Raw genomic sequence first — 72,089 nt, forward strand, 5'->3', positions numbered from 1 at the left:
TCCCTCTGGCAGATTCCTATTCCAGGTAATCTCACCCTTGCTATGACTTTTCAATTAAAGACCCAAGACGGTGTGCAGTTCTCCATCCTGGCAGGTTCTAGGTCTTGAAGATCAATAAGAGGACTTGTATTTAAAGCAGAAATAAAAGAGCAAGAAGTTGAAAGATGCAGGAGCAAACTTACTGCAATACACAAATGTTGCTGTTATAATCTTGATTGCCCTCTAGGAGAAGGGTTACATTAAGGACAGGACTCTTGCTGCTTCTGTGGGTCTTGAGGGAGTGGGTACTAAAGCTTGGTGCAGGAACAAGGCAAACCTCCAATAACTGAATAGAGAGGAAAAAATTAAGAATTCCAAGACAGCAATTCATATAGAGAAAAAGAGATGAAGGGAGTTAGCAGGTGGTGGAAGATTATGTTTCCTGTTATGTGAAAAAATTTCTTATGGAAATTTATGGATGATCTACATTTCTTACCCCAGGTTGAAAATGAAAGAATTAGAGATAACATGGACAGATACCAAAACCAAAGACAGAGAAGCCAAGGGCCTGAAGAAACCTTGCCTCAAAGTCCATAGCCTTGAACCTCAGCTATATAAAAACCCTTTCTTAATCTGAAAAAATATGATGGACTTCATAAATCATTGCTAGTGGTTTTGAAGCTTAGAACAGTACAGTAACTTATGTACCTTACAACAAAGGAAAAGAAGAAAAACACAAGATATTCCATGAGTTTATTTTAAAAAATCTTTTCCTTTGTCCTGGAGTATTATTTGTGTTGATTATTTTGTAATATTTCTGTTAAAAAATATGAAGTCAACATTTCAGAGACACAGATAGCAAGGAAAGATTATAATTGGATGTCACTCCTGTTAATCATCTTGACTCTTAAAAAATGGAGTCTGCTCACCTTGGAAGCAGACCATTTTGTCTAAAGCTTTGATTGTATACTGCACTGTCGGCTTTGACGTCGACTAACTCCTTTTTGTCTGTATTGCTGGCCAGTGATTGCAATTTGCTGTATTTTCTCTTACTCTACCTCAATGGCCTCTTCTTCATGCTCCTATTAATACTGCACCCTCCTGATACAGGAGAGATAAGCCTCCACTGTTTGAATTTCTGAAGCAAAGACAGAAGCCTCCCTAGCAGAGGCTTGACAAATCAGGATAGGAAATATCTTATTACTTGATATTCTCTTGAGTGAAAAATAAGAGAAACACTGTTGGAAAAACTCCTTTGATCGAGTCTGTACGTTAGAGATCTGAAACATTTGCTCACACCTTTAAGAGCCAACTAATTATTTTATGGCCTGGCAAGAAGAGATGATTATTTTATTTTATTATTATTATTATTATATTATTTTTACCATGAATGCTCTTCAGTGGGGGCACTTGCCCTCAGGACTCACTAGACACCCATGGGAGGACTTTGGATTCTGTTACATAATGGGATGGAATCAAGGAGGTCTAGAAATCTAGGGGGAAAGGGCCCCAGCTGACATGTAAATCTTTTTTACATAAAAAAAGATTAACGGGCATGAAGAAGACGCCATTGAGGCAGACTAAGAGAAAAGAGGGCAAATTGCAATCATCGGCCAGCAATACAATTTAATGTAATACTACTATGTGATAGATAAAAAGGAGTTTCAGAAATAGAAGATAATAAAATTTGGGAAGGGATTTGAAGGTCAGAAGATTTTGACATGGATCCCTCGTTTCTCCAGACCTCTCTGGCCTTTGGGACATTTGAGTAATTGTGTGCCAAACCCCTTCCCAATTTGATTGCAAAGTCGGGCTCCCTCTCTTTGTTCGTGTGAGCCTTAGATACTGACACCTCCTGGGCAGTTTTATTCAACCTTCCTCCAAAGTGAAAGGAACACTTCCTGGCTCTTCTGATCAAACTTGCCTAGGAAGGGCTTTGCAGCAACTGTAACTTGTTAGGCCTTCATTCTTCCTGGGCAGTAAACACCCTGGGGAGGGATAACTGGAAAATTCCTCAGCATGGCTGTAGAAGAGGTGCTGCTTCTGGCCCACAGTCTGCCCTCTTCCTGGTTCAGCTGTGAGCAGCAGACAGCATTCCCTATCCAGTTGCTGACACAGCTCTGAACAGCTTGACTTTGTCACATTTTTTGTTGTTTGAAGCTGGACTTAAGTCACACATAAGCACACATGCATACACCATGTGACTTGCACAAATGAGAGAGCGTTCTATGCTCCACACAAGGCAATGGCTGTGGGGTCTCCTTGCCTGCATTCTGCATATACTGTTCTGTTCCAATATCTAGCAGTTTCTTTGCCTTCATCTCCTGTTCTAGATACCTTCTTCTTCTACCACTTTCCTCTGCTCTCTTGGACTTAATGACTGCTTTGGCTACTAGGCTATGAGTCCTCAACACTCACAGGACATATTTGACATTTTCCCTCTGGCTCCTTACACTTCTGGCCACCGGACAAATATCCTTTCCAAACCTCAGCATGGACCACCTTGCCAGCACTCCTGCTAGGGCTCAAAGTCAGTTAGGGCCCCGGAGGGTATTAGATAACTGGACAGATGGAAAAACTTTGCACTTGGAAGGGTAGTATTACCACTATAAATAAAAAGGACACTATCTGAAAACATTCATAAAATTGAATCACAACATAGGGGAAGAATTTTAAAAAATAAAAGCTCTACCATATTGTCAACAGATTACACAGACTCTACCATCAGTTTCTTGTGACCAAGCTCAGAAGATGTTTTTGTAATCTTTTTTAAGACAGCACTTGGGGGCTTTTGAATTTCTCTTTTCGCATTTTAAGTATCGCTTCAAAACCACTTCAGGAACCACAAAATAGGTTAGAACTCTACAGAATGCTGAGATCCAGTGACAAAAGCAATCTGAGACAAAGATGCTGTGCGTGACGCTGACAGAGAAGGGAGGCGGACGTGGTCTGGGTAGAACACTGAGGGGATATTGGCAGGATTTCTCGGCCTCAGAAAACCCAGTCATCACAAGAGGCAGTGCTGCGAGCCTGGGGATAGCTTGACTGAGGGTCAGGCCCCCTGTCTAGGGTCCTGACTCTGCCACTGATCAGCTGCTTGACCTGGGGCAGGTGACTCAGCCTCTATCTCAATGTCCTCATCTGCAAACTGGGTATAATAATAAGGGCAGCCTCCCAGGATTAACATAGGAGCAGGTGAGTTAATGTACATAACATGCTTGACACACTTCTTGGCCCACAAAGTAAATGTGAACCGGTAAACACACAAGGGGTGGAAGTTGGAGGCCGAGGCAGAGACACTTCAGTGATGGCTAGATAAAGAGGAAGTGTCCCCAGGCCTCAAGGCTTCAATTTCCTCTTTCTTGCTTCCTAAACCCCTCCTCTCTACTCCTAATTACTACTACCACCCCACTGCCTCCACAGAGAAAGCTAGTTACCGGAGACAGGTTTAACCAGCTGGCAGCTCTCCCTTAGAAACTTAGAAATGTGTCTTATTTCCTCAAACTCCTCTCTGCCATTCTGTCCAGTACAGTGGGGAGCTGCCTCTCCTCACACAGAATTAGACAACGCCTAACCGGTCAGTAACTTCAGGTGACAGAAACCCCCAGCAAACTCCTATTAGGGAACATAGGCCTGCTAGGAAGCCCATTCCAAGTAGGAGCATGAGACAGGACAGCTGAGCAACTGGCCCTGAGTGCTGAGAACTTCAGGGTTCAGAAAGAGGAGGTGCTTATGTAGAACAGCAGAAAGCTTCCAATGAGTGCCTGAGGCTGCCTTGCCATAAGCAGACAGCCAGATGCACACAGGCCACACCGCACAGCAGTAAGATCATAGGTTTCCACGCCAGACAAACCTGCATTGGAATTCATGCTCTGCTTTTTATTTTTGCACTGAGAAAAGTTCCCCTGCATCTCAAAAGCATTAGTTTCCTCATCAAATAGGCATATCTACCACACAGAGCTGACAGAAGGATTAAGTGAGATCACATTAGAGAAAGCCCTAGTTCTGCATCTGGCATTGTTTTATCATTTCCTCATCTTCAAAATTCAGCACAGCCCCCCCTCCACCTCCCTGCCCATCCTAGCCTCCTTCACCACCCATCCTTGCCTTGGCTCCATCTCTTCTGAGTTAGCTTGCAAACTCAACAACTCTTTTCAGACCCTGCATAGGGCACCAGAATAAAGTGGACTTTGGCTTTTGAAAGCCAGTTCCCAGTAAAGTTATCCATCGAGACTTGGTTGAGCTTTGGCTCAATGAAAAGAGACTTTAACTGCCTGCATCTTTCCACAGCCCCAGAGAGTGTTGTAGTAAAAACGTTACGTGAGCCCTCCTGCTGCAGGGTTTGTGGCAGCCATTTGCATAGTGAAGTGAGCCCATTTCTTTTTCCCTGTATTAAATACCCACAGGCAATAATCCTCATTATGGGCCAATGGCTTGGAAAATGTTATTATTAAATCAAAGCCATTTGCAATAAGAGAAAAAATTCATCTGCAACTATAAACTCTGTTGCTTATAGCTGGGCATTAAGGAAACAAATGGTTGCCAAGTCCCTTCAAGCCCAGCACTTCCAGGCTTAATCACAAGGCAGGTCCTTCTGGGCCATGCTTGAAGACAGGGAGAGCTGGCCCGCAAGGAAAATTCCAGGTATGTGGATTTTTTTGTGAGAGATCTGACTTGACTTTGAGTTTCAGAGGCAGTGGCCCTGGCATGCATGCTTGAAGGCCCAGCTGTGACTCAGAAGATCCTATTGGTTACCAGTTTGTTTTCTAAAAACATATTAGGAAGGTTTAGCTTGTATATAGCTCAGTCTTTAATAAAAGACTAAGCACAGCCTTTAGGGTCAGACATACCTGGTTGGTGGTTCCACTTGTATCACTTAGTAGAATAAATTTGAACAAATAAAATGACAAAGCCTCCATTTTCACCCCTCAGGGTTGTGATGAAGTTGTAGAGATTGCTGGATCAGAATATGTTTTAGTGGAGTTGAAGCCACACCTCAGGTTAAGGATCTTGGATCTCAGAGAGTCCGTACCTTTTCTTGGCTGCGCCGAGGTTACTCCGGCGTGTGCTCGCTCATGCGGTCTGAGTGTATGGTGAAGGCTGAGGAGACTCACCTGAGACCCATTGTGCTTCTTCCATTGCCCCGTGGCTCAGACACCGCAGCAGAGACTGAGGTCTGCTAAGTCTTGAGGGTCTTAACCATGGCTCTAATTAGAATCCAGGGAACGAATGGAAACACTATGGCCTTTCCTCAAATCAATTAATTAAAGATCTCTGGAAATGGAGCCCAGCCAGCTGTAAAGTTGTAAAAACTCTCTTACTTACCCTTTGGGGTTTTTCCAGAGGATGTGTAACCTGACCCCCAAGGTCAATGGTCTGACAAAGCCGATACCTTTATCTGTGGAAGGTTAACCAAATGACGGGATGCCCTTCCAGTGTGCAAGTTCCTTAATATACTGGAATAATTTTATTTAACTAAGTTTCCACTAGAAAAATGGGAAAGATGCTGGTCATTTTTCCAGGCAAAGGGAACCGAGGAGCTGGAGTGATACTGGGGGGTCTCGGATTCTGGTGAGCAAGGAAGAAGAGGGGAGTCACAAAGCATGAAGTCTGATGCCTTTCCATATGCCACAAATCATTGCTTTCTCCCTAATATGTGCAAGAGACTGTGCTGGGTGCTAGAAATCCTACGGTAAACAAGACAAGTTTTCCTGCAGTCAAGGAATTTTTAATCTGGTTGGTGGAGAGATGATACATATAAAAATAAACACATCCATTTGATCTGATAGGAGCTGACCCGAGGGATTGTGCCAGTGGGAGCAAGGTGGGCAGTTCAGGTGAGGTGTAACTCGAAGAAGGGGAGCCAGGGGCAGAAACTTGGTTTGGGGCCACTGAGCCAAAGTATTGAGGATGAGAAGGATGGAGGGAATATGCATTCTGCCAGACCCTGTTTTAAAGGCCTGCATCAGGGTGGGACCCATGGAGGTAGAGACCTCTCTCCCGCACAGTGTCACAGGACAGTCAGCATTCCTCACAGTGATCATAGGGCAGTGAAAAGGCAGAGCACCCAGCTGAGCTGGGAGGAATGTGGGCCAGCGCTTCCCCCATGCCTGCTTGTCTGGGTGTTCTGTCTGTTCCCAGCCTCTGGGACATTTTCTTTATATCCTATCCCTCTGGGACTGTCCTAAGGAAACAGAGCCATGCAATGTAGCATCTCCATCCTTGCTCCTTTAAGTGAACCCAGCTGTTAGCAGGCTGCGTGCTGGGAAGGCCTAATGCCTGCTGCAAGCTTCTCCATTGGTACCAACTGTGTTCTCCTGCTCCTTTCTGTACTCTCTCCTAGCCTAGTTCCCATTTCTCTCCCAGTACACTGATCACTGTTTTTCTGCAATGCTCTCACATGCCTTCCATTGATTAATTACTGAATTAGCCCTTTCCTTCCCAAGGAGGTGTTTGGTGTTAGTCCTCTGGCATCTGTTCTCCGAACACCTCCTTGCCTCAGTTCCTACCTTAGCCCCAGGGTCTAACTACCTCTAGGCCTGTTTTTTTTGTTTTTGTTTTTTGTTTTTTGTTTTTGTTTTTGTTTTTTGCCATGGAACCACATAAATGGTAGAAGCCCTGCAGAGAGAAGGTAGAAGCTTCTCGTCAGGAACCAGGAAGAGGCTCCTCCCTGGAATTAATAAAATGACAAATAGTGGGATCATGAGCAATGACCTGTAAAATGTATAATAAATAATATAAAGCTTAGCGCTAACTCCTAGAGTTCATGATCCTCTAATAGTTTTCTCATTCTGTAAAGGCGACCACCGCAGCCAAGAAAAGTTATTTAATCAGGGTTGCACAGTTTGTTAAAAACTGTTCTCCCATACACAGCCCAGTATTCTTTTAGCTAAAATCAAAATCTTTCAGGACCTAAATTATCACTTCCACCTTCCTAAAACAAAAGGATTACAACTGTTGACACCCATTTGTGGTAACTTCACGGGGCACCAGTTGCAAGGTAAGTATTCAAAGTCCCTTTTACACAGAGAATCATGAAATGCTTCTCCCTACCATTGTACAGTAAGAGGTCCTGTTTGAGTGGAAACTAGGCATCAAGATTGGAGGGTCTTCAGGAGCCTTTGCTTTGGTGATACCACCAATTGTCTAGGTAGGGTCTGCCTCTCAGACATCCACTCAGAAAGTGCTTCTTGACTTAAGAAGGCTAACTCACACTAATTCACTTACATAGGGCTGGAATATATAAATCACAGTGCCATTTCCCCCCCATTTGTTATCAGAAGCAGAACTATCAAGCTGTTAAAATTGGCTCCCTGGTTTAGCTAGAGGAATTACAGACAAGGGGAAATATAGGCTACTTTGATTGTGATCTTTTCAGGCCATACTCACTAAAATGAGTATGATATTCTACTCATAAGTCTTTCAAAATAAAACAAATGTCTTACTTTTCCTACAAAGAAGATATTAATACTTTTTTCTGTAAATATCAAATTCTTTTCCAAAATCTTTTTCTTGTTGCTTCTATAATACTGGTGCCAGGACTGATCATTAAGGAATACTACTGGGCAATACTGGGAATGTAGTAGTAAACGCTTCTCATCTCAGTCCTTCTATACTCACATGCAGGAATCAATGGGATTGACCAGTCTTAGCATTAGACTTTTAAAAATGAAACAAACATATGTATTTGGGTCCAATGGACAAAGAGAGAAGAAATAGTACACAGTGCCCCTGTCTCCTCAACCCCCTAACTTTGACAGCAGAAGAGTCTACTGGGCCATTCTGTCTCAGCAGAGGTGGCTGAGGTTGTCATCAGCGTCCTGCTCTAAGCCATTACATTGCATATCAAAGGTGGAGGGGGGCAGCTAAGGGCCAGCTAGGGTCTCAGTATCTCATTCTGTCAAACAGGATACAGACCAGAGCAGTGGCAGGACTTAAACAGGGTTCAGTCTTACTCATGTCATAAGGAGCAAGAAAGACTATTCCTTATTAGGGCAGCCCTCCAATATTATTACGTTACACATTAAGCTTTCTTATTTAGTTACATACAACAAATAGCCAACTTTATTTTCCTGCATTCAAATTAACTGAGAAATAAGGCATACGAAAATGATAAGTGGGCATCAGAATGTCAGTTTTCAGTTTGGATAAGCTGATTGGAGATCACAGCTTTAAATCTGTGACCAAAAGAGCTTCTTACTATTCCTTGCCCAATTCTTTGGCTCCCGGTCAAGTCCTAGGGACAGCTCACCTGTAGGAAAGTTTGATTCCATAAAGCAGATGAAGCCAAGATTACCGTCTCAAACTGGGTTGGGATGTTTAGAATTCTCAGCTTCTCCATAGCACCATTTTTTGGGGGGAATTTTTAAATCTGTTAATAAATTTTGCTTTTCTTTTTCTAATTTTTTGATATAATATTTTCTCTGTGTGCTTATATATATGTGTGTATATATATACACACATACATATTTAGTTTGGAGAGATGTATATACATATGTATTTGTCTTTGAATGAGTTTGCTTTCCCAGACCAGTAATTTGCAGGCGTGTGGAAGCACCACGGCAGCTTTGCAGCTTTCCAGGCTAGCAGGTTTTTCTAACAAAAGGCTCTCACATTCTCAGTTATCAGAGAGATAGTTTGATTCCTTCAAATAGGATTTTTCTGTGACACTTCAGATAGTCCTGCCTCCCCTGCCTCTCTTTAAAAAATGGGCTGAGGTCTGGCCGGGTGCGGTGGCTCACGCCTGTAATCCCAGCACTTTGGGAGGCCGAGGTGGGCAGATCACGAGGTCAGGAGATCAAGAACATCTTGGCTAACACGGTGAAACCCCATCTCTAATAAAAATACAAAAAATTAGCCGGGCGCGGTGGCGGGCGACTGTAGTCCCAGCTACTCGGGAGGCTGAGGCAGGAGAATGGCGTGAACCCGGAAGGCAGAGCTTGCAGTGAGCCGAGATCGCGCCCCTGCACTCGGCCTGGGCAAAAGAGCGAGACTCCGTCTCAAAAAAAAAAAAAAAAAAAAAAAAAAAAAGGGCTGAGGAGGGAGGATCCTGTTCTTATCTTGCTCATCCCAACTTCCAGACCCTCTGGAAATCAAGGAATATAGTTTTGGCCCCTCAGCATGTTCTGCTTACCATCAGGAGATAATATTTTCTGTGGCCAGTTCTTAGGACCTATTTTGGTGGATTTGCTTTCCACTGAAATTTCTCCTCTGCTTGTTTCTACTTATCTTTAGGAGGTTTTAGGGCAAAGTCAGCTACTTTGGCTGCCTTTGAAAATATTTGGGAGTCTGCTGCCTAATTTTACAAAAAATTTCAATATTTTGAAATTTGTTGTTTTCAATATTTCCTGTTCTTTTTGTCATTTTTGGATGATTTCCAGAAGCATGGGGAAAATACTATATCTCTGCAGCCATTCTTTACTGTTAATGTGAACAAATAGCCAAGGATCAGCAGACCTTTGAAGAAAGTGCCTAACACTAAAGAGTTGAAAACCAAGGAGAAAAACATAAGCAGCCTTGAAGAAGCAGAGACAAAGGGTAGAAGAAAGCTGGAAAAAAATTCCTGAGAGATAAGAGAAAATGTTTCATCCATGAAGTAATACCAGGATGCTATATGTAGAAATACCCAGAGAACTATAAAAATATATTGAAAATTAAAAATTAATAAGGGAACATTTAAAATTCAAAAGTAAGAGCGTGTTTACTATACAAATCTTACAACTTTCCTAAAAAATTAAAAATATGGGGAAAATTCAATATAAAAGGTGAAATATAAAGTTGAGAAAATTTCCCAAAAAGAGAACAAAGAAGGAAGAAAGAGACAATGAATTTGAGGAATCAACTCAGGAGAACCAATGGCTGACAAATAAGCATTCTAGAAAGAGAGACAAAACAAAACAAAACAGAAGAGGGGAAACATCATACAAGGGAAATGTTGCAGAATTGGACCTGAATTTCAGATTTTGAGTACCTAGGACCTGGTGATGACGTATTTACATCCAGGCACCCTGTTCCAACATTGCAGAACCAGTGATAAGGAAACCATCTTAAAAGTCTAGTGAAGAAAAAAAAAAAGTCTGCACGGAAAAGATTAAAAATTCAAAATGGCATTTGACTTCTCAAGCGCAACATTAGAAGCTAGAAGATAACAGAGCAATGTCTCCAAAATTCTAAAGAAGAATATTTTTCAATTTAAGATACTTCACCCACAGAAATTAACGCTCAAGTGTGAAGGTAGAATAAAGATGTTTTCAAGCAAAATAGGCAGAATAAAATTGCCACCCATGCACCTTTTCTTAGGAAACTGCTGGAGGAGATGTGTCCCATCAAAGGGAGGGACTAAACTAAGAGAGGAAGATGAGATAAAGAAAGAGGGGATCTGGCACATGAGAGAGGCAAAAGGATTTCTCAAGATGATGATGGAGGAAAGCGGCAAAATGACAATCTGGGCGAGCAGGAGGCAACATGTGGAACTGGTAGGTTTCTTGCTTGCTGGGTCCTTGTGAGAAGTGTTTTATACCCTGGAAGAGACTCTGCTGATGATTTAGTAATAGAAAGAGAGGCAAACCAACGCCCCACCCAACTCTCTTGCCAAGGCAAGGATTAATTCCAAAGAAAACAAAAATTGTACAAGAAATATAGTCATCATGCATATGGCTCAGTGTAAAATAAATCTACAGTCAAAATAATTTAAACATTGAAATTTGATTTAAACAAAAATTATCCTACCGAAACCATCACTTTCTGTCTGCCATTCTGTATCCCCTTACCCTGCCTTTTTCACCCTAGCTGTTATCTGTCTGATAGTATACGTTTGTTTGTTTTTGTCTGTCTCTCTCATTAAAATATAAGCTTCATGAGGATAAGAACTTGGTCTATTATGGCCACCACTGTATTCCCAAATTGCCTATGGTAGTGCTGAGTATATGATACGTCTCAAAAATTTATCTTAATGAATTAATATTTAAACATAGAGGTAGATAAAGCGTGTGCATGTATGTGTGGTGTTGGCAACCTAAATTTTTATTCACAATCTTCTCAATAAATAATGTTCTAAAATAAAATAAATCAAAAATAGAGCAGTAAACCATGCTATGTAGCAATATTACAGTGAGTAGCAGAAAATCTAAAAGAGGTAGAAGTGCTTCCTATGGAGAGCAGAAGTGAAGTTTGGAAGAGGGGAAGCTTTTTTTTTTAAGCATTACTTGACATTAAACTTGGCACATGCATTCCTTTGATAAAAACACAAATTAAACAAACAAACAACAGCTAGGGATGACCTAATGCTTTTCTTTCTTTTTTTTTTTTTTTGGACAGACTCTTGCTGTGTCACCTAGGCTGGAGTGCAGTGGCGCAATCTCAGCTCACTGCAACCTCTGCCTCCCGGGTTGAAGTGATTCTCCTGCCTCAGCCTCCTGACTAGTTGGGACTACAGGCACATGCCACCATGCCCAGCTAAGTTTTGTATTTTTAGTAGAGATGGCGTTTCGCCATATTGGACAGACTCCTGACCTTATGATCTGCCCTCCTCGGCCTCCCAAAGTGCTGGGATTACAGGCGTAAGCCACTGTGCCCGGCCATGCATTCATTTCTTACACATATCATTGTTGTTTTAAAAGTGAAAAGCCTAAGAAGAGATGTTAGGTTTGCTTGTTAGGGTAGGATTAATTTCTAGGTACACCAAGCCAAATTTCCAGTCCTGCTGTTAACACCCAACTTCTTGTGAACCCTTCTTTTCTAAAGAAATAAGAACATCTGTTTACATTAGATATCGTTGAAGTTTTCTTCCATACTTTCGAAAATCAAGTTGAAGAACAATGGAAACACAAGGCTGTGAATCTCTGACTTTACACCTCTAGTTTTCTTAGGTGTGAGCTTTAACAAGCCACTTTAACCTCCCTGAATGCTTTCAATTTCTTTATTTGTGAAATGGAGATGAGAATATGAACCACACTGGATTCCAGCATTTATTAAATTAGATATCTCTGTGTGATCCCAGGATAAGGTAGATATTTGATGTCTGCTAACTTTTATTCCTGCCTTCCTTCTTCCCTAGAACTGATTGGAGTCACAGTTGAATTCGTGAATCAGAAAGGAATTTATTTGCTACACAAGTGACAGGACTTAAGCTTACGCAAGTCTATAGTATTTGAGGGAAATGTACACTTCTTTCCAGATTATTAGATATTTCCATGGGAATGCATGGTCTATATATTTTAGTGTCCGAGAAGGAACAGTTCTTTCACAGTATTGGTATTTATCATGAGGCCTGTCATAGGAGATTGAGGGTACTCCTACCAGCCATTGTTCATCAGTGCATTCCCCAAAGCACCTAATGCTTTACTGAAGTACTCATTCGGTGTCCCTGAATGTGGCTTGTCAGTTGAGACTGGCCAATCCATATTGTATTGTGACCAGTTTGTAGACCCTCTGTTATTCCTGTCCACGTGTCACTTGGGACAGGGGCAGGTTCAATTAAACTACAATTGTGAGAAGATCTATTAACACCTCAAATATTGAATTAAGTCACTTTGTTTGCCTAAGAGATTATATACAGACCCCTTCTCTAGCCAGTCCCTGCATAATGAATTCTCTAATAGACCTGTGAGCTCCTCTACAAAAGTTAATGTCATTCTTCACTACAAAGCATTGTGAATGGTCCCCACGGAAGTCTTTGGTAAAGGAAGAGAAGGTCTTGTTAAGTATTAATGATCACAGTGGCAAGTTCACAATATCACCTCCTCCCTGGGAAGGAAAACATCACTTCATTGATATTTATCAAGGGACTTCCACTGGGGACAAAGAGGACGGCCATCATTACGCTCACTATGGGCACAGTAGAAAAGGGTACTTCTCTCCCACCTGATATTTGCTACAATTTCCTGGCCCAGAAACAAATGAGGCTACAAATATATAATAGGGATGGCAAGAAGAGAGAACCAGGATTTTAATTTAAAGAGGGATTATTCTAATTCTACTCCTATATTTACAATAATATATCTGCTGGTAAAACTGGAGGTGATACTTTTTCTTATTTCCCATATCTTTGCATAGAAAAGCTTTTTTGAAGTCTAGGAGAGTTAAACTGTCAATCCCATGTTAAATTTGTTATTTCCCAGTTAGGGCAAATAGGCAACCACATCCCTTCTACATGGAGCACTGAGTAACAGACATTTTAGAATGTGACAGAATAAACTGAAGATTATCCCTGTCCCTGCTCCTCACCAATCAGAAAAGGAACATGAAATTCTGAAAGAATTTCTAAGAATTTATTTGGTGAGGATCATCTCTAGCAAGGAGTTTTTTCCCTTAAATAGTGTAGGATGGATCTTTTTGACCCCTTAATATATTTTCCTACAGATCCATAAAAAGGAAAGAGGTTATGTTCTCAGCTGGGCTCCAGCCTCTCCACACTCTCCCCATGCCTCCCACCCAGGCTGCCACAGAAGATGCTGGGGGATGGGACTGGCTTTGGGGTGGCTCTCCACCTCCTCTCCCAGATGGTCTGGACAGCAGGACTTCCCACAGTTCTCCTCATGTCATCTCCCAGTTTCTAATCCACTCCCCACTCTGCACACAGGTGTAAAGGCCTCCTGACCACTGTTGTCTAGTGAAACTCTCTGGCTTGTCTAGTGAAACTCTCTGGCTTGTCTAGTGAAGGCCTGACATGGGAGAGTAGCTGAGGGGCTAGAAGGACAAAAGAATCACATTTTCTACATTGGCCTCCATGCTGGGCTGCTTTGTTGGCTACTGTCTACTTGGACTACTTCGTGGCAAATCATAACTTAAGCATCTTTTTTTTTTTGGTAATCTGTGTCATCGAGAAATTAATTGGGCTTGCACATATAAAATGTTCAGCCACGTCTGGCAGAAAGTAAGCACTGAATAAAAAGAAACAGTTATTTCCCTCTTCTATATATGATGTGTTTTAGAATATTTTTCTAAGATATATCTAAGTATGGCTTTCACTCTTACAATAGACAGGCAAATAATATTTACTGGCCCCTTATAAACTGAACATACACTTTTGAGATTTTGGAAAACATCAAAGCATATCAAAGTCTCTCTCTGTGTGTGTGTGTGTGTGTGTGTGTTTGTGTGTGTTTAAGGTATGATATGTTCTATACCACCTGGTTTTATAATTGACATCCAACAATCCATACCTATGTAATTTATTTTCATTGTTTCAAATACCCTCTTTGCCAAAACACATTTTTGAGGTGAGTATTTTAATTGATCCCATGAAGGAAACACTTGCAATGGTGGCATAGTGAGGAGACAGAAAGGTAATTAAAGCTCAAAAGAATTGTGCTTTATAGGCATTTGGATGGTAGCATGGGTGAGCAGTACTTGCATAGGGTGAGCAGTGCTACGGGATCTTTCTTTTACCCAAAACAAGCCCTCTCTTCTGCATTCTATATTTCTGTAATTATTTTAAGCCTGTCACCCTAAGTAAGCAAGCCCATTGAGGATACTGGAGAAATTTCTACTTTTTTTTTTTTTTTTTGAGACGGCGTCTTGCTCTGTTGCCAGACTGGAGTGCAGTGGTACCATCTCAGCTCACTGCAACCTCCGCCTCCTGGGTTCAAGCAATTCTCCTGCCTCAGCCTCCTGAGTAGCTGGGACTACAGGTGTGCATCACCATGCCCAGCTAATTTTTGTATTTTTAGTAGAGACAGGGTTTCACCATGTTGGCCAGGATGGTCTCCGTCTCTTGAACTCCTAATCTGCCCACCTTGGCCTCCCAAAATGCTGGGATTTCAGAGGTGAGCCACCGTGCCTGGCCAATTTCTACTTCTTAATAACCCTAAAATTATTTGTACCCAGTGCTTAGATTGTACTTGGCACACATTAAGTGTGCATGCATTAATACCATCATTCAAGAATTGATTTACTGAGCACTAAACATGATGGGAGAGTGGAGGAAGGTGGAAGAAGAGAAGCTATGCATTGCCATTGGCTAGTGCACTCGCTGGATATCATGTTTTTTCTTCTCCCTTAACTGTTGTAGACAACTGTCTATTTGCATTAAGGATACTCAGCATTCCCCAGAAAACCAGGAACATATATACCCCAGGTATACATAGGCTCTCCTACCTGCACTCAGTTTTTTATACTCCATAGTCTCTGGGACATAGTAGGTGCTCACTTTATTTAGGTTGATATAACACATCCAACCATGTCTTCCATCTTCCGAGCTCTGCTTTTCAACATTATACCCATTCCTAAAACATGGCTCAAATGTCAACTTCTCCATGACCACTTTCTTGAATCCCCTCACCTTGATTTTCATTAAATCCTAAGCTTGAGTCATTACTCTTAGACAGAATTGTTTATTTTTGTATGTTTCCCTCCTTAAATATAATTTAAGGTAATGTGACCGAAGGAAAGTGAGTGTAGGGGAAGAAATGTGAGGAGATGAGGTTTGAGAGGACTGAAAACTACACAGCACCTCGGGCTTACTCTTGAGAGTAAGGACTTTGGTGATTTTTCTAAATGTGATGAGGATTTTGAGTAGTAATAAAATCATTATATTTTCAAAAGATTACTTTCACTGATGCATGGAAAATACACTATAGAGATATAGGAATGGGAGCAGAAAAGCAAGTTAAGAAGCTTCTATACTGATCAGTGTGAAGAGTGATGGTGTTTTAAATTTGGTGGTAGCAGTGGAGTTGACAAGAAAAGGTTGGATTCTGGATATCTGTTGCTGTTAGAGCCAACAGATATTAATGGATTGGATATAGGGTTTGCAAAAACAGGAGTCAGAAATGACTCCAAATTTTTGGCCTCAGCAGTTGGTTACATTTTTTAAGATGTAGAAAGAGGGAGTCTAGAAGGTAAGAACCAAGAGTTCTGTTTTGGTCATGTACATTTGAATACCTATTACACTTCTTTTTTTTTTTTTTTTTTTTTTTTTGAGATGGAGTCTTGCTCCATCACCCAGGCTGGAGTGCAGTGGCATGATCTCGGTGCACTGAAACCTCTGCCTCCCGGGTTCAAGCAATTCTCCTGCCTCAGCCTCCCGAGTAGCTGGGATTACAGGCGCGTGCCACCATGCCCAGCTAATTTTTTGTATTTTTAGTAGAGATGGGTTTCACCATGTTGGCCAAGCTGGTCTTGAACTCCTGACCTCGTGATCCGCCCACCTCAGGTCCCAAAGTGCTGGGATTACAGAGGTGAGCCACCACGCCCGGCTGAATACCTATTATACTTCTAAGAGAGATATCATGGAATCGTATATATAAGCCTAGCATTCAGAGGGGAAAATTCTGGAGCTATAAATTTGGAGTCTTCGGTGTGTACATGGTATTTACATAAATACATCTTACAGACCTGGATGAGAGAATGTGTAGACAGAGAAGAGAGAAAGCCCTATGAACTCTAATGGTTAGACATTAGGGTTTTGAAAAGAAAAGGCAAAGGAAACTGAGAAAAAGTGGCCCATATGATGGAAAACAAAACAAACCAAAATGGAAAAGTATGATGAGATGAAAGCCAAATTAATATGTTATTCAAGGAGGAGGGTGAACGTTTCTGATAGTCCAACTATAATAAAAATTAGGAATTGACCATCAATTGGAGTTAGCTATGGAAAGTCAGTCATGAACTTGACAAGAACAATTTCCACAGAGTAGTGGAGGCCAACGTGCAATAAAAGTGTATTACAGATAGAATGAAAGAAATGAATGGACAACAGCAAATATGGACACTTCTATCTGGGAGTTTGCTGCAAAGAGTAACAGAGTGGGGCAGTAGTGAGAGGGCACTACCTGGAGGGAGAAGTGGTGGAAAGGTGTGAAAGTATTGGACTGTGTGTTTTTAAGATGAGAGAAATAGCAGCATGTCTGTATGCTGTTGAAAATAATGTGGTAAAATGAGTAAGATTTCTGATGTGCTTTTGGAGCAAAGCTTTTAAGAAACCGAGAGAAGCTGGATATCGTAGACAACAAGAAGAATTGGCCTTAGATAAAAGCAAGAAAACTTGTTCCTTGCTTGAATAGATTAACTGGTTGATTTAACTAATTATTTTAACTAAAAGACTGTTTTAAAAGATGATTATATGCACGTCAGATTGCATTTATAATGGTCATTTACTATGTTTTTTTGGAAGTTTTTTTTTTTTTTTTTTTTTTGAGTGTTGCCTCCTTGTAAAAGCCAGACAACTCATTTCCCAGCCTCCTCTCCCAGCTGGGGTGTGGTTAGGTAACTTGGTTCCTCCAATCAGACACACATCCATGAGACTTAAAATTAGAAGTGACGTCTCTACTAAAAATACAAAAATTAGCCGGGTGTGGTGACACACACCTGTAATCCCAGCTACTTGGGAAGCTGAGGCAGGAGAATTGCTTGAGCCCGGGAGGCAGAGATTGCAGTGAGCCGAGACCATGCCACTGCACTCCACCCTGGCCGACAGAGCAAGACTCTGTCTCAAAAAGAAAAGTAAATAAAAAATAAAAATTAGAAGTGACTAGCATATTGGGTAGAACTCATTTCCTGGCAAAGATAGCATCACCTGTGACTTCCTTGCTTATCAAACTGATGCCCTGTATAGAACTTTGGCGTTGGAGTGGCAGACAATGTGGTTGCAATAAAGTTGAGTTCCTGGTGTTCAAGAAGCAGAGACACAAATTGTAGCATCTAGAGCTTGATGGAGGCAGGTTTTTTGTTTTGTTTTGTTTTTATCAGACTGCTTCTGTAGAGTGATTTAGGAGGTTATTCCTGGAAACAGGACTAAGGTAAATTCTCTGGCCCTCCCAATGACTCTGGGGGTTGGGGGGAAGAGCTGTACATATTTTAATATCAGCTTTTTTTCACTTAATCTGCCAGACTTGGTTTCTGTAGCTCTGGAGTTCTTACTTGCAAGCAACAGTAACTGAAACTGAGTCTAGCTCATTAGGAAACTGATAAACTGCTGAACTATTCTCCTTATGTTATTTTGTTTAAACAGATACTATTTAAGAAAAAGGAAATAAACTATGATATTGAGAAAGGAGTTTTCAACATAAGCAAAAATCTGTTAATTCTCAGACCACTTGAGGATAGTGGCCATATGATATCTGTGATATCACATTTGAGAGTTATATGAAATTATAACTGCTGAAGAGAAAATTATGTTAAATAATCTAACAATGATATGAGGATTAATAGAGACATTGGGATAGAATCTTTGAAATGGATACTTTACTAGAATATTTAGGACTTCAATACACAAGCGTATATGTGCATGTATAGGGTCTGAAAACAAAGATAACTTGTAAACAACTACCCCTACCCTAGCTGTAACCATAGCAGCAAAAACTATTCATTTTCTGTCTCACATAATGTGTTCAGGTCTATCTCACTAACAATTCAGAAGGGGACATTGACAAATGATCACTATATTCACCCAGCCATTTTAAATAGGAAGGCATTTGGCTGAATTCTAATTTGACCAATGAATATTTAACTGATAAAGCTGCCAGATAAGATACTGGCCAAAAGAGAAAAAAGAGAAATGAAGCTGGAGTTGCTATCATGCAAAAATCCTTTAATGAAGGACATGAAAGGAACATTGTGAATTCTGGGCTGAAAATCTGTTCTGTATTGGGAGATGGAAGAGCAGCTGGCCCACAATTGAGAAACTTTGAAGATTCTGTGACCTCTAGAATGTCTAAGCCATGCAGGGTATTTTTCTTCCTTTGTTCAATGTTTTGCATTTTCAAAAGAGTAAGGGAAGAAAAATGCCTTAAAATGTTTTAACTTCAAAGCAACAGAAACAAAATGAAGTATTGGAGTCATGGAAAATTCAAAGACTGCCCAAATGCTAAACTTGTCAACATTTTCCTCTTCATTGAGTGTACTGTATGATAACATCCTAGACAAAGTTTTTGCTTTATTCAGATCTGGCCCCAGAAATGTTGCTTAGTATTAAGGCTCAAGGAGATCCAATTTCAGGTTAATTTTTCAAGCTGATTTCATAATAATGATTAATATTTATTAACTATTCATTATTGTCAGGTCCTGGTTTTGGTATATTGGATCCTTTATTTTTCATAAAAATTATCTGAACTAGAGTCTATGTTTAGTTCTATTTTATAAATAATGAAATCAAAGTTCAGTGGTGTTTAATAAGTTGCCCCAGGTTGTACTGTAATTTAATAGAGAAGGATCTGGTAGTGGAACCTTGGAATCTCTCTCTAGAAATCTAATGCTAAGCCATTATACTCCACCATCTCTATTTTTCTCATTCTCTAATCTTTACCTCTGCTCTTTCTTTTTTATTTCCCTTTAGTCAATTGTTTTTATAAAGCACAATGACATATAGAGGGAGATAATAAAGTCGTGCCTGACATAGTTACCATTCAATAAATTTTATAGATAGTAATGCTTATATGCACACACATTTATTATACACAGTACCATATTTAATTGCTCAGCACATTTCATTCGTGTAGGAAAGATTTTGAATGGTCAAGTTACAACCAGGGGGTTGTTTGGAAAACATTAAATAGGAGCAAGATCATTTAGTAGAAAATCATAATGGCTATAGTCATCAACCGAAGAGAAAGGAGGGCACCCATCCAGGGCTATTCTGTCTATTGCATCCAGCAGATAGAATGCCTGGGGCTAGAACCTTCTCAAGGTCTTACTAAGATGATCAAATCCTAAAAAGAAAATGTCTCCAAACACAAAAACAAAATTGCAAAATCAAAATTCTTACATGTACATTTACGTGTTTACAAAATGAAACATTATGACAACCTTACTCATTATTATATTTTGTTATGGTTGGAAATAAATTTCAAGTCCTCCAGAGAATGTAGGATGATTTCTGAGACATTATAATCAATGATAAATTAAATGAGTGACCTGGGGCCACATATTTTTGAAAGCAAAATTATAAACAAATTTCTTTTAAAAAATGTTTACCTTCAGAGTACATATTTAATGAGAATGTGGATATGTTTGAAATGATGAAGGTGTAGGATCTATCAAGTCTAAAAGTGCCCTTGCACTCATCCTCCATATTGGGATATTCCTGCTGCTGAGTGAAAAAGAATTCTGGAATCAGCTGTTTAAGAATTCCTCTTCTTTGGATAGTTAAGGAGACATGCTGACTGTATAATTTTCTTGAAGAGGAGTTTATTTCCTTACAAGATTGGTGGGTAACTCTTGATGCTCAAATGCTGCCATCTCCCTTTCCCCAAAGTCTACCTCCCACACTAGTTATCTTTTCTTAGTCCACTGTGCGCTTAAGGTTGGGTTAGTTGCCAAGTAGATTGATGGCTTTTGCACTCCAGCAAATATTATTAATTGGTTTATAGAATGCAGCTCGCACGCATCTTAGCATTCTATAAAGTCCCCTCAGTAGTAACAGAGGCTACATTAGCATAGCAATAACAGGCTGCATTAAACTGCCCAGGAAAGAAATCGTCAGTTTAGTTTCAGAGGCAGATTTCTCTCTAGAAACTCTCCATAGGCAGACTTACTGAGGGACATTCAGGCAAAACATCGGTCAGTCTGGCTCACTGAAAAGCAATTCATGGGCAACCAAGACGCTGTTATTTCTAAAAGCAGTGCTCAAAATGGGACCTTTGTTGTCTTCGAGTTATTTAGTGCTCTCAACATATGTGGTCTGTTCTTGTGCCCCTAAATCTCCTTAAGAAACAATTCCTTAAAGGTTCTCAGTGCTTGGGATTCAGACCCGCCCACTATTCATCTCCAAGGGATATAGGAATATGGGGATTACAAATTCGCACTTCAGGATAGAAGGGAATTGAACCAGGGTTGTCCTAAGACTGACAAACCCGAACTGAACGAGGCTTCTAAATGAGGAAACTTTACGTTAAAAATCTTAGAAGACAGGCCTAAAAGGAAGGAAAAATAAGCCAGAAGTCCAAGTTAAGAAATGTAAAGGGAATCTGTTTCATTATAACAATAGGGTTCTCACAGTGGAGCTGTAATAGTGGGTAGGTTTGTAAGACTTCTTCGGGCACAATTACTGTGCCCAAATTTGACATAGTTACTGACATTAAATATGTTGAAAGTTGTCCCCCTCCCAGGATACAGATGCCTAGAGAGCTTAGCATAAATTTTAGGATCAGGAGGCCTTGGCTTACAATTTCAGAATGATCTCTCTGTAAAATGGGGATAATAACATCTCTTAGCAGGATGTTTGTATGATAGTGGATGTAAAGCACTAGTAAAGTGTTTAGGGCCTGTTAAGTCATCTATAAATGGTGGGTAGATTTAAATTAGTGAACAAAAGAATATAAAACATAAATAGAGAATATTGAAAGCAGAACTTTTCCTGTTCTCCAAATTTTTCCTGCCCTTTCTTCTTATCTTTTTTATTGAGAGAGACACACACAGAGAAGTTTTGCTGAAGTAGACTTGTTTTACTTAAATAATTCAGCAAGCATTTATTATTACACTCTTACTATGTGTGAGGCATGATCTTAGACCTACCCACAGACCAAGCAGGGCTAGTATTGAATTAGATCAAATATTTAACGTCTCCTAATTGACTTAAGTGGAATATTACGAAGAGCACAGCTGCAGGACATGGAAATTATTGCCCTAGAAAGCCATGAATTTGGTGGCAGTAAAAGCCAGCCATCCAAGCTTTTAGAATGACTGCTGTAGCACCTAACCCTTGTGTGGTTTACTGCATTTGTTGTGTCTTGATGACTCTCATAGAAACCATGAGGCTGATGATGAATTACAACAGGGAGAAGGTGAAATAATTACCTTTACCGAAATCTTCTCTCTTCTGCCCAAATAAAAACTATCTGCCCATCTTCCTGTACCTGCTCCTTCTTGAATACTTATTGCACTTATATTACCATGCAGTTTGGTGCTTCATTGGGTAATATAGGCTATTATTTTATATTTGGTTAATATGTATTATAGTTGCCCCATCACCCTAAATGTATTGTCAGCCTCCTGAAGTCAGGAGATTAGACCTTATACTTCTTTTTCCTTTGGCACCCTTAGTAACAAATAATAGTTAGAAAAATGAAGAGTAAGGGCAAATTAAATAGCACTTGATTGATGGATTACACATGGCTGCTGTCAGCATGATGCACCTTTGCTTTATAGCACTTTCCCAGTTGAACTTTTATATTTCTTGTGTGATTACTTGGTTAATATCTATCTCCCCAACTGGACTATAAGCTCCGTGAGGGCAAGGACCAGCTCAGTTTAGGTTCATTATTTGTTGTGGGTTGAATAGTGTCATCTCCCTGCCACCATCCAAATTCATCTCCACCTGGAACCTCAGTATGTGATCTTATTTGGAAATAGAGTCTTTGCAGATGTATTTAAAGTAAGAATTAATATGAGATCATACTGGATAAGAGTTGGCACTAAATCCAATGTGAATATCTTTATAAGATACAGAAAAGGACATACAGAGACACAGAGAAGGTGAAGTAAAGACGGAGGCAGAACCTGGTAGAGTGCATCTATAAGCCAAAGAACACAATGGATTCCTAGCGACCACCAGAAGCAAGGGGAGAGGCATGAAACAGTTTCTCCGTTAGAGCCTCCAGAAAGAACCGACACTGCCAACACCTTGATTTTGGACCTCTGGCCTCCCAAACTCTGAAAGAATGAATTTCAGTTGTTTCTAGCCATTCAGTTTGTGACAATGTGTTACACCAGCCCCAGGAAACTAATATACCATTGTATCCCTGTTATGTAGCAAAGTATTTGGGCATAGCAACGGTTCAATAAATAGCTGTGGAAGTGACTTTTCCATGTAACCAAAAACCACCTGTTCTCCAAAAATGATTGAAATAAAAATTAAAAGAAAATATCTGTGGGGGGAAGGAAGGTAGGTCAGTTCTTCCCCCCTTTTTTATATCTTTTGCTAATTCAGTGGTTCTCTAAGTGTAATTCTTGGAGCACATGCTTTCAGAATCACCTGGGTGCTCATTGAAAATTCAGATTCCCAAATCAGCTGAATAAAAATCTCAGGGGCTGAGAGTATGTTTCTTTAATAAGCTCCCATGGCAGGGCTTAGGCTCATGAAAATTTTTCAACTGAGGCTCGGCTTTTTTATTATAAATCTTAAGGCTTTTTGAATTCTATCAAAGACATTTCTCTAGCCGGCATGGACAATGCACCTGATGGGAGGAAGCCTGCCTTCTTACAGCAGGTGTGAGGCTGACCTCCTCATTAACGCTGCTGGGAATTTCTGAAGCAGAGTGCTCCAGCTGTCTGTTCCTTTCTTCCTTGAGGATACACCTGGCTGCTTGACATGACCCCAAATCTTGTCTAGGGGTGAGGTTTTCATTTCCATAGCAGTTTCCTCAAGAAAAGAATCAAAGTCAGAATAAGACGGATGTAGAATCCCTCCATCCTTAGGACTATTTTTTTCCCAAACAGTAATGTCCCCATAGCATTACTTTCAAACTTCTGCAAATTTCAAACTTCCAACTTCAGCCACATTTCACCTCTCAAAACATGTGTCTCTCAAAAGACAGGTGATAGTTTATTACAAACAGGATATTTGTGATTCATATTCATCACCCATTTATGGCTTTCTCATCCAATTTGCTGAGTCCTGAAATCAAAACACATATCAGGCTGCAAGCTCAAATTGGCATCTGCAGGATCAAGCTGCGAGCTTTCTGCTGTGCGGTTCCCTCCAGGAACTCTCCGAAACTTGCAGTTGTCATTCACGTGGGTGTCAACAGCTCTCCGGGTCCTGTGGCAGGGCCAACTACCCTTCCAGGAGTCTTTCTCTAAGATTTTTAATCCTGTTGTTAGGATGCCTTCTTTCTGCACACCTGAAATAACAACCCAAACGTCAAAACAAGAACTGGGGAAGTTAGTTCAGCTCCATGACTTTGCACTAAGTCCGGGAGGATTTGTGGGCTTGTCAGGAGGGATTTGTTGCAAAACCCAAGTGAATCATGGAGTGGAGGTGCATATTAAGTCAAAGAGGCAGAGAAGGATGAAAAAGAAGCGTCACGGAACTTTGAGCTAGACGGTGTGTCCAGACTTCTGTGCAATACCAAACCTTTGGCTTTAACTAATAAACTGTATTGCCCCTTTAGAACAGGATAAACCAGAGATACCAGAGTTTAAAGTGGATTCGAAGCCACATTTCTACCACCAGAAAAACAAAGCTTAGCCAACTCTTGCTTTTTTTTTTTTTTTTTTTTTTTTTGGCTGCACATTAAACACCATCCATCTTTGTCACACACGCTGCCTGGAAATCTCAAAGTTACCTTTAGCTTACCCTCACTCTCTGTCACCCCTTCCCATATCATGTCTGTCACAAATTACCATCCGTTTTTTATATGAAACACGGGTCCCATATATCCCTTTCCTAAAGCTGGCCCAAATGCTCTAGGTCAGCCACATGGCTCTGCTAATTCTTTGATGTTTTTTTTTCACATTTGTTGCCTTCACTATTCTTTTGAAAATTTAGTTACCTCCTGCATATCGCTGATACAGGCTGGGAACTTGGGGTTGTCTTTGGATTACTCCTTTGCTCTTCCTTCTTTTGACTTAAATTACCAAAGCCCTTCTTTTTGTTGTTGTTGTTCTTTTTTTTTTTTTTTGGAGACGGAGTCTTGCTCTGTCGCCCAGGCTGGAGTGCTGTGGCATGATCTCAGCTCACTGCAAGCTCCGCCTCCTGAGTTCACGCCATTCTCCTGCCTCAACCTACCTTTTTCTGTTTTTGTTTTGTTTTGTTTTTAGATAGAGTCTCACTCTGTTGCCCAGGCTGGAATGCAGTGGCACAGTCTCTGCTCACTGGAGCCTCCACCTCCCAAGTTCAAGCAATTCTCCCACCTCAGGCCTCCCAAGTAGCTGGGATTACAGGCACCCACCACCAGGTCTGGCTAATTTTTGCCGTTTTAGTAGAGTCGAGGTTTCAACATGTTGGCCAGGCTGGTCTTGAATTCCTGACCTCAAGTGATCTACCCACTTCACCCTCCCAAAGTGCTGGGATTACAGGGGTGAGCCACCATGCCCAGCCCTTTTGTTCTTCATTACTATCATCATCATTCTCATCTGAGCCTTTACAACTGTGTTTCTGCTAAAGTGGCCTTGATATTGCCTTTGGCAACTAAGGAAAATCTTGCCTTTGTTTCCTTTGCATTCTTCTTTTTTTTTATTAAAGAAATACAAAATAATTTGATCATTCTACTTGTTAATAATAGAAATAACTGCTATTTATTGAGCACCTAATATGCTCCAGACGCTTTACTAACTCTGCACAGAAACCAGTTCAGCAGATCTGATGTACAGACTAGAAATCGGCATTTTCAGCAAGCATCCCAGTGTGGATCACTCTTCTAGAAAGATTGCTATATACTGTGGAAAGATTAAAAAATACTCTAAATCCATGATTTTATTTATTTGATAGGGGACAAGAAACTTATTTTTTGCATTATTCATATCGTTCTGGCCTAGTTGTTTGTTCCAATAAGAAAACATTTTATGTTTTGATTTTTAAAACTCTTTACCTTTATACTCCAGGATTGTTTTTTCAATATTCTTTCTTCCTTACTCATCACTATTAAAAAATAAGAGTGGACCCCAGTGGTCATTCTGTAGATAAACAAGGGGCTACCTAATGGCCTAAAACACACAATGGAAAAGATTTAGAATTGCACTATTTTAGGGCTGGAAAGCCTTTAAAGATTATATGGTCTTAATTTTAGAGTCAGAGGGACAGTATTCATCAAAGCTTACCATTTCAGAAAAGCTGGTCAAAAGTGATATATGATATAAACATGGTGAGCAGCCAAGGGAAGAGCCATTAAGGCACTAAGTTGTTAATAAGTACAAAGAAGGCAAAGAGGGGTAATGTGTCTGGATACAATTGAAGTTAAATATAAAAATGTGACTTGCTTTGACCAATGAAATGTGAACAGAAGGAATTTATGTCACTTTTGGTTAGAAACTTTAAGTATCAAGTGTAATTCTCTGTGTCCTCTTTTTCTGGCTCAGCAATTATGGAAGCACATGAAAAAAAATGGGGCTCCATCAGCCTGGGCCCCTGAGCAACTAAGATGAGAAGACTTTCTCTGCTGCAGCATGCACGCCTAAACCACTAAAATTGGGAAGTTGTTACCATAGGAAAATTGTGACCTATCCTGACCAATATTCTACTCTTCCCCTAGTTCTTTAAGCTGAGTGGGTTCACTAATAGTGATGATGATGATGATAACAATAACTAACATTTACAAGAGTTTACCACATTTACCTGCTATGTGCTTTATAGGTTTTATGTCATTTAATACTTAAAGGGTCATTATGAGATAAATGCTGTCATAAGCCTTGTTTTATAAAAGAGAAAACTGAAGTATAGAAGATCAAGATCATATCAAAATAAAGTGTGAAAACAGGCTCGTATTCAGGCATTCTGATTCCACAGCTTGCTTTCTTAATCATTAAATTGCTTCAGCTAGATCATAGGTCAAAGATGCTAATTCCTCCAAGTGTATTCTACAAAATACTAGTTTTATGGAATATTAACTAGCATTACTTTAAAAATGCATTTAAATCTTCTTCTTAAATATGTTTATGAAACACTAAGTTAAATAAAATAAAACAGATTTAAAAAAAATTCTCAGAACTTCTAGATGTCTTTAGGATCTGCTTGATCCTTTAGAATCTCTGCTTGAACTTGATCTCATTGTCATCTTTCTGGCCCCAGGTTTCTTGTTCCACCTCTACATCCCTGTTTCTGGCCCCACAAGTAGTAATATTCTCCATCCCTCCGTTGTTGATTTGAACTTCAACGTCCCTGTATGATCTGTTTTGCTGGCTCCTTGGATATCTGTATCTCCTGTTTGGGTTGAGAATTCTCCAGAACAGTTTTCTGCTTCACAATTTCTAGGTCCCTTTTTTATTACGCTGGTGTATAGATAGATATCTAATGCACAAAAAGTGAGAACATTTCTTGATCTTCTTTTCAATTATTTTTCTTTATATATTTTCAGAAGCTTTTCTTATTGCTGTTCTTCTTGTGGCTTATTTAATTGAGATCACTCAGAGTTTCCAAGTTTCTATCACTTTCTTCTCCATATTCCATTTGAAACCCTCTAAAGCACGTCTTCTCATATTAATGGACTATGTTTTCCCTCTTTTCAAAAGCTAACGGCGTTCAAAAAATTTGATGGTGGTAGTGGGAATTTTAGAAATGGACTTTATGCAATCTGGGATCATTCAGTAATTTTCTAGTAAAAAAGACTAAAGATTTCTTTAATCTTTAGAAAGTCGATAGTCTTTAGGAATAACATTATTACCTGTTTTGATATATCACAGGACTTTGAAATAGCCCAGGTAGGAGACACAACTTCCAAAGTCTTGGATGTGGAACTCAGAGAGCTAGAAGAAATTTGCCTGAAGAAAAACCTTAGCAAAGTCTAGCAAAGTTGGACAGTTCAAATTTTTATATGACTTTGAGAATTTGGTGAATATTATCAAACCTTTCCTCATAAAACTACTGTTCTCTCCATCCATGTCAAATGTTCATTCTCTTAGACCTCCAAGGTTTGTTCTCTGGTCCCTTAAGTGAACAATGCTTAATAAGGGAGGGAATTATCATGTAAATTGTGTTATAAAGAAATGTGAATACCATCGGTATGTTATACTCCTGAAATGCTGCACTGAGGCCAGACTATATCACCTTACATTGAAAATCTTGTGCTACTTCCATTCTGTGTGTGGAATCAACATTTCCAGCCATATTGGAGAACATGAAAGAATTAAGTCAAGGTCTGAGGGTTATCTTATTCTTAAGGTAGCACTTTAAAAAGTAATTTGGTAAAACCATGCAAGTAGTGCTGTGTTTTTACAATTCTGAATCATGTACTTGACTAATCTGAAATGTTAAAAACAACTGTTAGTTCTCTTCTCTCCCATTGAATTTTGTTCTTTATAAATACCATCAAGAGAAAATACATCTGGGTTAAATGTAAACATCACAATGCTTTGCTAGTGTTGCAATTTGGAATAGCCCCTTTTCTTCCATTGAAAATCACTGATTATTCAGAGCTAGTTATAGAGAGCAAAATATCCATGTGATTGCATGGTTTCGATTACCATCATCATAATGCTATGTACAAAGGCTGATTGCCTTCTATTTTGTACTTCTTGTTAAAACTGGGTTAATAAGAGACTTTGTAAAGATATTCTCCCCCTCACATGAAATTGTTCAGAGAAATGCAATGCAGAAACTAAAATTATTTTATTGTTAAAGAAAGAATTGGCCTATTCTACAATTTTTGTGGTGGTTGAAAATATCTCATCATTAATGTATTTATTGATTAAACTGATTGTTTTATATCAAGCAAATTTTGGTTTCTTATATATGTATAATGCTGGTCTCCGTAAGACTTGCGACCAACGATTTAGAGCTACATTCAATTTAAGATTAATAGACTTACGGTGATCCTTTTCTGCCTATATATTTTATCAGTGGTAATAAATTAGAACTATTTCATTACAAATGTCAAGAACATGAGTTATTTGGGGTAGTCTTTCTGGGATTAGTAATTTCCTTATGAAAAAGTATGATGATTTATGAAAAATAAAATGAAAAATATGAGGATTTTTTTCATAAGTGTTTATATTAGTCCATTTTCTCACTGCTGATAAAATCATACCTGAGACTGGGTAAATTACAAAGAAGAAGAGGTTTAATGGGGTCACAGTTCCACGTGGCTGGGGAGGCCTCACGAACATGGCGGAAGGTGAAAGGCACATCTGACATGGCAGCAGGCATGAGAGAGAATGAGAGCCAAGTGAAAGGGGTCTTTCCTTATAAAACCATCAGATCTTGTGAAACTTATTCACTGTCACAAGAATAGTATGGGGGAAGCCACCCTCGTGATTCAATTATCTTCCACCAGGTCCCTTCCACAACACATGGGAATTATGGGAGCTACAGTTTGAGATGAGATTTGGGTGCGGACACAGCCAAACCATATCAGCATTCAACAGGCAAAAAATGGTGTAAGGAGAAAGAAACGTAGTTGATATCAGTAACATGTTTCTTTATGGATAGGGAAGCAGAAGAGAGTGGGTTGGGAAATCAAAGGTAAATTTTTAATTTCTAATCCTGGATTCATTAAGTTCCTTCCCTTAGCTAGGCCATATCCCCCTGTATGTAAAAGGAGAGATTAAGCCTTGTTGATATGAAAACTCAGCAGCTCTATAACACACTACAAAGGAGCTAGAACCTCAGAATTTAAAAGTTACAAAAATGGAAGAGAGAAAAGAGGAAATTTTCATGTTTTTTAATAACATATAAGCCAAATCATTACAGGCTATTGATGTTGAAGGATATGATTAAACTACTTACTAGTGGGAAGTGATGTGAAGGAATTAAGATTTAGTAAAAGGTAGAAGTCTGTTTACATTTGTTTTTAAAAATGTTGCTTATTGTGGTTTGACGTGAAATTACTGTTATACTTAGAAGCAAAAAGAAATCTTTAGGTGGTTAAGAAAGTTTTGGAAGTTATAATGCATTGATATGATCTATTTATTCTGCTTCTCTGTTATCTATATAATGCTTATTTACAGGTACCTGCAAAGCATTCTGTTCACCTAGTGGCTGCTAACTGCAGGTGTAGCACTGGTGTTATTGTTGACCTATTACATCCTTTCCTGTTGTGCATTTGACATCAACCCTTCAGTCCCCCAACAATGAACTGCATTTCTATTGAATAATTTGTTGCTGCTGGGGGCAGAAATGTCATTTTTCACTATACAAACCTAGTGGTTTTAGGAAAATACTCAAGTGATACAGACTACAAGCTATATCCCTATTTCGCTTTTCAGGGGCAAAGACACCTAGAACTTTGTAAACCTAAGTGATGTTATTCTACACTATGCCAGGAAGAAAAGGATGGAAGAGGGGTGATGTATTCTTGAATGAAAATGAACAAATTATTTTATTTCTAATGGCATGTAGAAGTTTTTCAGGATTAAATATCTAATGTGTCAATAGACTAAAGTATGCATGTGTATTTACTCCATCAGTCTACTAGTACGAATCTGTCCTAATCTGAAACACCCAAAAAGCTTTACATTTAGATGTTCATAGTACCATTATTTATAACAGTGAAACATTGGAAACAGCAAAACTATAGGTAAATAGATGTGTTAGGAATTGTATATATTTGATGTATTATTCATAATTTTAGTAATACAAATCACAGAAATTATGAAGGAAATGCTTACAAAATAGCATTAGGTTAAAGCCACAAAATTGCAATATACAAATAGCATCATCACCATTTTGTAATGCAAACCCTGGCATAGAAAAGCAATAGAAGACATGCACCTTATTGTTGGTAGTGGCCATGTTTAGGAGGTAGGATGAAGGAGGGTTACATGGTGAGACTAGTGTTTGCATCTTTCTAATTTTCTGCATTTCTCGCACTTTCTCTAACAAGCATTCATTTCACAATTAAGTTGAAAAATACAAACATTTCATTTAGACTTTTATTTGAATCCCTCCAGTTCTCAGGTAGCAACGGAAGGCACTTGTAAAGCTCAACCTGCCCTGCAGAGGTTCCTTCCCAGAGTCCAAATCCTCACTAACATCCTCCTTAAGCAGCTTAGCATAAAGCCGGCTCTGAGAGTGCTCCTCCCACCCCCAGCCTTTCTACTCAGCAGTGCCTGCCTCCCCTTCATCTCAGATCTGGAATTACATTAGAATCCCTTCTCCCTCAGCCTGTGCCCTTCTCCCCAGAGCCCCAGCAGGGCCTTTCTTCTCTTCTTTCTTGATTTCCCTTCTGAATCTTCCTGGCATTCTCATTCCAAGGCCAGATGGCTGATTTTCTGAAGCATTAACACTTCCCCTCTGCTGACTTAGAACTGTTTAAAACCCATCACCCACACCTCCCTGGTAAGCAGGTTTCTACCACAGCAGGCTGCATGGTGGGATTTGGCGAGTGTGGGGAGAGTGGAGATGGAGAAACTGTCCAAAAAGAAATTGGCCACTACGCTAGTTTGGTTTTACTGCATTCATTTGGAACACTTGGAAAGCATGGAGAGTGCTTGATGAAGACCCATTAAAGGGAAAGTTGGATTGTTTAACGAGCCATCAATTGTGTTAAGCCTGGTTCAGCAATTCAGAATTTTATACATAGATTTTCAGTTTTGCCTCAAAAATCGCCATCGCCATTGCTTACGTCCAAAAAAAAAAAAAAAAAAAAAAAAAGCACAACAACGTACAGATAAAAGACTTCACTGATATCTATTTTACATGGGCTTAGGCAGGATTGGAGTTGCTAATTTGTTTTCACTACTGGTGAATCTGAAAATGTGAAATGTGAAAGGAAACCTCAAGTCCTTCCAAATAGTGGAGAAAGGAAAGTGTGCATCATGCCCCTGGTTTGGTTTCAAAATATCCATGAATAAATTGCCCCTGCTCTGGGCAGGTCACTGTGCAAGGAATGGTGAATAATAAATATGAATAAATACAGAGTCTAAGTCCTCAAGAAGATTACAGTGTAATAGTGGAGACTGCACCCCAGCCTACCCCAATAATGGGAAGAGCACAGAGAGACTGGAATGGGGCTGAGTTCAGCAGAAAGTGTCTAAGTTGCATAATTCAGCAATTCAGTAACATCATCAAGGACAAATGTCCTTTTGTCTTTCCTCTCTGCCATCCTCCGGGATGTATGCCTTTTTTTTTTTTTTCCTTAGGTTGGATTCCTTAAACACTTCATAGTGGCTAAATGTTGAAGACACCATTCAAAGGCAGAAGAGAGAAATGTCCCTTTCTTATGTTTCTTTTAAAAAGTCTGATAAACTCTCAGCTGACTTCCTCTCCCATGTCATTGTCTTGAAAACGTTATATAAATTTTCTAAAACCAATTACTGGGAAGGGTTAAAGATGAGTCCCAGAATTATCCAATGAACAGCAATTGTATAGCACCATATTATCTTGTGGTAAAAAGATTAATTTATTAAATGTGAACTTTAAAAATACACTCCAACTTTGTGTAGTTCTGTTTTACATTTTTTCATTTGTTTTATTGTTCACACATTAACATTATGTCACCGTATACTAAAAAAGTAGAAATAGCCCAGCGTCTCTCAATCTCTGAGAAGCTCTGTGGGGAGACTGGACTAGCCACAGGAGACTCATGGAAAAGCAGTATGACTGGGAATCTCTCAAGCTACTTTGGCCAATCATATGATTTAATACTTAAGAAATAGAATAAATTTACCACTCTAGCACCAAGCAGGCCCAAAGAGTCTCTGGAAATTATGAAATGCCTTTAATGGTTTGGTGGCCCACACTGAGTTCTGGTGTCATTTTGGCAAAATGAATAAGAAGGAATCACACAGTGAGCTCTTCATGCCAATAATGAACGTAATGGAAATTGACTTCTTTCCATTCCAGCTGCAGCAGCAGGAGTAGTATTGCTGCCAACAGAAAAGTCCATCACGGTTTACAGTTGAAATACTGGTCAAATTGAAGGGCAGGGGTAGCATGCAGCACAGATGCTACATGCGAAATTGCCAATCTCATGCCCAAAGCTTTGCTTCTGGTGTCACAAACACCTCCTTTGAGATTGTTTATCCTGTTCTAGCCTTTTGACTAATAAACTATTCATTAACATTCATTAGTAATAACAACTGTCATCTGTACATTTTTTGTAAAGTGCTTTTCCTTTTATGTTATCTTATTTAATCTCTGCAGCCACTCAGTGAGCTAGCTATTATTATTATCTCCTTTTTACCTGCGCAGAAATCAAACTCAGAGATGTAACATGTGTAACTTGCCCTAGGTAAAATGTATAAGCTTTGAAAACGACAGTTGAGCCTATTAAAAACCCAACATTGGGAAGCTGGGCAACATACAACTCTGGCCTTGGGAGAACTTATTTTGTTGCTGGAAAAATGAGGAATGCAGATAAAGAATATCCGGTAAGTTGTTGGAGGCACTAAATGAGAGGCACACAAGAAAAGTACAATGCAGGGGAGAGGAAGCAAAGTCCATCATCTATTGGAGTAGTCCAGACTATTTATTTGTTTCTTTTCAAGGTGGAGGTAAATTAATGTTTTTGATATCTTTCAGTGCTGACATGTTGGGTTTTGATATTCTATTAGCCTCTAGGTGACATCATAAGATCTTACGCATGGTCTACACCCAACGGCAGAATAGGGAGATCAGCTCAACTTTCCAGTTCAGGTATCAGCAATAAATACTGTGACCTCAGATAAACCTTAACTCTTAGGGTAATTAAATTCATATTTTTTTCCCCAGTGACTGCCATGAGGGAGAATTGAGAAAAGTCATGATAGTTTAGTAACTTACAGGGGAAACAAAAATAGCCAGGAAACACATCGGATAGAAACATGGAAATTCAGAACCTAACTTTTAGAATCTTTTCTCTTTTGAACTGGAATGACCTTCTTCTTCATGCTTGTCACTTATTATGATGGGTATTTCTATTTGTAGAAACCAACCACTTGATACATTAAAGGAGCCTTTCAGAGGATGTTTTTCACTTCTACTAATTTCAGGCTTAGAATTCATCACTGAAGGTATGAAACTCTGTTCTGTGGAACCAACCCACACATGATCTTTTTATTCTGGTATCAACTCCTGGATTTTTTGTTTTATCTTTGAAATTATCTGTATAAAATTTAGTATCAAACCGATTATTTAAGCTGTCCACTGATAATCGAACAACCAGCAGGTATGAGTCTCTTAGCGTAGGAAAATTTGATAAAACTATCCCGAAAGGTCCTTGTGATATTGAAGAAAAGAATTTTTGTGGCTGTCTGAACTCAAATCTATCACAAGTATCCAACCCTTTGAGAAAACACCAACTCACTTCTGGAAGTATTGCTCCTTGAAATGTGGCTTTCTGAATGTCTTCTATGTCTATTGTTCAACAAAGATCCCCTCCACTGTGTTGTCTTCTGTTCTGAAGCCACTTATCTGCAATTCTGAAGCCAAAGTGCTCAGCACACATAAGACTTTAAGGATAAGACTTGACCAACAGTACCAATGGAGTAGATAAGGGAATGAAAACATTTGAAAGAAAAAGCTTGCCAGTGCAAAATTGTCTTTAGCCATGGCTACACAGCTTACAAAAATGCTATCATGGAAACCTTCTAATTTCTCTAAGTTGTATGTATTTTTTAAAGAAAACATAACAAAGTTCTCAGTTGGTTAGAAAAATAACCGAAGACATTTTGTAGTTGTATCAGAGCTTTGATTTCAGGAATGGTTGGCGATGTATGAAGGCACTTTCAACTCTGTAAATATTATGGATTTGTACTTTGAAAATAGCAAATTAAGGAATGATGGCAAATAATTGAATGGTCATGACAGTACTATTTTTTTCTTTGCATATTTTCAAAGCCAAAGAGGAAAAACTTCAAATTGAATTTCATCTTGAGCTAAATTAATTCCCAGGGTATTCCTTTCAAGAGCCTTAGTAAATCAGCACACTGTGAGTTTTTCCTGGTACTCAGATATGTAAACTTGGTGTCCCTTTTATCCCTGGTGCCTTGAGGTTAAGGCCAACAGATGGCCCGTGACTTATTTAAAAGTTTTCTGTACCAACAAAAGTAAAGCAGAAAAAGTGCAGAACAATTGCCTAAGCCTAGCTTACATTTGATGTTGCTTGGACACATTTTAGTATATCTTATTATTTAAATTTGATTTAAGAGTTTGGAGGAAGGAGGGAGGCAGAGGTACCTGTAGAGTGATCGTATCCTATAAAAAGTTACAGGCCTGGGAAGCCTTGAGATCCCTCTCCCCTGTGACAGGCAGTAGTCAATCTCTCAGTGGTACAAAGTAAAGGATTAGGTTGGTGCAAAAGTAATTGCGGTTTTTGCCATTACTTTTAATTATTTTAATAGGTGAAGGGCAAGAAACAGAATTGTGGTAAACAGTTCTAGGACAGCAGAAGATTCTAATTGTCAGCATGGGGTTCATTTCTCCATCAGCCAACATCCAAACCACTGCTTAAGTATACAAGGGAAGGCTTCAGGATATCAATAACATCTTAATGTTCAAAATTCACAGTGATAATCAGTGACTGCAGAATCACTTATATCTTCCTTACACACTAGAGTTATCTGAAATTAGTGTTGGTAGTTGATAAGAAAAATGAGAACACTGTAAATGCCTTCACTCAATCCAATACTGTTTTAATCTTTTTTAAATGTTTTATTGAAATCCAAAAAGGATAGAGAGGCTGAAAGAATTTCTGACTCAGCCTGTAGTTCTTCAAGATCAATTACTGTCCTCATTACAAGATACTTACATTTACAGATAGGAAAGGTATTCCCCCTCCAAGTCTCCCCTTCTCAGTTTTTATCAGAATTTAATTTTGCAAAGATAATAAATGACAGCAAAATGTGGTTGCAATAAAATAATAATCACAAAACAAGCTGATTTTGGCTTAAAAATAACAAATTCCTGTGAAGAGGTTCACATTTGTGGGGCTCAAATAAAATGTTAATGTGATCTTGTATAATAAAAGGTGACAGGGGAAGAAATTTAAGACAAATTGTCATAAATATGGTGAGCAAAATTTACAACTTAGTGATGTTACAGTTCCACTCACATCAACACTCTGTGTTCAGTTGTTGGTGGATGGTCTAATTAGTTCTTTCTGTTTTACTTTATTAAGGGCAACCATTTCTCTTCAGCAAAATGGAAATGAAGAAAAGTCTGAAATTTCACTTTGCAGTATCTCTTTCTCAGATTTCTCATTCTATGGGTTCTTCTTTCATACCATTCCTTTCCCCATTTGTTTTCATTTTCTTTGCTAGGAACTTTTATCGTCCTAACATTTAAATTCCTGAATTTTCACCACATCTTGGACACTGGCTTTAATTAAGCGTTGGTCATTCATCACACAAATATGTTTTTGATTAGAATAAGCTTGTCCAACCTATGGCCCAAGGACCTCATGTAGCCCAGGACAGCTTTGAATGTGGCCCAACATATGTTTATAAGCTTTCTTAAAACATTATGAGAATTTTGTGCGTAATTTCTTTTTTTTTAAGCTCATCAGCTATTGTTAGTGTTAGTATATTTTACGTGTGGCCCAAGACAATTCTTCCAATGTGGCCCAGGAAAGCTAAAAGATTGGACACCCTGGTTTAGATCATGGTATGTATTGACTGTTGTTCTTAATGTCTTATCTCAGCCCTCACATTTTCAGATAAGCCTTTACTAACTTCCTGATTTAGGTCAAAGCCCCATTATCTGTATAATGTATCTTTCTTTTATATCACCTTTCACAGTTGTAACTTTACATTTATTTGTTTGACTTCATTTAATTGTAGACTTCTGACTAGCCCTTAGCTCAAAGTGTGGGCAGAGTGCATGTCTATTTTTGCTTTCCACTGTATGCTCCATGTCTAGCACATAGTATGTGCTCAACCAATATTTGTTTAATAAATGAATAAACTAGAAAAGTCTTGCTGCGCATAACATTTGCTGACTAACAAGCATCCTAAGCATAACAAATCCAAAACTGAGGTCTCAGTCCTTCCAAACTCTTTTGTCCTGTAGTCTTCTCCATTCTGATAAATGGAGGAAAACTTAGTTTTCCTGCTTCTTAGCCCCAAATTCTTTGCGTGATCTTTGACTCCTCGCTCTTTTTCTCACACTACAAGTTCATTTCATCAGTAAAGCCACTTGGCTCTATCTTCACAATTCTGTTTATGCAGAATTCAACCACATTGCCCCATGTCCACTGTACACCTTCTAGTCTAATTCACGATCCTGTTTGGCTGGATTAGTGCAATGGCCTCCTAACTGGTCTCCCTTTTTGCTCCTTCACCTCATTATATTTATTTCTGACACAGCAGAGTATTCTTTTGAAAATATAAATCAAATTATGTTACTCCTCTCTCAAACTCTCCAATGGCTGTCTACCTCCTCCCTGGTAAAAGTCCCTATGGTGACTTACAAAACCCTGCACAACCATGACAATAGGCACTTTGCTGTTATGTTATCTGCTATATCTGCAGTGCATAGGAAAGTCAGCAGCACAAAGTAGACACTCAATATTTGTTGAATAAATTTCTGCACCTACTAGTCAGAGGCTATGTTATTTTAAAAAGTATTCTCTGACTCTTAAAAAAATAGACCCTTCTAATGGGTTCCAATGGATACAATTACCTGTTAGTTAACTCATACTAATAGTGTTCAATACATAGCATGACATTATGAACCTTTGTTCCAAGTCCTACTCTGGAAAAGCATGCATAACAATACTTGTATTGTGAAGTCTATTTTGACTCGTTAGGAAAATCATTATTGCAATCAATATTAGCTCAAAGAATCATTCAAGGGCGTACTTTGTCACAGGCTGCCTATTGTGGTTGCCTGAACTTAGAATTAGGAAAAAAAGAATTCTACTTGGTAATTTAGTCTGTTTTTATGCACTAGAACAACTGCTCAGTTTGGTGGTGATTTTGTGACATTTTTCAGGTAGTGGAAATCATAATCTTGGAATATTTTTGGTGAGGATGTTTCATTTGCACTTTGACAACTGGTAAATCACTAAATCTACAATTCTACACCAAATCATATGCCAATATCATTAGTGTTTGCTTCTGTAACCTGCTTGTGATATAAAGATTTAACATGGTACAATTTAAGATCTTAAAGGGAAAATAAGGTAAGGGGGATGTAGTCATAGTAAGCCTCTGAAAGCAATTTATAGGATTTTCCCCCCTGTACATACTAGCATATGCAACTAAAGTGAATAGTGAATATGTTAAATTGAGAAGATAGTGGTGACATTTCATATAATTTAAATGAAAATTAATGGCTAATGCACTATGAATTTCTACCTGACCTTGATCCTAAGATGGCTTTCTGAGATGATTTTGATGTTAAAATTGAAATGAGGAATGATGAAAGGAGTAGAGGAAAGGTGGTGATGTTAAAAGGTGATTATTAAAAGATTGGCTTCTGAGCTGTTCATCCTTCCGCAAACCCCTTCATTTCTATACTTTGAAGTGCATCTAAGGGTGTTTCAGAAAATTCAATTTTGTTCTTGTGGTTGGAGAAGCTTTATAATTTTGTTAACTACATCTCATTAATTCAACAAATATTTATTGAGCACCTACTTAGAAAAGCCGGATGCTTTTCTAAGCTCTGGATTTGAATGCTATTGCATGCACTTCAGTAGAGAGCCATCACATGTCATTCAGAACTGTCTGGAAGGAAGATTTGTCTGATGAAAAGACTCAACAAAATTTGAAGCAAAAAAGAATAATTTATCTTATTTGGATAAGAAGAATTCATAGTAAATAATTTTCCTAAAGTCACACTTATATTTGTTCCAGAAACTGGAAGGTAGAAAGGAAGAAATTTGGGAATAACACTTTAAAAAAAAAATATATATATATATATATATTTCAACCATTTAATATAATAACAATTATCTTGAAAAAAATAAATGGGGATTTATTGAAGAATCAGGTCATTTTATATGCAAAACTTTTTTACAAGTTATTTTATTGATTGATTTTCAGGTGATTGATTTGTTATTGACATAGACAATCTGAGATTAACATTAAGATTGCTAAAATATGAACAAAAAACCAGAACAATAAACAGTGGATTAGCTTCTCTTTATAAGGGACTTTTGCCATATAGACATGGAAAAATGTACAATAAATCAGTAGATTTAAGTGCTGCAATTTACTGGAACTGAGTCCAACCCAGGAGAGTAAACCCAAGGTCCTCTTTGCTTTTTCATTTGTTATCAAAGCAGTTATTGCAGCAGGAAATTCAAAGAAATGACATTCATTTAAGGGTAGGAGAGAAAGTCACACAGAAGCAAAGAACAAAAAACAAACAAACCAAAGTAAAAGAATCAAGTTTTATAGCTATTGGAAAAAGATACACTATGAACCTTCTAAAATCTAGGGTGCACAGAAACATACCACATCCATATTCAACATTCCGATAAACACATTAGATCCTTAGGCATCCTTTAAAGACCCATATGTTTGGTGCAATTGCATCAAACATAGATAAATTTCCAAGGCCTGAGAATGTTTCACTTATTTTATTTAAGGAAGTAACCTGCTTAAGCAATAAGACCCTCTTCAAAAACCCCCTTCTAACCAAGAATCGCCTGGAGCTCATGCTGCCCACCCATAGCAAATGCGTCGCAAATGAATGGAAGCTGTTACACTGTAGAAGACTGACTCTAAAATAATAAAAATTACTTATCCTTAAAGAGGATTAAACATATCCTCAAACTAGAAAACTTAAGACAGCTGAAATTCTGTACATTTGCATGCACACATTTAAGCAATAACAGTTAACCAAAATGCAAACTATCAGAAACACATCACTGAGCAACCTAGGGATTTCACTGTCAGCTACAATGCTGCAGTGGGAACCTTATATTACATGTCACCCTGTCTTGACTCTGCTTCTCCTAAGTCCTTCACCAGGCAGTAGCAATTCCCCAGGAGAGTGCTAGCTGTTTTCTTTTGGAAATACACAATAATGATGCATGATTATAGGTTAGACTTACATTCTTGAGATGCCCCTCCCCACATGTATATCATAATGAGTTTGAATTATTCTTCAAAATATATAATCAAACAAGTCCCTCTGTAGGCAAGGTTTGTATCACCAACTTTACAACTATATGAATTACAATGAAATGAGTAACAGTAGGTGGGGAAGGGTACTGGGTTCTAACCCATTTTCTTAATCTGTGGGTTAATCATCATAGCTAGGGTAATTCTAGCTAATCTTAAAAAGGTCTAAGTTTAAATGACTGCATCGTTGAGATGTTGAGCACGGGTGGCCATTGTAGTCTATGTGCCCGTGGTGTTTTGCTTGAGGACCCTTGGTTTGCTGAAGGAGGAAGATGGAACGGGAGCTAGGACATTTGGAGGGGCTAGATAGAAGCAGGGACTTGGTATGGGGCAAAGCAGCATCTTTTCTCTCAGGCCTCAAGGACTGTGGAGTTTTCATTTCTTGTAAGCATTTGCCCTGATGGGAGCATGCGCTTTAGCTCTGACATCATTTTCAAGAAAGAGAAGTGCAAACTGGCACCAAATAGCTACAGAAAAAGGGAGGGGAGTCTGTCCTTTTTTTTTTTTTTTTTGAGCCTGTCACCCAGGCTGGAGTACAGTGTCGTGATTTTGGCTCACTGCAACCTCTGCCTCCCGGGTTCAAGCGATTCTCCTGCCTCAGCCTCCCAAGTAGCTGGGACTACAGGTGTGTGCCACTACGCCTGGCTAATTTTTTGTATTTTTAGTAGAGACAGAGTTTCACCATGTTAGCCAGGATGCTGTTGATCTCCTGACCTCGTGATCCTCCCGCCTTGGCCTCCCAAAGTGCTGGGATTACAGGTGTGAGCCACTGTGCCTGGCCGAGTCTGTCCTTTTAAGTATAGAACAGAACAGGACACCACTTTGGGGCTCCAAGGACTGGTGGCTTCCTATTGCTTTTCCTTCTCAGAGAGTGAGAAAGATGTAACCATTTGACATTGTGGTAATTAATGTTTGGAGTCTTAGCCTGCCTTCCCAAGGCCCAGTGAGGTGGAGTGTTATTTCTGCCCCTTAATTGGGAGGCAGGAGGAGGCCCCATGGACATATGTTTTGTTCATGCCCGTGGCCTCACCAGAAGTCTCCTGGCTGACAGCCACAGGACACAGTTCACCATGCATCAAGCATGAGTCTTTTCACAGGTTGGCAGGAGAGCAAGCTAGAGCTGCATTTCCTGGCCTCAGAAATTCCTCCTAGTACATATTTAAGTTTCCTTGATTTATTCCCCATATGGTCCATGTGGTTAACCACGGTTTTATTTTTTCTTAATAGCAGTAAAGAGAGACTCATCATGACCCTTCCTCAGGCTCATCACTCGCTCAGACCTATAATTTATTAGGAACATCCTCTGTGGGGAAGAACAGCTCAGCTATTTGGTAACAGGATATGGAGCATATGCACAGTGTGCGCTGTGCTGTTTAGGGCCAGATGACAGCTCAGGTAAGTCAGTGAGGCAAGTGAGAATCTGTCTTCCATCCTGATCCACTAAACACGCCAGGTAGGGCCCAGGCTAGGTCAAGAGGGGGCCAAGTCCTCCTTCTTTGCATACCTTCAGTGCTGTCTGGAGGGCCTCATGGAAATGGCATAGACATTTGAGCAAGGTGGACTTCTGTCTGATTTCAGGACTCTACTGCAGTGGTTCCCGACTAGGGTCTTTTGGTCCCCCAGGAAACATTTGGCATTGTCTAGGGATATGTGTGATTGTTATGATCTGGGAGGTGCTACTGGGAGGAGGCCAAAGACCATTAAACCTCCTGCAATGCACAGGACAGCCCTTCTCCCCTTGCAACAAAGAATTATCTGGCTCTGAAGGTCAGGACTGCTGAAGTTGGGAAATCCCATCTTGCTGGTTGATACTAGTTTCTTTGTCTCTTCTAAGAGAAGAGCTAAGTATTGATCCTAGTTATAGGATTGTCATAAAGATAAAGTAAAAAAAAATGAGTACAAAATATCTGTACTAGGTACGGTACTAAGATAATTCCTGTCCCCTTCCCCCTTCCTCTTCTCCTGGTATCCTAGTGTCTACAAGCTCTCTACTTGCACTTGCCCTCTGCTCCCCAGTACAAATCTGTTTTCAACTCAGTTTAGGCTAAGTTATGTTAAGTTATTCTAAATTATTCCAAGGTAACAAAAAAAAAAAAAAACCCAAATCTCAGGGGCTTGTACCAACCAATGTTGGTTTCTCACTTCTGTGACTGCCTCTCAGGGTTGGCTCCAGCTCTTCAATCAGGCTCAGGCTAAAACAGTACCCTTTGTCTGGGACATTGTGATGTCAGATGAAAAAAGAGAGGGGCAAAACTACATGCTGGTTTTTAAAACTTTTACACAAATGTGTCCTGTGGTGTCTCACACCTGTAATCCCAGCACTGTGGGAGGCTGAGGTGGGTGGATCACTTGAGGTCCAGAGTTCGAGACCAGCCTGGCCAACACGGTGAAACCCTGTCTCTACCAAAAAAAAAAACCACACAAAAATTAGCTGGGCGTGGCAGTGCATGCCTGTAATTCCAGCCTCTCAGGAGGCTGAGGCAGGAGAATCGCTTGGACCGGGAGGCAGAGGTTGCAGTGAGCCAAGATCACACAACTGCACTCCAGTCTGGGCAACAGAGTGAGACTCTGTCTCAAAAAAAAAAAAAAAAAAAAAAGGGCCAGCCTCGGTGGTTCATGCCTGTAATCCCAGCACTTTGGGAGGCCGAGGTGGGTGGATCATGAGATCAGGAGATAGACACCATCCTGGCTAACACGGTGAAACCCCGTCTCTACTAAAAACATACAAAAAAATTAGCCGGGTGTGGTGGCGGGTGCCTGTAGTCCCAGCTACTCGGGAGGCTGAGACAGGAGAATGGCATGAACCCGGGAGGCAGAGCTTGCAGTGAGTGGAGTTGGCACCACTGTACTCCAGCCTGGGTGACAGTGCAAGATTCCATCCCAAAAAAAAACGTGTCCTGCATTACTGTTTTCATGGCTTCCTATTCACCTCATTTTTTCTTTCTTTCTCTTTCTTTCTCTCTCTTTCTCTCTCCTTCCTTCCTTTTTTCTTTTCCTCTTTCTTTCCTTCTTTCTTTTTCTCTTTTTTTCTTTCTCCTTTCCTTTCCTCCCCTCCTCCCTTTCTCTCTCTCTCTCTCTCTCTCTCTCTTCTTTCTTTCTTGCTTGCTTGCAGTTTTGCCCTTGTCACCCAGGCTGGAGTGCAATGGGTGATTTCGGCTCACTGCAACCTCCTCCTCCCGGGTTCAAGTGATTATCCTGCCTAAGCCTCCAAATAAGCCTCCCAAGTAGCTGGGATTACAGGCCCCCACCACCACACCCGGCTAATTTTCGTATTTTTAGTTGAGATGGGGTTTCACCATGTTGGCCAGGCTGGTCTCAAATTCTCGATCTCAGGTGATCCACTTACCTGGGCCTCCCAAAGTGCTGGGATTACAGGTGTAAGCCACCATGCCCAGCCCACCTCATTTTCATCTTCCCTCCCTAGGGTCATGGAGATGGCAGGATACACAACACCTGACACTGGACAGATGAGATTGACAGCAGTTTGTTGGTTATACTCACAGCCTGGAGTAGAGGACACTGCACATGATGGAGGGCCACCTGGGGACTGTACTTGGGAATGGAGTGGATAAGCAAAGGCAGGGAGAGGCAGATAGTGTAGTGTCCAGAGGATGAGGTGCCCCTTCATTCACACAGGAGGAAGTGATTGACTTGTTTGAATAATTTCACAGGGTAGCAAGCAATGAAACCTGTTATTCAGGGAAACACAGGTCTGTCTGTGTTCCCTTTGATAAGAACTGTTGTTTGGTTTGAGCACCTTATCTGTGGGAGAAGAGAGGGGAGAGGAGCTGGGGATTAAGCCTTTTGAAGCCCTACTGATTTTACCAGATGTCAGGACAGTGCATAATACTGAGTCTTAATTTTAGACCCTAAACCCCAATCACTTCTGATTACATTTTCTCAGCCCACATTAGTCACATGGAAAATTGAATTCAGTGACACAGAGTAACTTAAAGATCATTTATCATTTTAAGCCAGTGGTTTCCAAACTTCCATTTCTGCTCATGGACACTTTTGTTCAGTAGGATTTTATCTAAACATCATTGTTAACAACAACAACGATGGTATCAACAAAATCGGATCTACAAGGCTTGAAGCAGGATTAGTGTCTGGGCATCCTGCTGTCATCTCATCCACTGATATAACCTGACTGCATGTTTCACACATGAGAAAATTGAGGCCCAGAGAGCAGCAAGTGACTTAATGAGTTATACAGTAGAGTTCAAATCTTCTCTTGTGACTGTATATTTCTAAGCCAGAAATAACACATCCCGTGGTGAAAAAATATAGGATAAAAAAAAAGAGGGCAATGGATCCTAAAAGAGCATCTAATATAGCAGAGGAGGGGGCAAAGGAAGAGTGGGGAGGAAGTAGAAGAGGGAAGGTGGGAGTAGTTATGAGGAGGAGAGGAAAGGAAGCGGAAAAGGCAAGCTGGGGCCGCAAGGCCAGTCCAAGTGTATGTTATGCTGATCACTCCCACATCCCTTTGTCCAGCCAGAGCCCTGAGCTTCAGACTTGTAAATCCAACTCCTCAGTCAGCATCTTCACTTGAAGTCTGATAGGCTTTCCATTCCAGGACAGAACTCTTGATTTTCTACCCTCCCCAACCCTGCTTCTCCTTAGTCTTCCTGACCTCGTTAGGTAGGTTGTACCATCAACCCAGGGTCTCCCACCAAATGTATGTGTTAATCATTGACTCTTCTCTTTCTCTTACTTCCTGGAGCCACTCCATTAGCAAGACTCATTGTTTCACCTTTGACTATTTCCAGAATCTGAGCCATTCTCTCCAAGTCTACAACCTCCACCCTGTTCTAAAGCCTGGCAATGTCCTCTTGTCTCATCTCTCTGCTTTCCATTTTCCTCGCAGCAACCTGAGTAATCATTATAGAACATAAACAAAATCATATCACTTATCTGACTGAAACTCTCTAAATCCCCATCTGTACATAGAATAAAGTCTCAACTCTTTATCAAGACCTCCAGGCCCCACTTTGTTGGGCCTCCGCCCATCTCTCCTAGTCGATGCTGTTCCTAGACAGTGCTATTCCTAGAACATCCCAAGATTGTATTATTGTATAGGCTCAGCCCATAGAGTCTTATGAGGCCTTACTCTTGTCATTCATTCATTCATTCAACTAATATTTACTCAGGTTCAAAAAATATAGCAGGCAGTATCTTCAGCACTGGGATTGTCATATAAAATGTCTCCTCCTCAGAAAGGCCTTTCCTGAAACTTGTCATCATTTATCTTTCTTACTTTTTTTCCCTTATCTTGTTTTTAAAAACTTATTGTTATTATTGAACTTATTATTACATAAAATTGCATCACTTTTTAAAAACTTTTTTTCAATAGAATGTACATTCTTCAACTATAAAATATGCTCCAGGAGCATAAAATAATCCAATCTTGAGCAACTCACCAACAGGGAGGAGAAGGGTTTCAATATTTTAATTATGTTCAAATATGTCACTATTAGCAGATGAAATGTGTATGTTTGAGATATCAGAAAATAATGGTGATATTGTTGATTATTAAGGAGTAGGGAACAGGAGTTAATTTATTGAGGTAGGCAATTTATTACTTGCCATACTCTATTTCTTGTGCAGGCTCATAAAAGGAATTAAGTAATCAAAATTTAAGGAAATACAAAAAAAGACATTGAAGTAACTCCTCAGTGTCCTTGGACCAGTAGCTGGGGAATGGTGGTTTACTCCACTGGTCTTTAGACCTAGCTGCAAATCAGAATCTTTTGAGGATGAAATTCACTGGCCCCATCCCTGGAGATTCTGATTCTCTAAGGCTGGGATGGACCTTAGGAATCTCAGTGTTTTAAAGAAACTTTGCCAGGGCATTCTGATGGTCAGCCTCACCTGGAAACCACTGGGCAAGTAACTTGGACATCCTATATGTTTTTACTAGGCTAATAAAGTATTTGAATAAAGTGGCCAAATGGGTTGCTTTGGCTTGGAGGTTGAACATTGTTGATGTGGAACTTCCATTTCTTTCCCCATGGCCACATACTAAACCTTGAATTCAGTGCTACAAAGAATCCCTAGGTTAGTTAGATTCATGAAGAAAAAGTGAAATCTTTGATTATATCTATCTTGTGAACGTTTGCCTTTTTTTCAGAATAACTTTAGAAGCAAAAAACCCAGAGCAACGGGTCCCACGATGGAGCCTGCTACACTCTTTGAGTAGTGAAATGCAAAAAGCTGAGTGGTGACATTCACATCTCTGTTTTCTAAGACAGAAAACTGACCCCTTAGGTCCAGTGTGTCTGTGCTCAGTACCTACTATCTTGGAACACTGGTTCATTTGATTATACTCAGAGATGTTCCAGGAACAATTGCCATGATTAAATACATCTAATGGATTTAAGAATCCTATGAGGAAATAAGACAAAACTCTCATGCTAGTCTTTTTTAACTGGGAGTTTATTCTCCACTGGGAGGAAAGACAAATGCAAGACAGAATTCTTTAGCCTACAGCATGCTAGTTTTTGTTGTCCTAAACTCTTTCATCCCCCAGTAGCATTTGCTGATTATATTTATAAGGTACAAGTAATTTTGAACTCACAGCACATTTGAGAAGTAAACCTAATGAGCATGTAAACAGCCAATTGCAGTGTCAGGGAAACTTACTCAATACATTTCCAATCCTTAAAACTAAAGTTTTCTGAACTATGGATTGGCAAAGCAGTATAAGGATTTAGTTTTAAGGGGCTGGATGAAAAGTTTATATTACTGTAAAATGGAGAGAAATAAAAATTTTTCTTAAGTTACCTAGACATTTTATTTGAAGCCATGTTATTCAAAAGCTGCACTTATAAATCTAGAATATGACCATGAATCTAGGTGCAATGGGGTGGGAGTTTAATTACAAAGAGTCCTCTTTGACAATGTATTGATATACTAAGCTGTCAGTAATAATGACCAGCTGAAGGAGTTTCTGTAGGCCTGAAGGTTAATCGGAAATGCAAATGTCACCACTAGACAGCCTGATTTTCTATAAATTCATTTTAGTTGGGAAGAAGCGTTGTTAGAAGCTGGAATTCTCCTGCTTCTATCTAATATATGCAAATACTTTAAACTCATTCCTCAGTTCAGAAGGCAGCAAATGAAAACCACACTTGTGATTCCTCATTCTAGTCTTCAAGGGGAACTGTTTTTCCCTCCTAGTCCTACGTCCCTCTTTGATATTCCATCATTCACCTCAAGAAAACCTCAACAGGATTCCTCAAGACAAAAATAGCAGCTTCGCAAAGAAAATTTAACTGGCTCACCCACTGTTGCTTTTTATAGGTTAAAACATGAGACTAATTTACATACTACTGAATAATTAATAAAAGGTATAGCAGAACAACTGACAGAAAATAGGAATAAATACATGAAATCACACAAGATAGCCCTTCACAGACTAAACATAAATGAACTGTCAATAAAAGAACTTTAGAAGCAACAGGCTAATTTTGGCCAAAATAAAGTCCCTTAGCTAATATTTCAATTTTTGGAAATGAGGAGTAATAAATGGGATAAAACAGACTACAAAGAACTATAATACAAAGTGGCAAATACTTTATTGCAATAAAGTATGGGGAAGTTCAAAGATGAGAAAGATCACCCCTCAAACGCCAACCCCAAACCCCACTCTCTGTGAATGTTTCCTGACAGAAGTAGAACTTAAGACGAACCTGAGGTGTAGCCAAGTTTTAGCTATATAGAGTCAAAGGTGGGAAAGGCACTTCAAGCTAACAGAACATGGTCAAAGGCATAAAATGAAGAAAGTGAGGAAAATGTGTAAAGAATAGTAAATAGTAGTAGTTCCTTTGTTTTGTTTTTGATTTTGGCCTTAGAAAATGTGTCTAGAAGTATATAAGCTTAGATTAAGCTTTTGGGAAAGTAAATTACAGGCAGATTGCTGGGGAATTTGAACAGCAGATTAAGAACTAAGGAGACAAAAAAGAATCATTAAAAAAAAAACCTTGGATACAAAGAAGTGATTTAATTAGCACTTATTTTGGGAAGAGTCACCTAGCAGCAATATAGACTGGGATGGAGATGAGAATTAACATAAGGACCTTGTTTAATGTGTCTTGATATTTTTCAGGGAGATTAATAGAAATTTCTGCTTAAAAACTATCTAGAAGAAGATAAAGACAAGTTTCTGAATTTAATTATTCACTAAGAAATCTTGGGCATTTGACCATTTAAACCTCAGCTTTTCCATTTGAAAATGGGAGCAACAATGTCTTTCTCTAACCTCTAAAATCTTATTTGTGTGAAACTATAAAGGGCCCCAAATGGCCAAAGCAATCTTGAGCAAAAAGAGCAAAGCCTGAGGCACCACATTATGTGACTTCAAGTCTACTACAAAGCTATAATAATTAAAACAGCACAACACTGGCATAAAAACACATAGACCAATGGTACAGAATGGAGAGCCCAGAAATAAATTCGCACATTTACAGTCAACTGATTTTTGACAAGGATGTCAAGAACACATGTTGGAAAAAGGACAGTTTCTTCAATAAAAGGTGGAAAAACTGTATGTTTACATGCACAAGGACGAAATGAGACCCTTACCTCACACCATATGCAAAAATCAACTCAAAATGGAGTAAATACTTAAGCATAAGATGTGAAACTGTATAAGTAGTAGAAGAAAACAAAATAAAAATGCTCCATGACATTGGTCTGGGAAATAATTTAAAAAAATGTATGGTCCCCAAAGCACAGGCGACAAAAGCAAAAATAGACAAGTGGGATTACATCAAACTAAAAAGCTTCTACAGAGCAAAGCAAACAATCAACAGAGTAAAGAGACAAGCCATGGAATGGAAGAAAATATTTGCAAGCCATACATCCAATAAGGGGTTAACATTTAAAATATATAAGGAACTCAACTCAATAGCAAGAAAACAACCCAATTAAAAAAGGAGCCGATGACCTGAGTGGACATTTCTCAAATGAAGACACAAAAATGGCCAAGAGTTATATGAAAATACACTCAACATCACTAATCACCAGATGAGAGCAAATTAATACCAGAAAGAGACATTATGTCAGATCAGTTAGAATTGCTATTATCAAAAACACAAGAGATAACAAGTCTTAGTGAGGATTTGAAGAAAAAGAAACCCTTGTAAGCCATTGGTGGGAATATAAATTAGCATGAACATGATCAAAACCAGTATGGAGGTTCCTCAAAAAATTATAAATAGAACTACCATATGATCCAGTAATTCCACTACTGGGTACATATCTAGAGAAAATGAAATCAGTATATTGAAGAGATATCTGCACTCCCACATTTTTTGCAGCATTATTTTTACTAGTCAAGATATGGAAACAACCTACGTGTTTATTGACAGATGAAAGAATAAAGAAAATGTGGTCTGCATACACAATGGAATACTATTTATCCTTAAAAAAGAATAAGCATAATGTTTTCAAAGTTCACCATGTTGTAGAATGTATCAGTAACTTATTCATTTACCCAATAATATTCCATTGAATGAATGTGCCACATTTTATTTAGTTATTATCAATTATTGGTGTTTGAGTTTTTTCTACTTCTTGGCTGTTGTAAACAATGCTGTTATAAATATTCATGTGTATGTTTTAATCTAAATTTTCATTCCCAAGAGTAGAATTGCTAGGTCATATGGTAACTCTACATTTAAACTTTTCACAAGCTCCTGGTGTTAAGCAATCCTCCCACCTTGGCCTCCTAAAGTGCTGGGACTACATGTGTGAGCCATCACACCCCACCCTATGTTTCAACTTTTGAGTAGCTGCCAGACTATTTTCCAAAGCAGCAGCACCAACTTCCATTCCCACCAGCATCATTTGAAGATTCTACTTTTTCTACATTCTTGCCATTTGTTGTTTCCAATTTTTTTTTACTATAGCTATTCTAGTGGATATGAATTGGTATCTCACTGTAGTTTTGATTTGCATTTCAGTAATGACTAACAGTGAGCATCTATTTATGGGCTTGTTGACCATTTGTATATCTTCTTTGGAAAAATGTCTATTCAGATCCTTTGACTACTTTTCAAATTGGTTGTCTTTTTATTGTTGAGTTTCAAGAGTTCTTTATATATGATGGATATAAGTCCCTTATCAGATACATGATTTGTAAATATTTTCTCTCATGTTGTGGGTTTTTTGCTTTCTTGATGGTATCATTTGAATCACAAATATTTTAATTTTAAAAAACTCCAATTTATCTTTTTTTTCTATTTTTTCTTTTGTGCTTTTGGTGTTGTGTCTAAAAAGACTATGCCTAGCCCAGGTTCATCATAATTTACTCTTATGTTGTCTTCTAAGACTTTTATAGTTTTGGCTCTTATGTTTATATTTATAATCCATTTTAAGTTAACTTTTGTGTATGGTGTGGTCCAACATTATTATTTTATATGTAGATATCAGTTGTCCTAAAACCATTTGTTGAAAAGACTATCTTTTTTCTTCATGGAATAACGTTGGCAGCCTTGTTGAAATCAATTTACCACAAATAGTGTTATATCTGGACTCTCAAGTTTGTTCCATTGTGGCACCTCATTCTGGTGCCATAACGTCTTGATTGCTTTAGCTTTAGAGTAAGTCTTGAAATTGAGAAGTGTGTCTTCCTACTTTGTTCTTCTTTTTCAAAATTGTTTGTCTTTTCTTGGTCCCTTACATTTCCATATGAATTTTAGATCAGCTTGTTAATTTCTACAAAATGCCCAGCTGAAATTTTGAAAAGAATTGCATTGAATTTGCAGATGACATTGGGTAGTATTCCTATCTTAATATTATTTCTGCTAATTCACAAACATGGGTTGTCTTTCCAATTGTTTGAACTCGTTTCAAAAATGTTTTGTAGTTTTCAGAATTCCAGTTTTATATGTCTTCTGTTAAATTCATATCTAAGTATTTTATTCTTTTTCATATGATTGTAAATGGAATTGTTTTCTTAATTTGACATTCAGATTATTTCTAGTGTATACAAACATAAATGACTTTTTAATATTTGTATCCTAAAATCTTGCTGAATTTGCTTATAAGTTCTAATAGTACTTTAGTGGATTATTTAAGATTATCTATATACAAGATCATGTTATCTACAAATAGAGTTAGTTTTACCTTTTCATTTCTTATCTGGATGCCTTTTATAGCATTTTCATGCCTTTTTTTTTTTTTTTGGCTAGAACCTGTAGAATAATGTTTAATAGAAACAGCAACACGAGTGTCTTGTTCCTGTTCTTAGGAGGAAAGCATTCGATCTTTTACCATTAAGCGTGATCTTGGCTGCTGTGGATTTTTAATAGATGTCCTTTATTACGATGAGAAATTTCTAGCACATGTTGTTTTAGTAAGCAAAATTACTTAAACAATAAGCATGCAAATGAATAAATATTTGATGAATAAATTGGACTTCATGGCTTTATTATCAAAGCAGATCTGATACCACCCTGAACCCCCAAAAAGAAATCAGTTGAATTCGGATTCTCAAGAAAGTAAATTGAAAACTTGAAGCCTTCCATTTTACCCAATTTTGTATGATTCCTTCTAATCAACCCTGCTACCTCTTTTATTTGTCTGTTATCCTGATGTTCATTATAGCTGCAGTAACTTTTAATGATATAATTCCTGTCTCTAATGACTGCTCTAATGCTAATGCCTAGCAGTTTCTTCCACATCTTTCATTATTGAAGCCTGATAAGCTCCAGGTGAAGACCCAGGGCAGTTTCTTTAGAAAGTAGAAGTAGTAGCCACTAATGAGGCTTAGCCATTTCAGGAAATGATAAAAACTTGATCAAATGGAAACCCCAAGGAGACTATCTTCCAGTAGTTTGTAACAGTCTCCACTAACAATGAGAATTCAATTACTGGAAAAGTTACACCTATGGATATCATTAAAACATCAGACAGCTCATTTTAAATAAACCCTGTTACTAAAAATATATCCACTTATGTAAAGAATGGGGGCTGAGAAAGTTGCTGTATCGACAAGATTGCCCAAGATCAATTGGGTAATCCATCTCTCTCTCTCTCTCTCTATATATATATATATATACACACACATACACACACACACATATATTAACATATATATTTTTTTTTCTATATATACTTGTAGCTCATAACCTTTTCCACAATTCTATTCATTTACCTGGTGCTATTCAATAAATAGAAGCCACTATTTTTTTGTATATCAAATCCTATTTGAAATGAGAAGATATAAATATTTTGCAAAATTCATTGGAATGAGTCAAAACAAAGGTCCTAAATGAAACACTATGGCCACAGGAATTTGGAGAGGAGGGCAAGCGGCAGCTATCTTCTTAAACATGTTTTCTTCTTCTTAAACATAATATAGAGTTTTGTGAGACAGCTCTACTAAGTCATAAAATAAAATGTTTTCTTGTTCTCTGGATTGTTTATTAAGTGTAAAGTAAAGCCTTAAGTGATTTTTAGAAAATTACATTTGAGGTTTGGACCAAGAAAATAGGAATTGAGATTGTTGGGATAGGCATTCTAGCAGTTAACAAATTTCACCTTCTTAATGCTGTCCTAGCTAAGATTAGTAATACCACCTAGCCAAAGAGTTTATTTCCAAGCAGGAGTCATGCAACCTTTCAATTGCTAGATGATAGAGAAAAAGCAAATAATTTTGAAATATTGGAATTACCCTTCCTGAATAACAACAAAAAGTTCTTTCTAGTAGCTGTCTAGAAAATCCCCAGCCAACATCACAATTAGTTAAGACGAAGTAACTAGGAGGAGATTTCTAAACATAAATGATCAAGATTAGAGATGGCAGCAGTCCTAATTTACATTTGCTATAATACACATTTGTGGCTCTAATGCTCTATGTGCAAGCCCAATCAGTAAAACACAAAAGGTTGCCTTCAAGGTGGATTAGAATATTACTTTTTAAAAAGGTAAGAACTGGGCTTCCTAAGCAAGTGATCTTTAGATAGGGTTCAGAGGGCCTATGAGATTGGATAAAAAAGCCATTAGATTATTAGTTCACCAATTATAACTGAAATTAACTATTTTCTTCAATTATGAATTCAGGACAATAATCCACGAAGTATTAACAAGATCTTTGACTATGGTCAATAGAAACTGCAGATTATTTTACATCATTTTATATTTGTGAATATCTCAAAATAATTTCATTTACTACTTTAAAATAACAGTGGCCTTTAGACATAGAATAGACTTTTATGTAAAACAGAGAAAGAACACATTTAATATATACCACAAATTTAGTTTTTTAAACATTTTGATAGCTATCACAATATAATTTTTGCAATTATATATACGTTTTCTTTTACTAATTTAAAATTATTTATCTGAAAAGTGATCTTTGGGTATCATCAGACTGCCAAGGTGTGGAGAACACACATAAGAACCTCTGGAGTGGAGAGAAAAGGAAAGGAGGCTGTTTATGCATACTCCTTGCCTACACAAAAGGCATGTGCCACACACTGCACCTTAGGTCATCTAGTATACATCTGCATGGCTTTCTTATCTCTTTGCATCTCTCTTCGTTACTTCCAGGTGATGGTAACTGAGGATTACCTTCCACTAATTAAGGATCAAATCCAACATCCTGAGTCTGTTTTTATCAGAGAAGATGCTCTCAAAATTTCAAGAAACTTAACATTTACTCCAGCTTAAACAGAAAGGAAAATGAGCAGCTCACATGACAAGTCCAGAGGTGGAGCAGCTTCAAAAGGGAGATAAGCGAGCTTTGGTTCTGCTCCTCCAACCCTCCGAGCTCTTCCTTCTTTCCTGTGTGTACTTCGATCTCAGGGACAGCAAGAGGCCTCCAGTGATTCTGGCCATCATGTGCAGCTACTACAATATCAGCGAGGGAAAAGGGGAGCATCTCTCCCCATATTTACCAGTTAGAAGCAAGAAAATGTTTCTGAGAGCCTCCTGTGGAGACTTCTTCATGTCTTACTGGCCAAGACTAGATAATATGCTTATATCTAAACCAATTGTTGGCAAGGAGACTCTGAGCCACATGATTGCCTTGGACTAATCTTTGAGGACAGAATTTACATCGTAGACTCAATCTCAATGATCCAATAACTTTCTTCCAGAAGCACAGTCTAACAGTGCTTTTATGAAGGTGCTGATACTAAAAATTACACAAATAAATACAAGATATTTCCACTTTTCTCCCATTGGATTATATTTGTTTATCTTTGAGAAAATACCTCAGGCTTTAAGGCACAAGCTTCTAGATGAGAATCATAGCATGAACCCATTGGTGGCCTTATGAGGTGCTCTAAAGGTGAATGCCATGCTGTGAAAAAAAGGCCAACTCCTCTGATGCTCCCAGACCTCTTTCACTGTTCTCCCTGACATACAAATCTTGCTGATAGAGAAGCTGCCAAAATCTGCCAGCCCAACTCTAAGACTTATCAGGCAATGTTGGGTTGAATTCTCAGGTTTTCAACACCATGGAGTATCTATAATTTTCTCACTGTCAAAAAATTCTGCAAAGTGAGGGGATCTTAATATACTTTAATTAATACTAAATGTCTCAGCGCTCCTAAGGGTAAAAAGGAGTATCTAAATCTAACTTAAAAAGCTGAGTTATATGACTCCAAATCATTTGGAATCTTAAATTTTAAAATGAAGACCAGGATGTTTATAAAGTTCTGGCCCTGGTCTTGAAACCTCTTATCTCAGAATGTAAAATTTGAAAATGAATGAGAAATATGGTCTAGTGTGCATACTACCTGAACATTTAAATAAAGATGATAAATGAGTGATCTGTTCTTAGGAGTAGAGAAACAAAGAGGAACTGGAATGGGGAAATGGAGAAGCATAGCTTGTACTGTGTGAAGGTGTCCTGTAGAAGATTCAGTGAAGGGAGGAAAGAGCACTAAAATGTTTCAGGCCCTCCTTTGAAGCTGGGATATGGATGCACATGTACCTAAGGTGAGGACCGTACATTGTCTGAAGTGGGGGTAAAGGGTGAACTTTGAGGAAGGAAATTGCACTCTCTTCTCTGGACCTTTTCAATAATGCTAAGTCCAGACTATTAGATCTGGCTTGGGCCTGATCTCTTGGTGACAGTGGGAGACTATGATATAATGCTTATTCTGACAAGCTGATCCTGAATCTGGGAACCCCTCACACTCCCAGGTAAGCTCTTGCACCATTTATGTTTCTCCATAGCTGGCCAATAGGAGAACCAAGAGGAAAGGAACTTATGTTTTGGAGATGTGTGGTGATTGTTTCAAGTTCTGTGTCCTTAATACACTTCCTTCGGCCTCACTCTCCAGTAAGTCCCAGTTCCCTCACTGGCTATCTTTTCCCAGATAAACTCCTAACTCTTTGCCATGCTAGGTTGAGCAATGCTTTTTTGGGGTCTCATAACACTCTCCCTGTACTTGTTCAGAATTTATCTGGTATGTGTCTCTCTCATGCCAGAATGTGAGCTCTTCCAGGGCAAGCAACCAACCTTATTCATTTATGTATCCAGCTCCTAACAGAGTACTCAGCACATATTAAGCGCCCAAATAATGTTTGATTCATTGAACAGGAATTGCTCAAGCAATAAAATGAAGTCGCATCACTTTCCCAGGAATGTCCAGAGTGCCTTTCCAACCTATACCCCTGACCTCTTGCATTCTACAGGGAACATTAAGATGTTTTGGTGACATGTTTTAGTGGTCTGTCATAGGTATCTCTATGGAGATTTTCCGTAATAGTTCAGGAAAATGAAAAGAAAAATCCCTAACATTTCAGTTCCAAATGCGTCATCAAATCTACCAGGTTATTAATATGCAGCTTGCATGATGATCAGGCTTTAGTATTAAATATCATAATAATTTTTGTTCATTCTAAGGTCACCAGTATCAATCTCCCAATAAATCAAGTCAAATTTAATATATATCAAAGAACATGATTAATAGTAATAAGGCACTATCAACTAATAAGGGTTCCAAATGTGAGTTTGAGGTAATCTGTGACTGAGAAAATCCAATGAGAAGAAAATTATTTGAAAGTTATTTTTAACCTGATGGAAAAAAGAAGTGAGCTAAAATTACACCATCTTTTATAAGATTTCAAACTCAAACATCTGAGTTCCTTTTGAAAGAAGGAAACTCAAAATGCATCCATCCTCTTAAAGAGTGAAAGGCATGAGATCTTCTAATCCTTCCCTGTCACTTAGTCGCCTCCACTCCTCCACAGAAGGCGGGACATGGAGCCATTAGGAACTGTTGTGGTGGTTTTAGGAAGGTGAGGGCTAAAGGCTTTGATGTGAGAAGTCAGGATTTCCTTGAAGCCACATTGGCTATTTTCTAGAAGGGAGGCATGCAGAGAAATCATGTGGCTTCACTGACAGGGAAGGACTGAGCTCTGGCACGACACAGATGTTTGATAATCTTCCTCAACATGTGGGCTTTCTATGCTTCTGCATTTATACCCTCTTATCTGAGAGCCAAGGGACAAAAGCCACCCAGGGTTCCCAGATACAGTAATCAGGCCCTCAAACCTGTCCTCTTTGGCTTTGGATATTTTGAATTCAGATATCTGAGATAAATCTCCCTTTTTCAGGGGCTGCTTTTAGCTGGCAAAACAAATTCATGAAGATGGTTTAATAGCTTAACCTTTTACCTGTCCAAGGAGTCATGTTTACATGGAGCCATAGATTTCAATACCCTCTTAACTCAATGATATGGTTAATGGTAGAACTGTCTAGAAACCCAGAGGAAGTGCTCTAATTGAGCAAAAAGGGATCCTTTACACCAGGGGACAATAAGTTAAAGTACATTCATCCAGGGGGTTGCTCAAAGTGTTCCATTGGGAAGAAAATGTAGGCATTTATATATATTTATATTTTTGTTATCCTTTTAAATTTATTTGATAGTACATAATTTACTGGTTTAGTAGGGCACATATAAGATTTAGAGATAAATTTATACATATTGATGTTGTGTGCACTATGGTTTTTTCTTTCTGATAATGATGTACCTTGTTCCATTCAAACCTTGCTATTCTGATGACTTTCTACATTATTTCAGACTTCAAAAGGTTTTTGCATTCTGATTTGACTGCTCTAAACGTCCTGGGCCTGGCTGTTTCCATTCCATTTCAGTAAATGTTTAAGGCATTGGACATGCAGCTATAAGGGCTGCTTTCTTTACTGCTTAGAAAGAACACATGGCTGACTGAGCTAGGATATCTCCATTCTCAATGTGTTATAAGCCCAGCGATATTGATCTGTATAGAGATTCTGCACCAACTTACAGATTGAGCAATGCGGAAGTGGTTATGGTTTTTAGATGCATTGCCTACCAGTGCATGGTGCATTTCCTTCTTAGGATGATTATTTTTTTTTTCTTACTCACTTAAAGCCATCAGGTTGAAATGATCATGTTCTTTCCCTGGTAAAGAACTCCTGCCCTGTCTGTCTGCTTAGGGAATACAGTTAAAACCATTCAAAACAGAACTTCAATAGAATAAGAACACACATGTAAAATGTTTTAGAAAATTCTTAGATACCAATTAAAAAAGTACAGCATGGAGATGAATTGAATCGAACATCTAAAGGGCACAAATGCATCCTGACAAAGCAAGAGAAAGGCTTCCTGACTATTGAAAATAGAACACGCCAGGATGTTGAAATAGTTTTCAATTTCAAGTCCTGTGCTGCCAAGGTTTTATAAAATATTTTCTAAAAAATACATTACAAGCTACTTAAGCTATTCACTTTCTCCAGTAGCTTTGGGTTTATGAGAAGGCCAGAATAACTTAGAAAAAGGAAAAGACTCATCTGGGTCAAAGACTAACTATCCAGCTGAACAACAAAACAAAAGACGTGGGCATCTCTAGCAAAGCTCCAAAGGAATAACATGGATTAGACTTACATACAGAGAAGAAAAAAAATAAAATTCTCTTCTCCTTGCATTTCTTTTAGTGACAGAGAATGGAGTAAACCTTGTATTTCCAAGAGAGAGAGGAGAAATCAGCCTGCCACTATAATTTTCCATTTTATTTACAGATGATTATCTTGGGAGATCCCGTTGCATGTGCTTCTTTTATCTTGTTTAACATCTAAGGGAATTCTGCCTGGATTCTTCCCTACATCCAGCTTCAAAAAATTATATACATTTAGAAACTTGATAGATATTACTAACATTGGTATGACTGGGTCTTACCAGACTTGAAACTCAAATATGATCACAGCACACTTACTGTTCCCAGAGTCCTAAAGGGTTTCTAGCCTCTTTTACTCCATGTGAATTCAAATCCCTTCCTCCCAAGAAATTCCCCCACTCTAATTGAAAAGTTTTAACCACTGACAACAGTTTGGAGCCTTTCTCAGTTACTGATGGTTGGATACAAAGATAAATAAAAGGGTGGAGGGATATCATCATATCTGTGGCTTTGTGGTTTTCAGAGCCTGGAAACAATCTCTGATTTCTTTCCTGGAGCAAGGCCTGAGGCCTGAGATAACTAACTCTGCTAAGGGGTTCATGTGAATTAAGAGTAAACAAAATTGTTCTTTAACCTCTGCAGTGAATCTAACCATTTCAAACTCAAATTGGCTACAAATATTAAAAGGAGACAAATGAAACAAGAGAATCAGAGAAACAAAGACATGGTCATCTAATGCAGGTCCTTAAGGATGCAACCTGCAGTTGTCTGTGAGGCTTATGGGAGGTAGAGAGGCTTGTACTGAAAATCCAAGACCAAAATATTAATATCTATGCATTACACAGTCCATTCTAATGCAGTTTGAGACATAATTTCATGTCATACCTGAAACAGTCAATGGAGTAAATGTGGGGCAGACTTGGGTGGAGGATAAGACTGGACACATTTTTTGCAGCCTTTTTACTATATTTCCAAGGACATCCTTTCCTGTCCTAAGTCATTCAACCATTGAAACATCTTAGGCTGATACACATTATTAATCTCTTTAGAATCAGTTTTCATACTGGTAGCATTGTGTGCCTATGTGTTTTCATCTAGACAGACCTATTTTAAAATCTTGAAAACCATCATTTACTAGGTACCATATTAGTTATTTAACCCCTCTTTATTTTTAAAACAGAAGCAAAAATATGCCCCTCAAAGTGTGCTAGGAAGGTTAATTTGGAGAATGTTTATAAAGTAATTTATTATTGGACATTACGTTCAATGCCCCAAACAGCAATTACTTTTGCACCAACGTAGTAACTCACACTAAACACTCAGGAAATCTTTGTTCTTCCCCATCCTACCCTTTAACACTTCCCAGATCCACAGGACCTCAGCACCTATCCCCACATACCCACCCCAATTAATTCTTCGAAACATAAATTCAAAAACTGAGCAGTCTTCTTTCTATCAGTGAAGTCCTATGACAGGAAAATGGATGAAGAGAAACCTAGAAAAAGAAAATAAAGTAGGGGTGGGGGGCAAAAGAAAACAAACAAAAAACAACGTGGGTTCTATTACTCTGGATCCAAAACAACCAGGCAATTGGATCAGTTTAGCCAAGCATTACATCAAGTCAATAAAAAATAATTAACGAAGCAATTTGCCTAATGATTGATTGAGATAATGGCATCAAAAGAATTTCAAGCAGGGAAGGAGGAGCCAAGATGGCCGAATAGGAACAGCTCCGGTCTACAGCTCCCAGCGTGAGTGACACAGAAGATGGGTGATTTCTGCATTTCCAACTGAGCTTTGAAGAGAGTAGTGGTTCTCCCAGCATGCAGCTTGAGATCTGAGAATGGGCAGACTGCCTTCTCAAGTGGGTCCCTGACCCCCGAGTAGCCTAATTGGGAGGCACCCCCCAGTAGGGGTGGACTGACACCTCACATGGCCGGGTACTCCTCTGAGACGAAACTTCCAGAGGAACAGTCAGGCAGTAGCATTTGAAGTTCACCAATATCCACTGTTCTGCAGCCACTGCTGCTGATACCCAGGCAAACAGGGTCTGGAGTGGACCTCTAGCAAACTCCAACAGACCTGCAGCTGAGGGTCATGTCTGTTAGAAGGAAAACTAACAAGCAGAAAGGACATCCACACCAAAAACCCATCTGTACGTCACCATCATCAAAGACCAAAGGTAGATAAAACCACGAAGATGGGAAAAAAACAGAGCAGAAAAACTGGAAACTCTAAAACTCAGAGCGCCTCTCCTCCTCCAATGGAACGCAGCTCCTCACCAGCAACGGAACAAAGCTGGATGGAGAATGACTTTGACAAGCTGAGAGAAGAAGGCTTCTGATGATCAAACTACTCCGAGCTATAGGAGGAAATTTGAACCAATGGCAAAGAAGTTAAAAGCTTTGAAAAAAAATTAGACGAATGGATAACTAGAATAACCAATGCAGAGAAGTCCTTAAAGGACCTGATGGAGCTGAAAACCAAGGCATGAGAGCTACGTGACGAATGCAGAAGCCTCAGTAGCCAATGCGATCAACTAGAAGAAAGGGTGTCAGTGATGGAAGACGAAATGAATGAAATGAAGCGAGAAGAGAAGTTTAGAGAAAAAAGAATAAAAAGAAATGAACAAAGCCTCCAAGAAATATGGGACTAGGTGAAAAGACCAAATCTACGTCTGATTGGCGTACCTGAAAGTGACGGGGAGAATGGAACCAAGTTGGAAAACACTCTGCAGGATATTATCCAGGAGAACTTCCCCAATCTAGTAAGGCAGGCCAAAATTCAGATTCAGGAAATACGGAGAATGCCACAAAGATACGCCTCAAGAAGAGCAACTCCAAGATACATAATTGTCAGATTCACCAAAGTTGAAATGAAGGAAAAAATGTTAAGGACAGCCAGAGAGAAAGGTCGGGTTACCCACAAAGGGAAGCCCATCAGACTAACAGCTGCTCTCTCGGCAGAAACTCTACAAGCCAGAAGAGAGTGGGGACCAATATTCAACATTCTTAAAGAAAAGAATTTTCAACCCAGAATTTCATATCCAGCCAAACTAAGCTTCATAAGTGAAGGAGAAATAAAATACTTTACAGACAAGCAAATGCTGAGAGATTTTGTCACCACCAGGCCTGCCCTAAAACAGCTCCTGAAGGAAGTACTAAACATGGAAAGGAAAAACTGGTACCAGCCAGTGCAAAAACATGCCAAATTGTAAAGAGCATCAAGGCTAGGAAGAAACTGCATCAACTAACGAGCAAAATAACCAGCTAACATCATAATGACAGGATCAAATTCACACATAACAATACTAACCTTAAATGTAAATGGGCTACATGCTCCAATTAAAAGACACAGACTGGCAAATTGGATAAAGAGTCAAGACCCATCAGTGTGCTGTATTCAGGAATCCCATCTCATGTGCAGAGACACACATAGGCTCAAAATAAAGGGGTGGAGGAAGATCTACCAAGCAAATGGAAAACAAAAAGAGGCAGGGGTTGCAATCCTAGTCTTGGATAAAACAGACTTTAAACCAACAAAGATCAAAAGAGACAAAGAAGGCCATTACATAATGGTAAAGGGATCAATTCAACAAGAAGAGCTAACTATCCTAAATATATATGCACCTAATACAGGAGCACCCAGATTTATAAAGCAAGTCCTTAGAGACCTACAAAGAGACTTAGACTCCCACACAATAATAATGGGAGACTTTAACACCCCACTGTCAACATTAGACAGATCAACGAGACAGAAAGTTAACAAGAATACCCAGGAATTGAACTCAGCTCTGCACCAAGTGGACCTAATAGACATCTACAGAACTCTCCAACCCAAACCAACAGAATATACACTCTTTTCAGCACCACACCACACCTACTCCAAAATTGACCACATAGCTGGAAGTAAAGCACTCCTCAGCAAATGTGAAAGAACAGAAATTATAACAAACTGTCTCTCAGACCACAGTGCAATCAAACTAGAACTCAGGATTAAGAAACTCACTCAAAACCGCTCAACTACATGGAAACTGAACAACCTGCTCCTCAATAACTACTGGGTACATAATGAAATGAAGGCAGAAATAAAGATGTTCTTTGAAACCAACGAGAACAAAGACACAACATACCAGAATCTCTGGGACACATTCAAAGCAGTGTGTAGAGGGGAATTTATAGCACTAAATGCTCACAAGAGAAAGCAGGAAAGATCTAAAATTGACACCCTAACATCACAATTAAAAGAACTAGAAAAGCAACAGCAAACACATTCAAAAGCTAGCAGAAGGCAAGAAATAACTAAGATCAGAGAAGAACTAAAGGAAATAGAGACACAAAAAACCCTTCAAAAAATTACTGAATCCAGGAGCTGGTTTATTGAAAAGATCAACAAAATTGATAGACTGCTAGCAACATTAATAAAGAAGAAAAGAGAGAAGAATCAAATAGACGTGATAAAAAATGATAAGGGGAATATCACCACCAATCCCACAGAAATACAAACTACCATCAGAGAATACTATAAACACCTCTATGCAAATAAACTAGAAAATCTAGAAGAAATGGATAAATTACTCAACACATACATCCTCCCAAGACTAAACCAGGAAGAAGTTGAATCTCTGAATAGACCAATAACAGACTCTGAAATTGAGGCAATAATCAATAGCTTACCAACCAAAAAAAGTCCAGGACCAGATGGATTCACAGCTGAATTCTACCAGAGGTACAAGGAGGAGCTGGTACCATTCCTTCTGAAACTATTCCAATCAATAGAAAAAGAGGGAATCCTCCCTAACTCATTTTATGAGGCCAGCATCATCCTGATACCAAAGCCTGGTAGAGACACAACCAAAAAAGAGAACTTTAGACCAATATCCTTGATGAACATTGATGCAAAAATCCTCAATAAAATACTGGCAACCGAATCCAGCAGCACATCAAAAAGCGTATCCACCATGATCAAGTGGGCTTCATCCCTGGGATGCAAGGCTGGTTCAACATATGAAAATCAGTAAGTGTAATCCAGCATATAAACAGAACCAAAGACAAAAACCACATGATTATCTCAATAGAAGCAGAAAAGGCCTTTGACAAAATTCAACAACCCTTCATACTAAAAAGTCTCAATAAATTAGGTATTGATGGGACATATCTCAAAATAATAAGAGCTATCTATGACAAACCCACAGCCAATATCATACTGAATGGGCAAAAACTGGAAGCATTCCCTTTGAAAACTGGCACAAGACAGGGATGCCCTCTCTCACCACCTATTCAACATAGTGTTGGAAGTTCTGGCCAGGGCAATCAGGCACAAGAAGGAAATAAAGGGTGTTCAATTAGGAAAAGAGGAAGTCAAATTGTCCCTGTTTGCAGATGACATGATTGTATATCTAGAAAACCCCATTGTCTCAGCCCAAAATCTCCTCAAGCTGATAAGCAACTTCAGCAGTCTCAGGATACAAAATCAATGTACAAAAATCACAAGCATTCTTATACACCAATAACAGACAAATCATGAGTGAACTCCCATTCACAATTGCTTCAAAGAGAATAAAATACCTAGGAATCCAACTTACAAGGGATGTGAAGGACCTCTTCAAGGAGAACTACAAACCACTGCTCAAGGAAATAAAAGAGGATACAAACAAATGGAAGAACATTCCATGCTCATGGGTAGGAAAAATCAATATCGTGAAAATGGCCATACTGCCCAAGGTCATTTATAGATTCAATGCCATCCCCATCAAGCTACCAATGACTTTCTTCACAGAATTGGAAAAAACTACTTTAAAGTTCATATGGAACCAAAAAGAGCCCACATTGCCAAGTCAATCCGAAGCCAAAAGAACAAAGCTGGAGGCATCATGCTACCTGACTTCAAACTATACTACAAGGCGACAGTAACCAAAACAGCATGGTACTGGTACCAAAACAGAGATATAGACCAATGGAACAGAACAGAGCCCTCAGAAGTAGTGCCGCATATCTACAACTATCTGATCTTTGACAAACCTGACAAAAACAAGCAATGGGGAAAGGATTCCCTATTTAATAAATGGTGCTGGGAAAATTGGCTAGCCATATGTAGACAGCTGAAACTGGATCCCTGCCTTACACCTTATACAAAAATTACTTCAAGATGGATTACAGACTTACACGTTAGACGTAAAACCATAAAAACCCTAGAAGAAAACCTAGGCAATACCATTCAGGACATAGGTAAGGACAAGGACTTCATGTCTAAAACACGAAAAGCAATGGCAACAAAAGCCAAAATTGACAAATGGGATCTAATTAAACTAAAGAGCTTCTGCACAGCAAAAGAAACTACCATCAGAGTGAACAGGCAACCTACAAAATGGGAGAAAATTTTTGCAACCTACTCATCTGACAAACGGCTAATATCCAGAATCTACAATGAACTCAAACAAATTTACAAGAAATAAACAAACAACCCCATCAACAAGTGGGCAAAAGATATGAACTGACACTTCTCAAAAGAAGACACTTATGCAGCCAAAAAACACATGAGAAAATGCTCACCGTCACTAGCCATCAGAGAAATGCAAATCAAAACCACAATGAGATACCATCTCATACCAGTTAGAATGGCGATCATTAAATAGGACACAACAGGTGCTGGAGAGGATGTGGAGAAATAGGAACACTTTTACACTGTTGGTGGGACTGTAAACTAGTTCAACCATTGTGGAAGTCAGTGTGGCGATTCCTCAGGGATCTAGAACTAGAAATACCATTTGACCCAGCCATCCCATTACTGGGTATATACCCAAAGGATTATAAATCATGCTGCTATAAAGACACTTGCACCCGTATGTTTATAGCGGCACTATTCACAATAGCAAAGACTTGGAACCAACTTAAATGTCCAACAATGATAGACTGGATAGACATATACACCATGGAATACTATGCAGCCACAAAAAATGATGAGTTCATGTCCTTTGTAGGGACATGGATGAAACTGGAAACCATCATTCTCAGCAAACTCTCACAAGAACAAAAAACCAAACACTGCATGTTCTCACTCATTGGTGGGAATTGAACAACGAGAACACATGGACACAGGAAGGGGAACATCACACACCAGGGCCTGTTGTGGGGTGGGGGGAGGGGGGAGGGATAGCATTAGGAGATATACCTAATGCTAAATCATGAGTTAATGGGTACAGCACACCAACATGGCACATGTATACATATGTAACAAACCTGCACATTGTGCACATGTACCCTAAAACTTAAAGTATATTAATAATAAAATTTTAAAAAAAAGAATTTCAAGCAGAAGTTTTTTGTGAATATCTCACCTTGATCTTTCCTGCTTCTCCTTCCTATTCCATTTGTCTGTTGTGGTTTTCCTGGGGGGAGACTTAAAAAACTACAAAATAATATAAGCTCGGCCAGGTGCGGTGGCTCACGCCTGTAATCCCAGCACTTTGGGAGGCCAAGGCAGGCAGATCACGAGGTCAGGAGACCAAGACCATCCTGGCTAAGACGGTGAAACCACGTCTCTAATAAAAATACAAAAAAAACAAAATTAGCCGGGCATGGTGGCGGGCACCTGTAGTCCCAGCTACTCGGGAGGCTGAGGCGGGAGAATGGCGTGAACCTGGGAGCTGGAGCTTGCAGTGAGCCAAGAATGCACCACTGCACTCCAGCCTGGGCAACAGCGAGACTCTGTCTCAAAAAAAAAAAAAAAAATATATATATATATATATATATATATATATATATATATACACACACATATATATGTATATATGTGTGTATATATATATAATATAAGCTCATTGTGAAAACAAAACAAAAATATATAAAGTGAAAAATGAAATTTCTGTCTTATTCCATCATACTCCTTTGAGAAAGCTATAATAATATTTTGGTATATTTCCACTGCACTTAGTATTCTTCAATCTACCTCTTCGTTTAGCAAGTTATTTTGATCATCTTTGCAAAAGTGTGTAAAGAGCCTCTCATTCATTTTAACTGCAATGAGTATGACATTTAAAAATGTTCCCTAACATATTTAATCAATCTCCTGATCAAGGGACATTTTCCTGCTCTTCTTTGATGAAGTTCTACTGAATCATTTATTTCATGGGTTTCTGTGTCAGAGGAAAAGTTGGAATATCTTTGCCAAAGGTACATCTTTGGATCCTTGAGAACTAGGAGGTCCCAGGGATAGATATTACAACCATTTATTTTATTTTATTTATTTTTTGTTATACTTTAAGTTCTGGGATACATGTGCAGAACATGCAGGTTTGTTACAAAAGTATTCACGTGCCATGGTGGTTTCCTGCACCCATCAACCTGTCATCTACATTAGGTATTTCTTCTAATGCTATCCCTCCCCTTTCCCCCCAGCTCCCAACAGGCCCCAGTGTGTGATGTTCCCCTCCCTGTGTCCATGTGTTCTCATTGTTCGACTCCCACTTATGAGTGAGAACATGCGGTGTTTGGTTTTCTGTTCCTGTGTTAGTTTGCTGAGAATGATGGTTTCCAGCTTCATCCATGTCCCTGCAAAGGACATGAACTCATCCTTTTTTATGGCTGCATAGTATTCTGTGGTGTATATGTGCCATATTTTCTTTACCCAGTCTATCGTTGACGGACATTTGGGTTGGTTCCAAGTCTTTGCTATTGTAAATAGTGCCATAATAAACATACACTTGCATGTATCTTTATAGTAGCATGATTTATAATCCTTTGGGTATACACCCAGTAATGGGATTACTGGGTCAAATGGTATTTCTGGTTCTGGATCCTTGAGGAATCACCACACTGTCTTGTACAATGGTTGAACTAATTTACACTTCCACCAACAATGTAAAAGTGTTTCTATTTCTCCACATCCTCTCCAGCATCTGTAGTTTCCTGACTTTTTAATGATTGCCATTTTAACTGGTGTGATGATATTACAACCATTTTTCTAAGTAGTTAAATGGTGAATGAGAAAAGTCTCATTCAGCGATGTGATTTTAACGAAGGTACATTTTTTGTGGGTTAACTAGCATTTCTGTGTGCTTGAAAATTTTTGGAAACACTTTAAAATTGTTAGATTTATTATATCTTATCTTTAGCTCTCACAGTACTATGGTTTGTGATCTGGTTCCTGTCCAGCCTCAATTGTCACTCTTTCCCCACCTGCTTACCAAGCTGCAGTCACTTGGTTTCTAAGCACGGAGGCTCACACTTCACCCCACCTTACCTCTGTATTGTGGTGTGGTCTGTGCCATGAATCCTGCCTTCTGCTTATCTTTCTAGTGAATGTTGCATGTTCAGAAACTTTACTTATTGCTTCCCCTGTAAATCTCTTCCTCTTCCTCATCTCATCTCATTCCACTAAACATAGCTGTTTTCTCCTTCCCACTTCCATTGCACTGTGTCTACAGTAATAAAGTGTTTAAAGTCTGACTTTTTCTCTAAGGAATAGGATTCATGAGGGCAGGTACTACATTGTGAGTGTTTGGGCTAGCCTGCAGCCCAGGGAAGCTGATGCCTAGATATCTGGTGATTTTGTGACTCTAACCCACTTGACTCAAAGGGAAGCTACCTAGAGATCCACTTTTCTTTTTTTGGTGGGGAGGAGAGGTTAATATTTTATTATTGTTATTATTATTAAATTCCAAATTTTATTTTAGATTCTGGAGTACATGGGCAGGTTTGCTACCTGGGTATATTGCGTGATACTGGGGTTTGGGGTAAAATTTATCCCATCACCCAGGTAGTAACACAGTATCCAATAGTTTTTCAATCCTTGCCCCTTTCTCCTACTTCCCCCAATAGGGTTCCCAGTGTCTATTGCTGCTGTTTTTATGTCCATGAGTACCCAATATTTACCTCCTATTTTTGAGTAAAAATATGCAGTATTTGGCTCTCTATTCCTGTATTAATTCACTTAGGATAATGGCCTCCAGCCACTCCATGTGGCTGCAAAGGACATGATTTTGTTTTTTTTATGACTGCATAGTATTCCATGGTATATGCATACTACCATTGATGGGCATCCAGGTTGATTCCATGTCTTTGCTATTGTGAATAGTGCTACAGTGAAGATATAAGTGTATGTGTCTTTTTCGTCGAAAAACTTATTTTCTGTTGGATATATACCTAGTAATGAGATTGCTGTGTTGAATGGTAGTTTTAAGTTCTTTGAGAAATCTCCAAACTGCTTTCCACAGTGGTTGAACTAATTTACATTCCCATCGACAGCGCATAAGCATTCCCTTTTCTACACAGCCTCACCAACATCTGTTGATTTTTGAGTTTTTAATAATAGCCCTTCTGACTGGTGTGAGATGGTATCTCGGTGTGTCTTGATTTGCATTCTCAGATGATTAGTGATGTTGAGCATTTTTTCCTGTCTGTTGGCCCCTTGTATATCCTCTTTTGAGATGAGTTTTCTCATGTCTTTTGCTCACTTTTTAATAGGATTATTTGTTTTTTGGTTGTTCAATTGTTTAAGCTCCTTACAGACTCTGGATATCGGACTTTTGTTGGATGCATAGTTTATGAATATTTTATACCATTCTGTAGGTTATCTATTTACTTTGCTAACAGGTTCTTTTGCCGTGCAGAAGTTCTTTAGTTTAAGTCCTACTGGTCAATATTTATTTTTGTTGCAGTTTTTTTTTTGAGAACTTGGTTATGAATTCTTTCCTAAGACCAATGTCCAGAATTGTGTTCCTGCCTATGTTTTCTTCTAGGATTCCTATAGTTTGAAGTCTTAAATTTAAATCTTTAATCTACTTTGAGTTAATTCTTGTATATGGTTAAGAGTAAGGATCCAGTTTCACTCCTCTGCAGCATTTATTGAATAGAGGGTTCTTTCCCCATTGCTCATTTTTGTTGACTTGCGGAAGATCAGATAGATGTAGGTGTGTGACTTTATTTCTCAGTTTTCTATTCTGTTCCATTTTTCTATGTGTCTGTTTTTGTACCAGTATCATGCTCTTTTGCTTACTATAGTATTAGAGTATAGTTTGAAGTCGGGTAATGTGATGTTTCCAGCTTTGTCCTTTTTGCTTAGGGTTGCTTTGGCTATTTGTCTATTTTTGTTCCATATGAATTTTAGAATAGTTTTTTCTAGCTCTGTGAAAAATGACATTGGTAGTTTGATAGGAATCTATAGAATGATTTGGGTAGTATGATAATTTTATCAATGTTGATTATCCAATCAATACACATGGAATGTCTTTCCATTTGTTTTGTCATCCATGATTTTTTCCAGCAGATCTCTCCTTGTAGAGATCTTTCATCTCCTTGGTTGGTTGTATTCCTAGACATTACAAAAATTTTTGGCTATTGTAAATGGGACTGCATTTTAAACTTTATTCTTATCTTGAATATTATTGGTGTATAGAAATACTAGTTATTTTTGTATATTGATTTTATATCCTGAAACTTTACTAAAGTCATTTATCAGTTCCAGGATCATTTTGGTGGATTTTCTAAATGGGTTTTCTAGGTATGGAATCATATCATCAGTTAAGAGAGATAGTTCGACTTTTTCTTTTCTTATTTAGATGTATTTTATTTCTTTTTATTCCCCAATTGCTTTGACTAGGACTTCCAGTACCATGTTGAATAGGAGTGGTGAGAGTGAACATTCTTGTCTTATTGCAGTTCTCATGGGGAATCATTCCAGCTTTGCCCCATTCAGTATGATGTTAACTGTGGGTTTGTCATAGATAGCTTTTAATATTGTAGAGAATTTTCCTCTGATGCCTAGTTGGTTGAGCTTTTTATTCTGAAGGGATGTTGAATTTTATTGAAACCCTTTTCTCTGTCTATTGGTATAATTATATGATTTTGTTTTTAATTCTGTTTATGTGGTGAATCACATTTATTGATTTGCGTATGGTGAACCAACCTTGGATCTCAAGAATGAAGCTTGCTTGATTGTGATGGATTAACTTTTTGATGTGCTGCTGCTTGATTTGGTTTGCTAATGTTTTGTTCAGACTTTTTGCATCTATCTTCACCAAGGATATTGGCTTGTAGTTTTCCTTTTTTTGTGTGTCTTTTCTAGGTTTTATTGGCAGGGTGATGCTGGCTTAGTAGAATGAGTTAGTGAGGAGCTCCTCTCTTTCATTTTTTGAAATTGTTTCAGAATTGGTACCAGTTCCTTTTTGTATATCTGGTAAAATTCAGCTGTAAATCTATCTGGACTGGGGCTTTTTGTGGCTGGTCAGTTTTCTGTTACTGATTCAATTTCAGAACTCAATATTGGTCTGTTCAAGGCTTCAATTTCTTCCTGATTCAATCATGGGAGATTGTGTGTTTTCAGGAATTTATCCATTCCCTTTGGATTTTCTAGTTTGTGTCAATGGAAGCATTTACAATAGTTTCCGAGGATCTTTTGTATTTCTGTGGGATCAATTGTAATGTCTCCAACATTTCTCATTGTAGTTATTTGGGTCTTCTTTTTGTTGTTGTTGTTAATCTAGCTAACAGTCTATATACCTTGTTTATCCTTTCAAATAATCAACTTTTGGTTTTGTCAGTTCTTTGTATGGATTTTGGGGTCTCATTTTGTTTAGTGCTGCTGCGATTTTAGTTATTATCTTCTGCTAGCTTTGGAGCTGGTTTGTTCTGTTTTTTTCTAGTTCCTGTAGGTGTGATAATAGATTATTCATAAGAGGTCTTTCTAACTTTTTGAGGTAGACATTTATCACTGTGAGCATTAGTCTTAACACTGCTTTTTTTGCATCCTGGAGATTTCACTATGTAAAGTCCCTGTTTTCAATTATTTAAATTTTTTTTCTTTGCTTTCTGCTTTAATTTCATTGTTTACCCAAAGGTCACTCAGGTATAAATTGTTTAAATTCATGTAATTGTGGGTTTCGGGATAACTTCTTGGTATTGATTTCTATACTTCTATGGTCTGAGAGTATTATTGCTATGATTTTGCTTTTGTTAAAAAAATTATTAAGACTTGCTTTATGGCAAAGAATGAGGTTGATCTTGGAGTATGTTCTGTGTGCAGGTGAGAATAATGTATATTTTGTGGTTGATGGGTGGGGTATTCTGTAAATATCTATTTGGTCCAATTGGTCGTGTCAAAATTTAGAATTTTTTGCTAGTTTTCTGCCTCAATGTCCTAACACAATAAGTAGGGGGTTGAAGCCCCCCACTATTATTGTATAGTTGTCTCAGCCTTTTCATAGGTCTGGAAGTACTTGCTTTATTAATTTTCTCCAATGTTGGTTGTATATATATTTAGGATAGTTAAGTCTTCTTGTTGTGTAATGTTCTTTTTTGTCCTTTGGTACTGTTGTTGGTTTAAAGTTCGTTTTATCTGATGTAAGAATAGAAGCCCCAATTCTTTTTTGTATTCCATTTGAGTGATCTTCTCTGATCCTTCGCTTTGAGCCTATGGGGGTTGCTACGTGTGAGAGGGTTCTCTTGAAGACCCGTATTGGATGGGTCTTTTTTTTTTTATAATTCAATTTGCTAAGTTGCCACTTTGCGCTTTTAAGTGGTGGCATTTAGCTCATTTATAGTTGAGTTTAATATTGATATGTGAGGTTTTAATCTCATCATGAAGTTAACTCATTGCTTTATAGTTTCTATTGTTTGGTGGCTTTATAGGGTCTGCGGGTTATTATGTACTGAAGTATGCTTTTATGGTAGCTGGTATCATTCTTTCATTTTCATGTTTAGAACTTCCTTAATAATCTCTTGTAAGGCTGGTCAAGTGGTAACAAATTCTCTTAGTACTTGCTTGTCTGGAAAAGATTTCATTTCTCCTTCTCCTCTGAAGCTTAGTTTGGCAGGATATGAGAGTCTTGATTATAAATTATTTTCATGCAGAATGCTGAAAATAGACCCCTAATCTCTCCTGCCTCACAAGGTTTCTGCTGTGAGATCCACTGTTAGCCTGATGAGGTATCCTGTGTACGTGATTTGACTTTTTTCTCTAGCTGCCTTTAAGGCTTTTTCTTTAGTGTTGACTTTGGAAAGTCTGGTATCCATATGCATTGGTGATGTGTATTTTGTATAGTATCTGGCAGGTGGTATCTGGATGTCTTGTATCTGGATGTCTACCTCTCCAGCAAGGTAAAGGAAATTTTCCTGAATTATTCCTTCAGAAGTCTTTGCCATGTTGTTTACATTTTCTTCTTCTCTCTCAGGAATGCCAACAATTTGTAGGTTTGGTTTCTCTACATAATCCCATATTTCTTAAAGGCTGTTCATTTGTTGAATTTTTTTTTCATTTTTGTCTGACTACATTAGTTTGAAAGACCAGTCTTCAAGCTCTGAAATTCTTTATTTTGCTTGGTCCAGTCTACTGATAAATCTTTCTACTGTATTTTGAAATTCCTTAAGTACATTTTTCAATTCGAGAAGCTCCTATTGATTTATTTTTAAGATGTTTATATCGTCTTTCATTCCCCACATTGCTTTAGAAGTTTCTTTGTGTTGATTTTAACCTTGTCTTGGATCTCATTGAGCTTTCTTACAGTCCATGCTTTCAATTCTTTTTCTGTCATTTCTTAGTTTTCATTTTGGTTGTGAACCATTCTGGAGAGCTGGTGTGATTCTTTGGTGGTGTCACTGTATTCAGATTTATCATGGTGCCAGAATTCTTGGACTTGT

The sequence above is a fragment of the Pan paniscus genome, chromosome 11 (genome assembly GCF_029289425.2).
Source record: "Pan paniscus chromosome 11, NHGRI_mPanPan1-v2.0_pri, whole genome shotgun sequence".
Taxonomy (NCBI): Eukaryota; Metazoa; Chordata; class Mammalia; order Primates; family Hominidae; genus Pan; species Pan paniscus.